At 37.3% G+C, this 72,089-nt stretch overlaps 1 pseudogene; it reads right to left on the bottom strand.

Annotated features, from left to right (window-relative positions):
• Positions 1-57,769: 57,769 nt before the first annotated feature.
• Positions 57,770-58,109, bottom strand: LOC127237973 (40S ribosomal protein S26-like; annotated as a pseudogene).
• Between the last annotated feature and the right edge of the window lie 13,980 nt (positions 58,110-72,089).

Below are 72,089 nucleotides of genomic sequence, written 5' to 3'. Positions count from 1 at the left end.
ACCAGGTAACACATTTGTTGATTGTACAAGATCCTTGCCAAACTTAAGCTAAGCATTCTTCCACTCCTCTGAGTAGAAAATAGAGGGCTAAGGCAAGGGTCCCAGAGTACTTAGGGAACATTTTTAATGGAAACCAGGTTTGGGAAATAGAATCCAGAAAGTTTAGTGCCCTTTGTATATATCCTAATCTTAAAATTTCACTGTTAACTTATATTCCCCACCTTTGAAGATAAAGTTCTGAACTTAAAAAGAGTAAAGGTGCCTTAATAGATCCATCCAACTAGACGCTGCACATGGATCCCAACTCTATTAATCTTTTTATTATCGAACAATCTGCACTGATCTATGATTATATAGAAAGCTATAATATCATAAAATAATTCGTCAATTCTTTTAACATTAAGGTTTTACTTTCTCTATAAAGGAGGAAGTAAGTTAATCCTTCTGTACTTAGGTGCAATTTGCAAATATTATAGTGACTTTCAGTTTATATGATTTGAAGCAATGCATTACTCAGATCTATCATATTTAACTGAATGCCTGTGATGGTTAATTTGAGTAACGCCTAATAGATTAGTATGGCACTACTGTGAGCTTAATTTGAAAGTGTTTCCCAGGAAGATTAAAGGATAAATTCTGCTAGCATAGGGATTCTCTTTCTGCTCCTTGCCTAAAAAATATGAGCTATGTTTATTGTGCTCAATCTTCCCACCACGATGGATTAAACCCTCTGAACCCATAAAACAAAATAAATCCTTCCTCTTCTCCTCAAATTGTTAATCTGAGGGATTTTGCTAAATTGACAAAAAAGTCATCCCAATGTGAAAAGTAAGCATTAGAAAAGTAGGATGAACATAGTGACGTCACATGATAATGTAGTGGAGTAATGTTTGGAGAGACTGGGAAGAAGGCTCACTGGTAAGAACACTTGAGATGAAGCAAAAGGACCTGATTTCACTTATTCACATAAAAGGTTGAGGTTAGCTATCTATGCATGTGCATGTAACCTGAGCATCAACAGGGAATCAATGCAGACAATTGCTGGGGCTTGCTGCCTGTCAGCTTAGCTCCAGGATCAGTGGAAGACTGTCTCAAAAGGAAATAAGGTAAAGAGAGATGGATCTGAATATTGGGCATCCTCACCTAGTATTCGTGCATTCAAGACATGTGCACCCTACACACATATGAACATACACCACACACACAAACACACACACACACACACACACAAACACAAACACAAACACCACACTTCTTTGTGTGAATATTTAGAAAATCATAGAAATGGGCATTTAAAAAAATCCCTGCCAGCAAGAGTTAATTGTGTTTGAACATAGACCTAACCCTTTATGGTACTTGATACTCTGAGAATCCAGAGCTCCAACCTGAAAGAAATCAGGCCAAGTCCCCCTAAAGCTTTTGGTTTTAAAAAGAGTATTAAGAATTCATGCTGTGCTGTTTTCATGGGCTTTAATTTATGGTTCCATCTACTATTTGACTAATTCATACTTCTTGCCACATGAGTGTAATATGGAGCTTCAAGCTACTTCCTGGAAGTACATAAAATCAGATATATTCCTTTGTTTTTGGAGAAATTCTAAGTCTCTCCAATGTACTTCTCCCTGCTGCTTATTCCAGCTACTACTGGTCTTTAGACATGAGGAATCCAGAGGTGTGGGCACAGGGAGCCTTCCAACTATGCTTTAAGGAAAGGCTGAGAGACCAGGTCATACATGACATAGTCATGATTCTTTTAGGCAGCCCTTGGCAGTAAAAACAGTGATATACTGGAAACTTCCAGAAGCTGAAGATGCCAAGGATGGGGAATATCTGTTCACAAAAAGAGACAGGCCAGAGACAGCTCATTAAAGAAGTCATTGTCTTTTACATCCACCCAGACCATAAAGGCAGGACTTCCCAAGGCTTTAGAGCTCCCATAATGCCAATTGTACTCCAATGTAACAATTTAACTTTGTAGCTTTGGTCCAGTTTCTCTTTGCCACCACCCTCATTATTTCCTTTTAGAATGGAAATATTTCCTATGTACTCTGGTGTGATGAAACTATATAAGACTATGGGAATTCCTGGAGATTAATTAAATTTATTATTGAGTATGAGACATATAGGAGCCTTTGGATGAACATGACTATAATGCTATGGTTTCAATAGATGAATTTTGGTGTCAGCAACAGTAGGTCTGTGATAGCTGTGCTTGATTTTAAGCCTACTTTGATTGGATGAAAACACAAGAACAGCTCTGAAAGTGGTCCACCTGACCCATCAACCTGAGAGCATGGATGAAATTGAATGGGAAAATGAAAAAGGCCACAGATGTAGAGATCCTTTTTATATCCTTCCTGACACCCAGCAAGTTAGCTACTGTGCTCCATCATGTTCTCTAGGCATAACAGAGGTAAGCTTAGCCACTTAAGTTGTGCCAATGAACTCTGAAAAATAATACAAGTGCTCTGTCTATGGCAATGTTAATGCTGTAAACACTGTGAAGTGTTCATTGCCTGGCAAATAATTCTACAGCCATGTTAATTACAAGTACACAGGATTCAACTGCTGTTAATGAGAAGGTGGTAATTGGAAAAAAAATAGAGCTCAGTTGGAGAGAGAAGGGGTGAAGAGGAATAATGAGCTCTGAATTACTTTCCTATTGTGGTAAAGACACCACTTATGCAGCAACTTGCAAAAGAAAGTTTATTGTGGCTTAGAGCTTCAGAGGGCGAGTCCATGACCATCAATATGGGGAACATGTTAGCAGCCAGGCAGATTTGTTGATGGGGCAAAAGCTGAAAGCTGGCTTCTGGTCCACAAGCATGCAGAGAGGCAGTGGGAAGACTGGGAATGGCAGGGGCTTTAGAAACCTCAGTGCCCCTCCCCGAGTGACACATCTGCTCCAAGGCCATACCTCCTAAATCTTCTATATTTCCATCAACAGGGGCCCAAGTGTTCAAATATATGAGACTCTGGGGAGAGTTTTTATTCAAACCTCCATAACAGGCATACATGTGATCACTGTGAATTGTATGTATGAATAAAATTGCCCAAAACTGGAGGAAGAAAATCAGGGGTGGGGGGCATAGTAAGAAATGGGAAGGAAGTTCATGGAAAACTTACCTGGATTCTATGCTGGGCTGCTTGTGCCAATCAGCTGTACATTACCTTAAAGATGCTAATTAGAGTCAGCTTTGATAAAGTTATCACCTAACAGGATGTTTAATTTATACATCTGTCTTTGAGTCCTTTACTTTGGTCTCAAGTTAGTAAATAGTTGATTTTCCCCCCATGTATTTTCAGGAATGAAAACACAACAGCTGTCCAGCAAACTTTAATTAATGTTATAATAAATTTAATAATACCAAATCTAATTCCTATTAATGATGTGAATTCCTTCGCAAGCCCATCAAATAGTCAACTATTAGAAGTCAAAGCTCATATGTGCCTCTTAGGAAAATCCATAATTTCTCCACATCCTTTATAGTTAAATAATGATCTGTTGGCAGCTACTATAACTCAAGCTTCATATTCCTTTAACATTTTATCATATAAAAGGGAAATATTTCAGGTCCCTTTCCCTGTTACATTTGAAATTTTGTTATGAATTTTAATTAATATTTGAAACTATTCACAACAAAGTTCATTAATAAGGCATGTTGAAACAGCATAGTATTGATTTTTTTTCTTTTTTTTTTACATGAGAAATTTTATTGTCTTATTTTGAGTAATTGGCTGCTTATTTTTCCATCTGTTTTTCATTCAAGTACTCATTTCCAGTTATAAATACAGAGTTTACTTATTAAGACTTTATCTATGTGCTGAAACCACCTGACAAGAGCATTAATTTTATTCCCAGATTAGGAAATATCAGTATATGGTCATTTTGCACCTGGCAATGTACAATAGTATGGAGCACACATGAATATGTGTTAATTACATGTCTTCTTGCTGAAAAAGAAGCAATTTGTCAAGGACCCCCCCCAAAAAAAAAATCATGCAGACATAAGAACAGAAATTTCTTTTTAACACATTTGGTATGAGCAGTCAGCATTGATTCAGGCAACCATGTGGGCAAGAGCCTGAGATATTGAGTCATGATATATCTCCAGTGAGATACATAGAGGTGAATGAACACTGCTCTTCCTACCCCTTTTTGCTATTCTTTCTGTTAATTTCAACAGTCAATGAAATTGTGCTATGTAATTATAGAATATGTCTTCTCACTTCAAATATACTAATGTAGATCATCTCTCAAAAGTTAGAAGTACTAGTTTATTTGGGAATGTTGAATTCTGTCAAACTAAAAAAAAAAAAAAAAAAAAAAAAAAAGAAAAAAAAACACGTAAATTAAGCATCAAAATTAGGGAACAAAACTGCTCACTCCAGCTGTCAGGAAGTTCACAACAGGATCAGTATGGCATTACAGTTGCCTTTTAGACATGTACTCAGTGACATTACTCCTTATTTTTCCTACCTTGTATATTTCCCCCAATTCATACTTCTCTTGTCTTTGGATCATTCATTAAAAACATTGAACTAATAATATGCTGTGAAACTCAGATTAATAACCAAATGACTGAAAATATTTCTGGCATTATTTTATTTTTAGTTTTAAATCCTGTTAACTTTTCTGAGCTCTCTCTCTCCCTCCCTCCCTCTCTCTCTCTCTCTCTCTCTCTCTCTCTCTCTCTCTGAGTGTGTGTGTGTGTGTGTGTGTGTGTGTGTGTGTGTGTGTGTGTGTGTGCAGGCTCTTGCACATGAGTGTATGTACTTGCCTGCTGTGGCACTCTTGTGAAGGACACAAGACAACCTTGAGTGTTTTCCCTTTCCTCACAGATTATTAGAGACTATTGTTTGCCATTGCATTAGTCTGGGGAACTAGTCCTTGGACTTTCAGCAGACCTCCTGCTTCAGCCTCTCATCTGGTCATAGGAGCCCTGGGAGTACAGGTGCATATACATAACTCATTATGGGTTTTTGTTTTTGTTTTTTTTTTTTTGGTGGAAGATGTTGAGTGGTTTTTGAAGACCCAGCTCAGGGTCTCACAGCTGTAGGACAAGCATGTACTTATAGAGCTGACTTTCCAATAGCAAGGGAAAAGCTCACTCTAGCTGTTAATCATGGTGAATTTTTAAATTAGTAAGTAAATGAGCATTAAAATACATATTTTAAGAAGTTAAAATATGACATTTACCTAACTTTAAAATGAATGACTGTTATCTTTCTTTCAATTTAATAATTCACAAAGCCATCTAATATGATGGTCTAATTAAAACTAGAATTTAGGTATCAAAGGTTCATATTATCCAGTCAAGACACTTGGATGAAATGAATGAATTACTAAAGGAAATATTAGTTAATATCCCATGAGGACATAATAATAGAATTGTCTTTTCCATTAGACTAGATTCTAAAAATACACGTAACAGTTACCAATAAGTAGTGATTTAATCAAATATTAAATAGTACAGTCAAGCATAGATGCTTAATTCTGTACAATTTTTGATCAATCTGCTAAAAAAGGTGGGAAAATCTATTTTAAGACTTGAAAGGAGCAAAAGTCACTCATCTTTTTTATTTGAAATTCTCACATTTTTTTTAACCAGTTGAAAATGAAGTCTGTAAAGAACAATTAACACTAGATTAATAGTTTCACTGGGGACTATATCTCTTTAAAACATAATTAAGGTATTAAAGAAAGAGCACATTAATTTATTATTGTAGTTACAAGCACAACCTTTTTTGTTAAGTGAAAGCACTGACTTTAAGAAGCTAAAAGCCAGGTGTGGTAATGTACTCCTATAGTCTCAAGCAACTGGGAGGCTAAGGTAGGGCGAGTTTGCATCCAGTCTAGGCTATAGAGCAAGACTATCCCTAATCTAAACTATATTCAATTTAGTACAAACAATGAAAGTAATCAAATAAGACAGTCGTGGGTGGCCTTATTTCTTGATGTGTGTTGTTCACAATTGCCTTTGTCTTTAATTGTGGAAATGTCCCTGAGGTATTTGACCTCCAAATCAATACCATTCAGTAGCAACTTATATCCAGATATGGGATTCAGCACTGTAGACCAGGCTGGCCTTGAACTCACAGAGACTCACCTGCCTCTGCCTCCTGAGTGCTGGGATTAAAGTCTAGGGCCACCAAAGCCATGCATGAGGAATGCATTTTTTAATTGAAGTAATATTACATTGGGCATCATTGTATACAGACCTTGACAACCCATATGTTCTATGTTATTTCTTAAGTTCGATTTTTAAAATGTTACTTAACTTTAAAATTCTTGGGACAGAGGAAAATGGGTACATTTTAATTCTCAGATATTAAGGACTGCCAACAATAACAAAGATGAAGTTCGATTATAAGACATTAAAACATCTAAAATCATCACCCTTAGGTTCTTTGATCAAAAAGCACATTGTAGTAAAAACAGAAGATCAAAAAAAGTAACGTTTTTAAATTTATTAGCTAAATTATACACTTTTGTGACTTCGGGTATAAGAGGGATGAAAGCACACACATGGTGAACATACACATATGTATATGTATATATATATATATACACATATATATATGTATGTATGTATGTATGTATAATTGTAAGGTGTTTGGTGTTTTCCGCCTGCTGCCGCTGGTCTTGTCCCGCCGCCGCACCAGCCCCAAATAATGCACAGAGACTCTGTTTTTGATATAAACCTGTTGGCCCAGTTACTTGTTTCTTATCAGCTAGCTCTGCCTTAATTATTAACCCATTTGTGTTAATCTATGTATTTCCATGTAGTCTTCTTACCCAGAGCCGGCTTCCGCGTACTGCTCTCTCCAGACTCTCCACCTTGCTCCTCCTTCCTACTTCCTATTTCCTCCTGGTCTCTCCTATCTTCCCTTCTTATTGGCCAACAGTGCTTTATTATTACCCAGTATGAGAAACATACACAGAATGACATCTCCCATCATATAATTTTTATCACTGACGTCATCCTTGAATCTTATGTTTGACAGTCCTCTGCCAGCAAAGGAGTTTTACATTTATTTCAGTTTCTTACTGAAGTTATCTAAAGTGTCCTACATTTTAGTTACAAAATTATACTCTGAAATTCTGTAAGACACCAGTTCTCAACCTTCCTAATGCTCTGACCTTTTAAAAGAGTCCTTCATGTTGTAGTGACCACCCAACCATAAAATTATGTTTGTTGCTACTTCTTAACTGTCATATTAACATTGTTATGAATCATAATGTAAAAGCCCGTGTTTTCTAATAATCTTAGGTGACCTCTATAGTGATTATATGCCCAAAGGGGTCGTGACCCACATGTTGAGGACAACTGCTCTAAGGCCCACCACTACCTGAGAATATGACTTCATTCATTTAATAATTAAGGATACATGCAAATTGGGGTATTGATGCCCTAATTTAAATCACAAACATATTTAAAGCATTTGTCAGAAATAAATATTTATGACAGAGTATGTTTGTATTATGTCATCAAACTGGAATACTTAGATTGTTTTGTTATTAAATGTAGATAATAGTAAAGTATTCTGAATAATCAATCTTAGCTAAGTGTCTGTGCTGCAAAAAAATCATGAACTCTACAAGTTATGCCACAATAAATATTCTGCAAATGAGAAAGTTGAAAATTAGTCACATGGACTCCATGAATCCACAAGTGCAAGATAAAGGAAGAGTTGTAGCTCATGAGAACTGTTCAAACTTAAAATCTGTCTACCCTGTATTAAAGACAGACTAATTATAGAAGGAAAAAGATATGTATTTTATGAAATAAATGCTAATAAAAACGAATAAGTCCAGTCTTTTGTGATAAATGCTCCATTCTGAAAAGATTTTTAAATTGTAAAAATGTCCCTGTATAAAACACAGTAATAATAATGATGATAAAAAGTTACAATAATACTATGGCTGATTTCTTTTAATACTGACAGTTAAGAGGGTCTCTAAGGCTTTGAATGTGGTTTTAGTATCATTTCTGCCACTCAAGCTATTGGGCATCTGGTAAAGAACTCCCCTGTAAAACCATGCGCAGTGTGTGCATCCACCCCGAGCTCCAGCAAGAGCAGAAGCACAGCTGGAAAGAAGCTCAGAAAACATTGCCATTAATCCTTCTTCCAGGCCTGCAGAGACTTCTGCCTACATGTTGATTGTGTAGGCTATTTTAAATAATTTTTAAGTCAGTAAGAAGACCCAGTGAGACCTACTTCTGCATCTTCAGATCACATCCAAATGATTTTCATGGCATGAATTATCCAGTGATATAAAGTGTCCAGCCATACTTCCAGTTTGGTTGGCCGATATGAAGTAACTGATCACGAGTGGGTTTAATTCCCTTCCAGATTCCCAGTTGGACATAGCAAAACTTTGAATCCATCTGCTATATAAATGAAAGCTTTTAGAAAACAACAGAACAAGGAATTTAAAATGTAGGTGGAAAACTGAAGACAGTCCCTCATTGCTGTCTCTTCCTTTCCTCACAATGACTTCATACTGTTGCTATAGCACACTATCATACTTGCTGATTTAGAATTACAAAATAAAAGTTTTTCCTGCGTGCCTCCCTGGGAATCCATGCCATCCGTAATTATTGGTCAAGTCTTTTTTCTCTCTCTCTCTCTCTCCTCAAGACCCCACTCACTTCCCGCCTCCTCCAGGAGATCTGTACACCCATACTAATAAGTATTGCTCTCTCCTTGCTCTTCATTTGGTTGCCCTAATCCCACTTTCCTTCCTAAGGCTCTTATTAAGAGGGAGAACCCTGGTGCTTCCTTCCCTTGGACATTCTAGTAACACTCTTTCAGGACTCTAATATGAACCTTGCAGATCTCAGTCTCTGGCTTTCCAAAGTTAACCCTCACTTCCCCATCCCTCAAGCATTCTAGTTTTGTCTTCTGAGGAGCTGGATTAATATTCTGCTTGCTGGGAGGGGAGGTCAGTCACCCCTCTCACACTGATACCTAGAGATGTCTGTTTTAGGACCAATTTACAAGACCTGCTTACTTTGCAGGTAATGCGAGTCATTTTCTATCTTGCCTTCTGACACATCATCCTGACTGTATGATGTAACATGAAAAATAAAAACCCAGAGACAGATATTGGGGTTCGAGCTGAAGATCAGAGAATCAAAGCAGCCAAGATAGTAGATCTACCCTCTACCAAGCTGAAATTGCAATCCTGTTTCCACCAATCCTCATAGACAAATGTGTCTCCTCCTCCTTATATTGCCTTCTCCACCCACCTATATCTCTCCTGTCTCTTTATCTCTGCAGTCGAAGGCATGAGCTCTGTTACTGTTCACTCTTGTGTAAGCCAGGGTGGCCTTGAACTCAGAGAGATCCATCTACCTGTCTCCTGAGTCCTGGGATTAGAGTTGTAGTCCATCTCTGCCTGGCTATATAGATTGCTAGTATGGCTTCTGGGATTAAAGGTGTTTATCACCATTGTCTGACTTGTGAGGCTTGTTGCTAGCTTTGCTTCCTGAATCCTTAAGCAAGCTTTAATAAATCGTAAATTATATATCACAACAGAATGAACACTTACTTTCTCTTCTTACTTCTCCACCCTCTGACACCCTGGCCTCACTCTCTGAAGACCTGCATCGAACAACGGGTTACTCAACACAAAGTAGCTTTATGTACCTCTTTCCCAGCACCTAACCTCTCATTGTCCACATAAAACCCTAAAAGTTAGAAACCTTTTTAATGCCCAATCATTTCACCAAATCAGAAGCCACAGTTCACTACACATCCACCTTGGCTACTCCAGTCATGATTAAACACAGAGAACTGCATGGCTGAGATAAAAGAAACTCCTAGATGACCCAAAGCCAGCCAAGTCAGGGTCGGTCACAGTGAGTATAAAACCAAACCCACACTAAACACAGATCGCCAAAAATTCATGTTGAGAGACACAGCCAATGACCTAACACTGGAATCCCATGTCCCATTGAAAAACACAAGCAATATGAAAATTGAAAAAAATGTACCTCTTATTAAACAAATAATCACATAGTAATAGATAGTTGATAATGTAAAAGTTAGAAGGAACTAAAAACACAAAATTCTTAAAAATAATCATAAAATGTTCAAAAATTTAAAGGAAACATAAATACCTAAATGAAAGAAAGGACAGGACTAAACTACTAATTTAGTTTAAAACAGGGAAACACACACACGTACATAAAATAAGGATGATAAGTCAGGATATGAGAAGAGAATTCAATAAAAAGAAATATTGAAAAAGGTTCAATTAAAATGAAGTAGGAAAGGAAGATTCAATTAAATCTCATAAGAATCTCAGTGAAATGCGTCCAGAACAGCAAAATAGCATGTGTCATGTGAAAAAGAGAAGACCAGGCCTTGAAAACAATGCAGAAAAGTTGCATAATTGAACGAAAGAAATTAGTTTTTAAAAGTTTTAAACTCATGAATAAAATATGCCGCCAGAAGACCACATCTGTAAAATATATGCACAGAAGGAGAAAATTTTCAAGCCTGAAATATAAGAAATAACAGATAAAAATTAAAGAAGAAATTCTTTTCATAAATCTAAGGGAAAAGATGTCCATTTAGACACAGCGGGTGTATTGAATACTAAACTTAGGAACAGAAGAAAAACTCCCAACCACATGTTATAATTAAGAATAAATATATGAAGAAAAGCACGTTAGAAAATTTTCAAGAGAGAAATCCTATGCTAAATTTTAAGGGAAAAAAAATCACTCTGCAGCTGATTTCTTAGTGGAGACATTACAAGCTAAATAGGTTTGAAGCAATACACTTCAAGTTTCGAAAGACCACAGCTGCCAACTCAGACTGGTATACACAGCAAAATTATCTGTCATAATTGAAAGATGCAGAAAAGTCTTCCATCATTAAAAAAAGAAGAAAAAATGAAAGAGTCCTATGGTCATCCAGCCCTCCAGAGAATACTGAATGTAGTATTTCACACAGAACTTGATAAGCATAGGTAGGGTTAAAAAAACATTCAAGACCCCTAAAAATTGACACACATATTAGAATAATAACTTTTACCTTTATGGCAGTAATTCTGCAGTCAAAAGACACATGCTAGCCAATTGAATTAGAAAACAACCATCTCTTTCCTTGATACAAGAAATATACTTCACCTTTAAGAGAGGGAAACATGGAGAACTGCTGCAGTCATACACTGACATCCTAGTGTCCAACAAAATAAATGTGAAACCATATCTAATTATAAAAGTACACGGACAATGAACAATCCACCAAGAGGATATTTCAGTTATAAACATACACAAAAAAATTGTGTGTTACCAATTTCATAAAAGAGACATTAGTTGATATAGACCACAGAATATAGATATAGAACATAGAATATAGATATAGATATAGAACAGCACAGTATTAGGAGGGAAATTCAATATCCCACCTTCACCAATGGACAGGGCATCCAGAGAGAAAATCAAAACAGAAGTGTTGTAATTATATGATATTCTTGATCAAATGGACCTAATAAAATACCCATAAAATATTCCAGCCAGAACACTACAAAGCAAGCAATTCCTCTCAGCAGCCTATAGAAGTTTTCTAAAACAGACCACATATTGGGACACGTAGCAAATATCAGTAACTATGGGAAAGGTAGAATAATTATTCTATCTGACCACAATGTAATAAAGCTCAAAAAACAGTAACAAGAGAATCTATTAAAAACCCATGAAAATTAAAACAGCACACTACCGAATGGTAAAAGGTCATTAAAGAAATCTGGAAGAAAAGAAAAAGTTCTTAGAAGCAAATAAAAATGAAAACAAAAATGTACAAAATCCTCTGGGATACAGCAAAAGCAGTTTTATGATGGACACTTAGAGCAACAGCTGGTCCCCCTATTGCCAATAGTTTAGATTAAATCTTAAGATATATGAAGCGCCATAATAGAAAACAGAAGGGGAAAAAAATAAAGCAGCTGTGTTTATTTTTTCTAAGATATGTGTGTGTGTGTGGGGGGTTATCAATTTAATACTCCTTACTATGAAACACTTTTTGTTACTTGTTATGGGAAACTAGGTCTGAAACCTTGAAGAAACGATAGCTGCTGGTGATTCTTGTCAATACTTGACACTAGAGAGGTTTTACAGGACAAAGATCATTGGCTTTTCTTGGCCTGGGTTTCTTTGCATTCAGATGGCCACCTTTGCACCTAGTAAGTATGGTGCAGAGACTTTCTCAACTGCGGTGCCCTGGTTTTCAGTACACACACCTTCTTTTGCATCCCATTCTTGGACATGACAACCCAGCAGCAGACAGCAGCCAAGGCCCCCAACTCTAGACCCTATTTTGCCTCACAGTTGATCGTTTCTGGGAAGGACCTTTCTCTGGGACAGCTTTCTTGCACACCCTAATAACAGTGAACTTCCTGCTTTTCAGTGAGAGTGAGTCCTCTCTCCAATGAAATTTAGCTTTCAACCTCAGGAGACTGGAAGGTTAGAGGTCTTTCGTGGGTATGCTTTCTCAATTCAGTAGTTGAGACTTTCTTATGCTCTTTGGAGCTTTCTTCAACTTTACCACATGATTGCTCAGCTTTCTAATACCCCCCATGACTAAAAGCTCTTTGCATTAAACTATACCTATACAAATTCATACCTGTTGCTTTCTTCAGCATCTACTGATTCATAATATAGGAATATATTCATAATATAATATAGGAAACCTGAATCTCCAATTATGTCTTTGAAGCTGCTACTTATAATTCAATAGTGACACTTCAGAAATGACTGTAGAAATTGTGTAAAAGTAATTCTCAAATTTTCCTATGGAATCTTTGTCACAGCACAGATGCCCTACACAAGATGGCTTCCAAGAATTAATAACTGAAGGAATTCTCTTTCTACTAGGATTCATGGTACTTATGGTAATACCAAATTCACTCAGAGGTCCCGGCATTCACATAATGCCATTAATTACCTTACTTCAGAATTTCCACAACTTTTATGACCTTTAAAGTGGTTTACTAAGTAAAGGCAACTGTTGCTACTTGTGAAATGCTTTTCCAAGAAATAAAAATATTTTCCTAAATATATCAGAAAAAACCTGTCAACAACAAAAAATCTAATCAAGTATTCAAATGGCTTAATGAAGTTTTTTTGTGTCAGACAGTTCTATATCAGAATACACAAATTACTGACACCTGAGTTTTTCTACTGTGCATTACAGATGTAGCCCTGGAAGTAGGGGTCATGCCTTATAGCCCTTTATCCAGCTCACCATACAAACTCTCTATAGCTGCTGTGAGTATTGATGGAGAACTCACAAGTAACACCCTGCCTCAACAAGGTGGAAAAGAAGATCAGAGTATTAAACTTTGTTGTCTGACTACTATGTATATTCTGTTCCATGCACACACCTGCAAACATACCTGCCCAAACATCATATACACACCAATAATAATAATAATAATAAGTTAAAACTGAAACATCAACGTATAGCCACAAACGGAGGATTTGTCATCATGCATCTAAGACAAGACATTTGCCATCTTCACTGTCAGCCTGTGTGTAGTAAGGAGATCACTCACCCAGTTCAGTTGCAGATTCTATAACCAGAACCTATTATAAGAAACCTTGCAGCCTGACTTTATTATGCCTTTAAGTTCTACTGCCTTCTCATCTTCACTCAGTTATTCCCTTCCCTCACTCCACAGCCCTTAACCATCTACAAGCTGAAAGAGATTTGAGCACTAGTTCTTAAACCTAAATCTTGACAGCAGGAAGTACACTCTGAATTTCAAAGGTAAGTCATAGGTACATCTGTATGGAATCAACTCTTCAACATCTGAGAGGAAACACTAGAGAAGTTTTGTATAAATTTGAAGAAGATAAACAGTGACTATAGGGAGTTTTCCAACGTAGCTCTCTTTGGTTTGGTGACTTCCACACCGCAAGACTTGAAAACATTTAGAGGCTCTGCTGCCACTGCTTGGTGACTTTATACCCCGACATGTGTGGCGACAGGCCATAGCGGGTATAAGTGAACACCCAACAGGATAGCCCTTGTGTTCAGTAAGCGAAACCATATTGTATGTTGATGTGTCCTCCTGAAAGCATATGCAAAGTTCAGGAGGTGTGAATAGCTCATGAAAGCATGCATGAAAGGAAAGTAATAGAGTCGGCCTTCATTGTGTCACGGCTTGAGTTTACCTGCTTTACACAAACTGAGAAGGGAAAAATTAAGGTGCTTCCCCTCCCTTACTTGGTATTCTGGCGGGGATTTGACACAGACCTAGATGTGCCCGGAAAGAAGGGTTTTAGTTGAGAAAATACATTCATAAGATTGGCTTGTAGGTAAGTAAGTCTGTAGGATTTTGTCTTGGTTAGTGATCACTGTAGTAGACCAGCTCTCTATAGCTGGTGTCACCCTGGGCTGGAGGTCCTGAGTTATATAAGAAAGCAAGCCGAGCAAGCAATAAGGAGCAGGCCACTGTGTCCTATGATTCAGTCCCTGCCTCTAATTTCCTGCTCTGGGTTCTTCCCTTAACCTCCCTCTTCCCCTAATAGACTACTGGGAAGTGGGAGATAAAATAAACAATTTGCCCCCAAGTTACTTTTGATCGTGTTGTTATCATAACAATAGAAAGCTAAATAAAGCGCCTAGTGAACAATAGAGCACATCCCTGGGAAAAACATAACTACACCTAATCAAAAATGAGAATTTTTTTTTAACTTTTTCCTTTTCTTTATATGTTTTTTATTCATTGGCTTTATATTACTGTATTTCCTTCCCCTCAAAATTTTATGTTGTACCTGTGCATCCGAACATTTCCTTATTTCTTTTACTGCTTTTTTCTCTTTCCTTACCTTCCTTATTATTTTATTAATTATTATTAATTAATTTAATGATCATGTTATCAAGATTAAGACTTTTATAATTTTACATATAGATCCCAGTTCCCTCTCCCTCCCTCTTTTTCTCTCTCCAACCCTCCCATGCTCCCCCCCCCCACAACTCTCCTTTCCCTTCTCTCCCTCCCCACATGTAGGGTGATGTCTTCCAGGAGAGGTCATCTAAATCAGTAAAGTCATTTGGAGTAGAGACTAGGCCTTCTCTCCTGCCTCTAGGTTAAGGCAGTATCCCTCCACAGGGAATGTGCTCCCAAAGTCCTTTTGTGCACCAGGGATACATCCTGGTTCCGCTGTCTGAGGTCCCTTAGACTGCTCAGTCGTAACTGAGACCCATGTTCAAGGGATCTGAGTCAGACCCATGCTGGTTTCCCAGCTATCAGTCTAGGGTTCCATTAGCTCCCCTTGTTCAGGTCAGCAGTCTCTGTGGGTTTCTGCAGCCTGGCCTTGTCCTCCCTCTCTGCATCTGGATTCCAGTTCGGCTCAGTGTTTAGTTGTGGGTGTCTGCTTCTGTTTCCATCAGCTTCTAGATGAGGGCTTAGATGGTGGATAAGTTAGTCATCAATCTCATTGTCAGGAAAGGGCATTTTTGGTAGCCTTTCCACTGTTGCTCAAATTTTTGGTTGGGGCCTGTCTTGTTGGTCTCTCGACATTTCTTTAGGTTCAGTTTCCCCTCAAACCTATAATGACCCCTCTTTTATCGCCCCTCCCTCTCTCCCATTCTCTCTCTCGTTCTCACTCTTTTTTTCTCTCGTCTGTTCCTCATCTGACTCAATCTTCCTAGCCCCATCTGCATTCCTCTCCTCCCCTTCTCTTTCTCCTACCTCCCTCTCCACTCACTGTCCCCCCTCCCCACTCCCAATATGCTCAGGAGATCTTGTCCCTTTCCCCTTCTGTAAAGGACCTTATGTGAATCTCTTAGAATCCTCCTTGTATCCTACTTTCTCTGGCAGTGTAAATTATAGGCTGGTGATCCTTTGCTCTATGTCTAAAATCCATATATGAGCGAGTACATACCATGTTCCTCTTTTGTGACTGGCTACCTCATTAAGGATGATTTCTTCAAGTTCTATCCATTTGCCTGAGAATTTCAAGATTCAACTGTTTTTTTTTTTTTTGTTGTTGTTGTTGTTGTTGTTTTGTTTTGTTTTGTTTTCCTCGCAGAGTAGTATTCTATTGCATAAATGTGCCACATCTTCTTTATCCATTCTTCAGTTGAGGGGCATCTAAGTTGCTTCCAGGTTCTTGCTATTACAAATAATGCTTCTATGAACATAACTGAACATATGTCTTTGTTGTATAGATGTTGATAATTTGGGTATATGCCTAAAAGTGGGATTGCTGGGTCCTGTGGTAGACTGACTCCCATTTTCCTGAGGAACCCACATACTGATCTCCAAAATGGCTGTACGAGTTTGCACTCCCACCAGCATGGAGGAGTGTTCCCCTTTCTCCACATCCTCTCCAGCATAAGTTGTCATTAATGTTTCTAATTTTAGCCATTCTGGCAGGAGTAAGATGGTACCTCAAAGTTGTTTTGATTTGCATTTCCCTGATAGCTAAGGATATTGAGCACTTTCTTAAGTGTCTTTCAGCCTTTTTTATTTCCTCTATTGAGAATTCTCCAGCTCGGTACCCCATTTTTTAATAGGGTTATTTGATGTTTTGGTGACTAGTTTCTTGAGTTCTTTGTACATTTTGGAGATCAGCCCTCTGTCAGATGTAGGGTTGGTTAAGATCTTTTCCCAGTCTGTGGGCTGCTGTTCAGTATTGTCCACTGTGTCCTTTGCCTTACAGAAGCCTCTCAATTTGAGGAGGTACCATTTATTAATTGTTGATCTCAGTGTCTGTGCTACTGGAGTTATGCTCATGATGCGGTCTCCTGTACCAATTTATTCAAGGGTACCTCCTGTACCAATTTGTTCAAGGGTACCTCCTACTTTCTCTTCTAAGAGTTCAGTGTGGCTGGATTTATGTTGAGGTCTTTGATCCATTTGTACTTCAGTTTTGTGCATGGGGATAGATGGGTCTATCTGAAGTCTTCTACACACCATCATTCAGTTGTGCCAGCACAATTTGTTGAAGATGCTTTCTTCCTTCCATTGTATACTTTTAGCTGTTTTTTTCAAAAATCGGGTGTTCGTAGGTGTGTGGGTTAATGTCAGGATTTTTGACTCCATTCCATTGGTCTACCTGTCTATTTTTGTGCCAATACCAGGCTGTTTTCAGGACTATAGTTGTGTAGTAGAGCTTAAAGTCGGGGATGGTGAAGCCTCCTGAAGTTCCTTTATTATACAGGATTGTTTTGGCTATCCTGGGTCAATATTGTGACTTTTAAGCCTACATGCTGCTTCTCTTTCTGTTATAGTAAATACATTAGATGCTTAAAAAGCTTTTACCCTAATTATGATTATGTTTTTTTTTTTTTTGATGAAGATGCCAATTTTTTTTCTTCCATCCTGAGTTACATAATGAGATTATGCTATAAGAATCCCCTCATGTAAAATAGAAGTGCATCCTTCTGAAAGATACTGAAACAATAATGTGCAAATTATTGAAAAGAATGAGAAATCACAGTAAGTTGACTCTGCCAAAATTCATACTGGTCCAATCAGAACTCAGATACTCACATGAATGAAAGTATACAGGAAAAATTCAAATGTCTGATTTTCAAAATGAGCAATGACTTTAAGGAGGATATAATTGTAGCTGAGTGAACTGCAGAAGCCAATATAGGGTTTAGATAATAAATTTAGTAGGGATCAGGTTAATTTAAAAAGCTAACATAAAACATACAAACAGGAAATGAAAGATTCAATAAAACAAATAAAGCTCAGTACGTGAAATAAAATTAGGCTCCATACATAATAAAAGAAGCCCAGATGACCATGTTTACCAGGTTCAGAGATAATTACATTCATTCAGCACTTTTCAAACAACAAAGCAGCATACAAGGTTATCAAAATCAAGGAAGAATAAGCAAGAAAAAATTTTCAAGCAGACTTTTAGAAAATTAAAATCAAAATAAGTCATAAGTACTAAAGAAGGTGTCTGTATGTTATACAGAGTGAAACTCATCAAGAAAATGGAACAGTTGTGATTGGGTATGCACTGCACATGGGTACTGAATTTCAAAAGAAGAACATGACCATATCTACAGAATAGAGTTACAGTACAATGACAGAGACTGGTCTTTATATCCTTTATATCATCAATAGCTACAGCACTGAAATAAATATAAAAATAATAAGTGAAGTGAAATTTAGCAATTAAATAAGCCAAATGAATTTAAGAAGTTTCTACACATTTTATCTAACTATACATTCTTCAAAAACTCTATAGAATTCCTTCCACATTGTATCCTATTCTAGACATTGTATCCTATTCTAGGACACAAATCAAGCTTGAGTAAACACAAAAAGAGAATTTCTAATGATATATCAATCTTAATTGAATATATCTATAAATTAATAGTAAAAGAAACCAAAAAATATATAAATGTAAAAAGACTGGTGTGTGTGTGTGTGTGTGTGTGTGTGTGTGTGTTTTGGGTTTTGAGACCAGATCTTATTATATAATACTGGATGGCTCTGTATCCTAAGTTCTAGGACTACAGGTATGCACATATGGCAAATCACATATATTTCTAAGCAATCAGTGTGTCATTGAGAAAACCAAAGGGAATATTGTCAATCCCTAGAATCAGATAAAAACGAAAAAATAAATTATGAAAACATGTTTAGGTAAAGTTAACACAGTTTTGAGAATGAGTGTATACTTATGATTCTTTATAGTATTAAAAAAACAAAAGAAAAGGGATAATACTATAGATTATAGGACTCAGCAGGCACAGGAAGAGCTAGGTGATTGGGGATGGTTTAACCTAAACTAAGGATGCACTAAAAACCTCATCAAAACCCACTAGTTAAGTAAGATAAATTAAAAATACAACTTTAAAACAAAAATCAGTTTCAAGAGAGGTACTTTGCTGCCAATGCTGACCCAAGAAGACATGAGTAATTAAGTAAAAACTTCTATGTGAAGCATGGGATAACTTCCCATGATTTATTGGCAAAGCTGGGATGGATTATGGTAGTGAATACAATTAACTATACTGTATGTATACATGGTTCTCAAAAAAATAAAAATTTATTTATATATATTATATTATAAAATAAAACTACAACAAAAATAAAAGCTTATAAACCTTAATTGTGGTGATATATTGTTTATGATCTAATAAAGCTTGCCTGGAGATCAAAATTCAAATCTAGCCACAGCCATAGAGGCCAGGCATTGGTGGTGCACACCTTTAATCCCAGCATCCACACTAGTTAGCTATAGCAGCTGGGCAGTGATTGTGCATGCCTTTAATTCCAGAAGTAGAGAGGTATACAAGGCAGGAGCTCAGGAGCTCATGTGGCATTCAGGCTCAGGGTAGTCAGTCTCCAGCCATGCTGAGGATTTGTAGAGACAGGACAGCACATTCAGTATGAAGTATGGGTAGTGGCTGGCTGACCCTGATTCTCTGATCTTCAGATCTACCCCAGCATCTGTCTCAGGATTTTTATTACTCATACTACAATACTTAAAATTCTTAGATGCCCTCCCCAACTTTCTTTCTGTCTACATCTGTGTAGTCCATACCTCTCTCTCTCCTTCTCTCTCTCTCTCTCTCTCTCTCTCTCTCATTCCCTCTCTCTCTCTCTCTCTCTCTCATTCCCTCTCTCTCTCTCTCTCTCTCTCTCTCTGTGTGTAACCTGTGCTTTTTTATTGAATTAAAATAAATAGTGCTAAAGACATTATTCAGATTCCAGTACATATGTTAGATAGTTGAATGAGGGGCTAGAGGAATAGCTCAATGGTTTAGAGGAATTATTGTCCTTCCAAAGCACTGGGAATAAATTCCCAGCATACATGTAAGATGGATCCTAAACTCTTATAACTCCAGTACAGGATGTCTGGTCTGATGCTGTCTCCTGGCTACCATGTCCTCCTGAATACAACTGGGGCACATAAACCTATGCAGGAACACACATTTACTCAAGTGAACAGATAAAAACGATCCTTATTGGACTTGACCTACTTGAATGAGCTTAAGGGGTTCTCAGCCCTCCCCAGGTAAGACTGGAAGTAATAGACTTACATTTCAAGGGCTGGCAGACAAGAACAAACTATATGAACTGTGCAGCAATGAGGAAATGATGCCTGGCAACAAGTATAAGGTGTTTAAAGTATTACGATTTCAGGAACAGCGAAATACATCAGCAGTTAAGAGTACAGGCTGCTCTTCTGGATGTCACAGGTTCAGTTCTCATCACCCATATGGCAGCTCACCATCTGCAATTCCAATATTATTGTATCCCTAACCCTCTTCTAGCCTCTTCCTATACTAGGCATCCAAGTGATACACACATATCTGAAGACAAAACATCCATACACATAAAATAAAACTGCTTAAAGTATAGAGTGTAACCTATGATCAATTAACTAAAGAAATAAAAGACGAGAGCCTGGTTTAATGATGGTTCTACGTGATTTGTAGACAATACCCAGAAATAGAAGACAGCTGCAGCATAACAACCCCTTTCTGGGACACCAGGGAAGAAAAATCTGTACAGTGGGCAGAATTGTGGACAGGACACATGGTCATACCTTTTGTTTTGGTGGAGAAATGGCCAGGTGTATTGTTGTTTGCTGATTCATGGGCTGTGGCTGGTGGATTAGTTAGATAGTCAGATATTTGGAAAGCGGCTGTGAAAGACATCTAGAGAAGATGCATGTGACTAGAGTTGTAAATTTTAAAATGGTGCTTGAGAGAAAGACTCCATTCAACAGAGCGTGGGTGGCGGGTTTTTTCTTTGTTCATTTTTTTTTTTAATTGGGAGAAAGTGAATGGAAGACTGGGAAAGGCGAGACTGGCCTCTGAGGACAGGAGCAGCAGAAAAGAGGACAAAGATGGGGAAGGAGGAGAGACAGAAAGACAGGCAGAGAAGGGAAGAGAGAAACAGAGAGAGAGAGAGAGAGAGAGAGAGAGAGAGAGAGAGAGAGAGAGAGAGAAATGGCAGGTGGGCAGGGCCCTTGTAAAATGGAACATAGTGAGTGAATGTGCACAGGTGGTGCTCTTAATGGCTGCAACTGAGGATGTATCCTGTCAGAGTCCCAAGGGCAGACCAGTACAGATAACAGTTAGATCTTCTCTCCAAGAGGACAAAGAATGTGAAGGTAATTGTATCTCATGTAAACGTTCATCAAGGGGAGACTTCGGCTGAGGAGGAGTTCGATAATCAGAGAAGCTAGGATGACCGTTCTGTGCACAGCCAGCCTCTTTCCCCAGTGGACCCATGAACAAACTGGTCATGGTGGCAGAAATGGTGATCACACATGGGCTTGAGAACATTAACTTCCACTCATCAAGGCCGTTCTGGCTACAGCTGCTGATGACTGCCAGATATGCCAGCATCAGAAACCAATGTTGATCCCCAGATATGGCATTTGCCCCCAGGGTAACCAGCAAGTCACCTGGTGGTAAGTTGACTGCATTGGGCCTCTTCCTACATGGAAAGCACAATGCAGTCTTCTTAATGGAGTAGATATTTATTCTGAGCATCTACTTGCCTTTCCTGCATGTAATAGTTCTACCAAAACCACCATCCATTGAACACACAGAATGCCTTACCTGTTGTCATGGTATTCCACGCAGTATTGCTTCTGACAAAGGAACCCACCAAGAGCCAGAAAAGTATGATACTGGACCCATGATCATGGAATCTAATGGTCTTATCATGTTCTTCCACCATCCTGAAGTAGCTGGCCTGATAGAAAGATGGAATGGCCTTTTGAAGACATAGTTATAGTACCAATTAGGTGACAACAACCTGGAGGGTTAAGAGCAGGATACTCCAGAAGGTGATACATGCTTTGAATCAGATTCCAACATATGGCAATGTTTATCCATTAGTCAGAATACCTGCGATCAGGAATCAAGGGGGTGAAAAAGGTAATAGTCCCACTCATTATAACCCTAGTGACCCACTAGGAATAGTTTTGCTTCCTGATCCCATGACCTTAAATTCTGCTGGCCAAAAAGGGAGCACTCCCTCCTGATGTCACATAAACATTCCATTGAACTGGAAACTCAGACTTCCCTCTGGTCACTTTGGGATTCCAATGCTCTTAAGCCATCAGCCTAAGGAATTAATAACGGTATTAGGAGGGATGATTGGTCTAGATTATGATCAGAAGTTTGGATTGCTTTTCCTCTGTGGAGGTCTGAAAGATTATGTCTGGAGTGTAGGAGATTCTTTAGGGAAAACTCTTGGTGCTATCATGTCCTGGGATTAAAGTCAATGAAAAATTTACTAAACCCAATTGATACAGGATGGCAAAGGGCACAGCCATGTCAGGAATGCAGGTATGGATCACCTTTCAGGGAAAGAGCCAAGACATTCTCAGGTGATAGTTGATTATGAAGGAGGTATTTGTAAACATTAGCTAAGGCCATATGACCAGTTGCAAAAAAAGGTTATAATTGTTATGAGTGTTCCCCTCATATTTTATTAAGAATGTATTTAGACAGTTGTTTGTGTTTTCCTCCCTCAATTTCTTTACCATGATGCTATCAGAGAATATCAATGGTTATCATATTTAAGTTTGATGTACTAAAAGAATGTCCCTCAAGGTACCTTGCCAACTATTCAAAATTTCTAATGTATTTGCAGTTGTACAAGGGATAGTTATATCATGTTAGGCATAATTATGACCCGTTTAAACATATACTTCATTTACAATTGTACGTTGGATAGTTGTTTCATATTTAGGTATTATTATGACCTGGCTAATACAATATAAGGAGATATTAGTGTGGGTCAAGTGGAATTGTGATGGCTATTTTTACTTGTCAACTTGACTGCATCTGGGTTTAAATAAAACTCAAAAAGGAAGGGCACATCTGTGAGAAAATGTAACCCTAACCCTTGAAATGTAATCACTTTTGCCTATTGTCTACTGTAATTATTTCCATCTACCATATTCCATTGCAGATGCTTGTAATGACTTAAGAGAAATATCTTGTGTAGTGAGAAATTGATCACTGTGGTTATAATCAATTATATTTATATAACATATATAATATATTTAATTTATATAATATATATAATCAATTATAATTAACATATACCTTTATTAAGAATCAATCAGATTTTCTAACTACTGTAAGCTTCCTCCGTTAAAAGGCATGTCTCAGTTTTCTTTGTACACTAGCATACACTCCTAGCATATTGCCTAGTATATAAAATGGCCATTAGTTGTCATTTGGCTGGTGAGAAAATACATTATCAAAAGACACAGAGAAACATTTTAGATGTGAAGTATTGGGAATCTGGTCAACAATTTAGTATATATCTTGCATCCATAATTACATGTGCAGTACCTTTATAATCATGGCAACTTTCACTGTAGCTAGTTACCCCCACTGGGGAGGAAAGTCTTCCATACTGTATATCATGGTGTGTAGTATAGAACAGTAACACTTTCTCCCCAAAGGCTAATAAAAATGTAATGGCTCCTCCCATGCCAATAGCACACATATTAAAAAAGAAAAATATCCGAAGGAGAATAAACTTGATTTAAAGATTGAGGCCCTAGCTGGAACAAGGGATGAGGCAATTTGTTAAGGACCTAATTATGCACACCACTAGAGGAGGCCTAATGAGGTGGTAGAGGAAGAAATCATAAAACTTAGCAGTCGGGGTTCATTGGCTCAGATATTAAATTGCCAATTAATCTCAGCTGCAAGTAGCAACTAAACCTCATTTAGTAAAGTGAACATTTTTAGGCTCTCTGAAAAAAACTTCAAGCAAGAATAAGATGGAAAGGGCAGGTGGCATATTTAGTTTTTTTGTCAACTTTATATAATCCTAGATCTAGCTAGGAAGAGAGAATCTGAATTGATAAAGAACCTCAATCAGACTGGCCTGAAGACATGTCTGTGGGGGTGTTTTCTGACTGATGATTTATATGGCAAGACCCATCCCACTGTGAGCTGGATCATCCCTGGACTAGAGAGTATAGGCTACTCATGAAAGTATCTGACCAAGCTAGGGGGGGAGTGAGCCATTGAAATCCAGGATTCACTTCTACAGCTTCATACAGTGACTTCTCTAGTCTTTGATTCAGGGACACCCATGATGCACACCAGGTCTCTGCAGCTTTCCTTAGCCATGGAGGCAGACTACACAACCCCATTCCTGTATCCTTAATTCTAAAGCCAGAACCACACGGCTGAAGTTTATTCCATTTAGGATCATTATGCGGATCTATAATGAACAGGAGCAAGCCATGAAAGGAAAAATACAAAATTTACAGTTTGAGAAGAAAAGGAAAACCAGAAAGTGTAATGGAGCTAAGTCCAGTGTCCATTGAAATAAAAAGTTTAAAGAAAAGCCTGATCCTAAATGGAATAAAGAGAGTGGAATAAAGAACAAGCCCTGCCCAGCTAAGCATCCAACTTGTGAAAAGGAATTTTAAAAAGTCTTAGGGTGGACATGGTGGTGCGTATCTTTAATTGCAGCAATGTGGTCAAGACCATGCTATCTTGAAATTTTTCTCTGCCAAGGCTGTTGATCCAAAATCAATTTTGCCACTAGCAGATTTTTTTTTAATGAAGGCAGAAAACAGCCACATTCTTCACCAAAATATCCCAAGGATATCTTCTCCTCTGAGACTTCTGGATCTGTAATAATCTACCTTACTCTCAGCACCAATTTAAAATATGCAGTCCTAATCCGAAGTCCCCAAAGTCCCCGATGTCCCCATAAGAGAGATAGCTAGGCCTGTCACAACCATACCCTTGTCCCTGGTACTGACTTCTGTTTTAGTGAGCGTTCTGTTGCTATGAACACAGCCAAGGTAACTCTTATAAGGGAAAGCAGTTACCTGAGCTTGCTTATACTTTAGAGGCCCGGTCTGTTATCATTTTATCAGGGAACATGATGGCACACAGGCAGACACAGTGCTGGAAAAGGAGCTGAGTTCTACATCTGGATCAGCAGGCTTCGGGAAGAAAAGGGGACACTGGGCCTGGCTTAGACCCTGGAAACCTCAAAGCCTTCCCCCAGTGACACAAGTCTTCCAACAAGGCCACACCTCCTCTAACAAAGCCACACCTCCTAACAGTATCTTCAAACAGTGCCCTTCCCTGTTGACCGTGCATTCAAATCTATGAGCCTAAGGGAGGCCATTCCTACTCAAACCACCACAGTCTTTTACAGGTAAAACTAAGTACATTTTACATCGTGGTGCTGATGTGAGCTTATAGGATCCACAGAACGTGGTGGATCCTATGAGAAGTGCCCCCCCCCCACAGTCAGTCATGCTGTTTGGAGAGGTAGTAGAACCTTAGAAGGTTCACCTTGGTGAAGGAAGTCCATCAGTTGGAGTGGCCTTAGAAGTCCATAACGCCATCCTGTGTCCAGCTTGCTTTATTTATGTTTGCAGTTGAAGATATGATCCCTCAGCTTCCCACTCCAGCCGTTCCCATCATTACAGACTCTAACTCTCTGGAACAGTAAGCCAAAAATAAACCTTGTCTGAGACGTTTCCAATCATGGCATTTTTTCACAAGAACCAAAGATAACTAATACCGAAGGAGAGTGGGGAAAAATCATTTAAAATAAATCAGTTATATATTAATAAAGCGCTTTAAATTTAAAAAGAAAAGAAAAATACAATGATTTCTTTTGTTTTACCAAATTTGGTTAGGGGCCAAAATATATTTCATATCCCCCCCCAAAAAAAACAAAACTCTTGATTTTCCTTCATTTTTTTTCAGAAGTTACTGTAAGTACACTGTGTTACTGGAGGTGCAAAACTGTTCATTTGATCATTATTTAAGTAGTAGTAGTCTCTCAACAAATGGGTGTAGTTTCACCATGGATACTCATGTTAGTGAGATTTTCATTTATACCACTTTTGTGTGTGCTCCACATAAAGCTATCAGTTTCAAGCATAGGTTTCCAATACTTTTTTATGAACTTAAAACACATTATAGTAAAGAAAGAAGTTCAATGACATCAAATATCAGAAACAGTGGAGATTATGTCAGGATAGATAATCCATTCTATGAAGTATTGGCTACATTCTTTGTGTGCCTGCATCTTATTTACACACTATTATTCTAATTATATATGAAGGTATATATGAGACTGAATTAAGAATGCCTTTGAAAAATCAAGAGGGCATTTAACATAAAGCAATCCTTATAAGTATTTCTGGCACAGAAGTCTGAAAATTTATTCACCATGAAATATCATATAATATAGAGAGATCTAGGTTAGCCATATCCACCTTTCCCACGGCTACATAACCTTTTCATCACAACCAGATTTATACCCTTGATCTATTAACAGCTCTGTGATTTATAAAGTGGAGAAAAACTCGGCCCCTGAGAGAGCTGAATCATGTGCACCCCAGCAATTGGATAACATTCAGCTTGTTCAACCAGAATTGCTTTTGCCCACAATTGCCAGATACAGTAGGGAAAGAAGGTGATATATTATATTCTGGGAGTCGTGAAAGAAGGGATATAGCAGGTTAAAGTTAGGAAGGTGGAAATGCTATAGTTACACTATAATCTCAAAAACTAATATAAATATTAGAAAAGACAGTGTGGTGGGGAGAAGGAAAGAAGAAAAAGGAGGATGGAAAAAAATCAAAAGACTGCTCAGGTCTCCATCACAGTATCTTTGTGATCTGACCAGCATCCTTCTCTCAACGGCATGGTTCTTTGTCTATTAGTACTTAGAAGCTATGGTTCTAACGTTTATGATTTTGAAACACCATCTCCCTTTTAGATAGTTTGTGGCCATTAAAGTTCACAAGATGTGATTATTTATTTAAATTCTACTACCCACATGTTTGCCTTATTTCACACAATTTCAGTCACACCTTTAAATGACATGTGTGCGGCTTAACAGGTGACTCTGGGTAAAGGCATTTACTACCAAGACTAAAGATTTGAGTTTGAGTTCCAGAGCACACACAGTGGAGGGAGAGAACTAACTCCCTCAATTTGTCCTCTGTCCTCCACACACAGGCTGTAACATGCATTCACATCCAACAAATAAATAAAAAATGTAAAATCATTATTAAGATCCATGAATTTAGTGTCAGGCTTTATCATAATATAACAATATCAATATTTTTCCACGTACATATATTTTTTAAACCTCAATTTTGGAAAATTACTTTGATTTTGTAAGTTTGGTAATAAGAATGGATGGCACATATCATATTCAGTTGTTAGAGCCATCATAACAACACGATACATTGATTAGCTTAAGCCACAGAAATCTATCTTGTCATAAATCTGGAAGCTAGAATCACAAAATAAAAGTATCAACAGGCTCAATTTACTGAAGGCTTCCATCATTGCATTGTTCAATGGTCTCTAATAAAACAGGACCGAGAAACTTCATTTTGTCTTAAGAAAGATTCAGTTGGCTAGTGTTCATGATTTGAGCTTAGCAATAGCCACTCGAGACCTGCAGATTGGAAGAGACTTATTACTGTCTTTACAAGGAACTAAGTGTTATTACTATGATTATTCCTGTAAATTTAATGTCTGTTTTTACTTTCACAATGCTACTGATATTGTTGCTGCTATTTTATTGAATTAACTAATCTTTCTAGAAAGCAAATTGAAAAAAAAAAAACTGTCATGCTTGCAACCCATTGCTTTTCAAAAATTCTGTTTTGTGATCCATAGTTTCCTGCAGGTAGTAATCCCATAAGACTCATATACAGCCACTTGGCACTTTTCAAACACAGCTACATAATGATATTGCTTGATGTGTTCCTTCCTCCTATGACAGATAAAACAATCTGGGAAAATAGACTGAAGATGTTGACAGAATAGTGGAGAAATCCACCCTTAAGGAGCTTATATTCATGGAACAAGCTTTATGAAAACTACTATACAAGTACACATATAATATTAATTGGTAAGAAAAAGGACCTTTGAAAAAATTTATACACATGCACAAACATGAGAGAGACCACACTGTGGATGGCTTGCGGTAATCTGTCCATGAAGATGTATGTAATTTTTAAAGGTACCAATAAAGAAAGGAAGGTATGTGTTTACACAACAGAAAGCTCTACGATGTGAATGGTTTAATGAATTTGTGAAAGTTACCAAAGGTAACCTCACTAGGCATGGGCAGGTTGAAAGCAACTAGGTACTTCGCGATCAACTTAGGGAATTTGGCTTTTATTACAAGTGCATCAGGAAGATATAAGACCTTAGGAAAGACAAAGGTCTGAATTATATTTCCATGGGACAACTCCAAATGACTTTCACTATCATGAACAATGAATAAGAATTCTTCCCACATTTCTAAACCCACCCACATTTGTTGCCATTATATATCATTCTGACTAGGGTAAGATAGACTCCTACATTAATTTCTCTCAAATATAAAGATGTTAATTTTTGAAAGTATTTCTTCTAAGGCTCAGAGAATGTCTCAGAAGAGGGGGAAGAAACCAGGAAGTCTGATTTGAGATTGTTTTTCTGTCCTGCAATTTTTAAAGCCCGTGTTTAAGCTGAGCTGTGAGGCGGTTACAGAGCCCCCATCTCTCTCACAATCACATAAAGGGCTTAAAGAGCAGTGATCTCTCGGAATTATGATGAAGTTTTTGTTCTTGTTAGCCTTACTAGTTGTTTTTTTTTTTTTTTTTTTTTTTTTTTTACAAACAGATGCTGTCTGAAAGAAAATCTTTAAAATGTAAATTGAAAATACATGTACTTCCATAAAAAGCCCACCCTTCAGAATCTCCCATTTCACTCTTTCAATTGAATCAAGCAGCAGAAAAAGACACTGTTCACTTTCTGCTGTGATGTCATAGGTGAAAACATGAGCATCCCAAGTGTGGTTGGATTTTTGCTTAAAGCACAAAGGTAGCTATCATAAATAAAATCATAGAAATATTTTACACTTATTCACTTACCAAACACAACAGAGATAACAACCTTGTAACTGCTACCATGTTAGCACATAGTGTACGAGTAAACCACTTAACAAATTGACAATGCACCATATTTAATGCCTAAAAACCTGGAGTACTTTCATATATCTTATACTTTTTGGAGCCATCTCTCCAGCCCTACATGAGTATATCTTGTGAATTATAATTGTATATACAAATCATCATTATGTTCTAAAATATAAAAATTCACAAGAAGTTAAGCTTCAGAAAATTTTCTTCATTTTGCTACATCAGAAAATATACACTCACATTTGCATAGCAAATGCAACACAAGTGGTATATATTCTTGATGTTCTTTTTTCTTTGGGGGGAATTCCAAGTTTGGCTTCTTTTCACTAGTTCCGTGTGACTCCCTGTCCTACTTTTGCTGAAATCATTGTCATTATCATCTCCATATGCCTCGCATATGTTTCCTATTGTCCAAGGGTGAAGAATACTAAGTTTCACACTCTTTCCTGCAAAAATTATACCCACTTATAATAAATCCTCCAAATATCATTAAATTGTTTTAATGCACAAGAAAGATCAAAGATCCACAGTCAACACTCTTAAAACTTTTCTGGGTTTCGCTCCATAAAAATTCATTATTTACTTGTTGAGGTGATGGCTTAGTGTAGAGAACGCTTGCTTCAGCAAAGCCAAGAACATTAGTATGTATCTAAACATCCAATAGCCTTTCAGTAAGTGGGAGACAGAGATGGGAGAATTCCTAGAAGCTCGTGGACCACTCATTCTACCAGCAATATTGTAGTGTGCAACAACAAAGACTCTGCCCCAAATAATGTGGAAGGCAGGTAGCAAGACTCAAGGCTGTCCTCTGACCTCACCACCGCTCCACCCACCACAAGCACACCTACACTCATGCCACACATCATGCAAACATACATCAACAACATACATGACTCTCTGTTAATCTCCTCTGACCAAAGAAACTTCTCTGACGATGGTTGAGAGTTGCACTTATCAATGAGCTAGCAATAAAATTATAAGGAGTTTCTTCAATCCTATGTCCACTTGCACTTTCTTGTAGAGCTTTGCTTGGAATGTGACATTAGAGATGCCGTGGCATCAGTATAGATCCCAGAACTGTGGATTACTTATACAGCAGACAATTTTTGTTAGTTTGTTAAAATAGACCTGGATCCAGTCATTCAATAAGCACAGGCACATTTGTCATGTCTAACTCTATTACTTTGACAAGCACTTGTTAACAACTAAATGAGAGTAAGGGAATACCTCACAAGAATTTGAGAAGGGGAAATTTCTATATTCTTGATACGGATAGGTAGAACTCTTGAGATAATCTATAGACGATAATCTTACTAATGTGAAGCAAATACACTTTTTTTGCCAACTGAACTGACCAAGAGGCTAGAAAAATCAAACAAAAGGAAAGTTGCCAAAAAGTAATATCCTCTCTGAATATTATGACAATAGTAGGGAAAATTGATTTCCTGGAGGACAAAGCTAGAATAAGTTAGTTTTCTTCATTCAAATGTATTCCTAAAAACTTAAAAATAAATCTCATAAAGTTACAGCATATTGTCCAAATCCTCTGTGAATTCAGCTTCGGTGATTTCCAGAGATTGTTTTTAAACCTCCAAGGATATAAAAGCCTATTTATTGGCATATAGAACAAGCCCACCCTCTCATAAAACTTAATGACTTTAACTTGTATTACCAGTAATTCTTCTGATACTTATACATAGAACAAATGATGAACGGGGAAATATTTATAGATACAGAAACAGTAATTTTTCAAAACAAGTATTTTTCTCTGTTATTGATCAGACTTGTAGAGTCTGAAGCTGTAACTATTGAAAGCCAACTACATCTGATTTTCAGATGAATAATTAATTAGAGCCCAGTGTATACTATGGCTCAGCTTTCATCAAATAAGTGTTTGTGTGTGTGTGTGTGTGTGTGTGTGTGTGTGTGTGTGTGTTTCTGAAACATTCAGGTAAAAAGTTACTAAGGTTTTACTTTTCACAATTTTAGAAGATAAACTGGAGAATGTGTAAATTTTAGTGATATGTGAGCATACAATAACTCATGAATCCTCCCCACTATGGCAGGTAATTGATTATGGAATCTGAGGAAAAGGCATAAGAGAAAGGCAAAGTAGAAGCACAGCAAGGAATTGAGTTGATTTGATGAACTTTAAGTAGTCATTGTATAGTGGTAAAGAACTCACAGACAATATACCTAAATGGGTTGTCTATAATGAGTGAGACCAGTTGTCATTGTCTGATGAGAACCTATGGTGTTAGAAGTACATTAACATAAAGGCCTCCTATTTAATTGTTTTAATAATAGAAATTGTACTCTGTTGATCTGTAGTTCACTTATTAATGTGGGAGGAATTTTTCTTATATCAAGTTTATGGATTAAAACTACACCTGTCAGCCACTTTACTTAATACCTAAGTACATTCTAAGTGTGTGTCCTTTTACCCACAGGTAAGGAAACTGCCCTTTGCAACAGAAACCATTGTAGAAAACCACAGCCAGTCAAAAGGCAGAGTTGTGGACCTCAGTTTCACCTGATACACCTGTTAGTATTTAACCATTATACTGGCCTGTCTTTAGAGTCTGGCAGGGTATGTCCTCAGCTGCTGCCACTAAGAGCATCACCTGTTGGCTATTCACTTTGTTCATTTTTTAAAGGGCCCTGCCCACCTCCCACCCCCTCTCTCTCTCTCTCTCTCTCTCTCTCTCTCTCTCTCTCTCTCTCTCTCTCTCTCTCTCTCTCTCCCTCTGTCCCTTTCTGCCTCTCTGCTCCTTTCTCTCTCTTTCTCTCCCTCTCTCTGTTCCTCTCTCTCCCTCTCCCCCAGTCTCTCTGCCTCTTTCCTCTAACCCACTGCTTCTGTCCCTGGAGGCTTATCTCCCCACCCTTCCCATTTTTATGATCCTTTTCCCCTAATTAAAAAAACACCCTCTGCTTGAACTTTTGCATGGCATTTTTCTCTCGGGAGCTTTGTTTTTTTAAATTACAACACAACTCCTGGACATAAGGCTGAGGCATCATTGGACACATGGGGGCAGAAGACTGTAAGAAGAAAAGGAACGGGGAGTTGGGTGTGACATAGTATGTCCTGGTAATGTCAGGAGATGTACCCACAAGGCTCACCATTATGACTGCCTAAACATGAGCTGAATGAGGATGACACCTATAGACAGGCTAAGGTGGATTCCGGGCAGAGGCAGTCCAGGAGCCATCAAGCACACAGAAACATTATTGACAACTAGGAAATGCTGAGAGCAGGAGAAAACAGTCTTCTTTAGGAGAGAGACACTATTAGTGAACCAATGCTAAATGGTCAGTCCTGAAAACGTGCATATGAGTCAGGTTATACAGACTGAGAATGTCATATTTGTGTATTTAGAAGTGTGTGTGTGTGTGTGTGTGTGTGTATACCTGTGTGTGTGTGTACCTATATACATAATACGTTGTTCTGTGTTACCCTGCTCCGACACGCCATGGGACCCTTGGGAGAGGGGGTGAGAAGACTCAGTACCAAGGACTCAGGCACTGGGAGCCAGTGAGTAGCAGAGCATGCTGCAGACTGGTTTATTCAGGAAGTTAGTCCCATCTTTATATCCCCTCCCAAGGTCCCATTGGCTCAGGCACTGACTCTGCTGCCTGTCCTTTCCTCATTGATGTCTCTGGTCAGGTGTCTCTCGTCAGCAGTCTCTGGGTGGAGAGGCAGGCTTGGCTCAGGGAGGAAGTGTCTGCTGCGCATGTTTGGGCTGGCCTGGGCACCTGAGGCTTAAGGAGGCTGGCTACAGTTTCTCCTACGTCATGAATTTTAATAAAGGAGCATATGGCATAGTTTGATTAGAGAAAAAGAAGGGGAAATTGTTTAATTATTATAATCTCAAAAACTAAAAGAAATTACTTTTAAAGAGTATAAACTATACACCCTATCACCTCCTGCCCAGGCCATCCAAAGGAACTTATTTTACTCACTGTTGTTAATGAGGAAGATCATGACACTTGACTACACAATAACAAGTTGATTGCCTACAGGAAGACAAATGAATTCATTAGAATCAAATGGAGTAAAACATAAAACTCCTTAATTTAACACTGTCTCACCACTGGGACTTTAAAAAAAATAAAAGTGTTCCCAAGGTGGTGTGTGGGTGGGGTGGGTGTGTGGGTGTGTATTTAGGCATGAGGTTGATGTCAGGATTCAACCTTGAGCAATTCTTCATATTGGTTTCTCAATCAAACACAGACCTGGCTAATACAGCTAATTTTGCTAGACAGCTTAATCTGGGAATACCTGCCTGCAGATCCCCTGAGGCTGGAATTATTGGAGGGCCATCACACTTATCTGACGTGTATGCAGTCTAAGGGCCCAGTCAGGCATGAGAATGGTCATAATGAGGTAGAATGTTAGAAGATATCCTCAGGCTTCACTCACTTTGAAGAAAGGAAAATCCATAGTTCAGCACGCGAACATAGTATTTAATAATTGCCCAGTACAGGAAGCTATATTAATAGGGAAATCCTGCCTGTAAAACATGTGAGTTGAAAGACTTTCAGAAAAGAATCGAAGCAATACTTCGCTGCCTCGCTCGTGAGGCACTGGGCTATGGGAGCAGATATAATCAATTTGATTGACATGAAATTACAGAAATTAAATAGTATAACTTTTTGAGAGAGGGCTGCAGTACCTGAGGCATATGAAAGAAATTAATCACTGATAAACTTGTCTCCATTAAGGACAATTAGTTATCCCTGGCTAAGTTTTCCATACATACCAGGCAAGGGGGGAGAGAAAGTAGAGAAGGCAAGAGAGTTCTCGTCACATTTTACATTTATTAAGTTGCCATGAGTTTGCCATAGTGTCTCACATATGTACTGTCCCTTCTCCATTAACCTATAAAGTCAGGAATGCTTAGTATGTTATCTTATCCTGGAGATGTAGTTTATTTCACTCTGAACATGCAGAACAAACCTTGTGAAATTATACTCTTCATAATACAGCTATTATCAGAGGTCCTTATGTAGAAAATAATGTTGGTCTTGACATCACTCACAAGGAACTCATATGGTCCTAACAAATACATTTGCCCTCTAATAATACAAGGACCTGTGTACTGAAGAGAAAATGTAGAGTAACAGGCATTTATATGGTTACAACGAAGTTTGACATCAATGGATGGTGATAGCAATAAGTAATTCTATTATTTAATATTTGCTAGTCACCACATGAACCTGGATAATTCAATCATCACGATAACTTCATGGCATAAATGTTAGTATTGATTCCATTTATGGATAAGAAAATTGAAGCACAATGTTTCTCAATGAGGCATAACATGAGAAAATATTTTTATTCTAATTGGTTTTTGCCCTATAAGAAATTGCTGCATTGGACACAGTATATATAATTTTAAGAGAAGAAAATACTAAAATTTGTTTTAGGTTTGCCTTATTACTACTGAAAGACAGCACTTTAAGATTTTAATGCAAGACATTACTTCCATTCCATTTTTAAAATAAACACTTTGTTATTACTATGGTGATAGTTACTTATCTAAGAAATATAAGAGGAATAAAAATATAAATTAGCGATAAAGAAATATATGTAACTATATGCCATTTGTACACTCAACCTACCACACTTTCAGTGTCCATGGGTTTATTCTATAAGGGTCATAAATTTCAATGAATAAATTATATCACTACTATTTATGTAATTTTACGATATTGTATTGTGGATAGTATATATTCAGAATTCTCCTATGCTGTTAAATATTACCTTCAACTCTCAGATATAGGAAATCAACCATCAAATGCACTAAAGTTCAATAAATTTAAATTTATGATTGTCACATTTTAAAATTCTGTGACTTAATAAATGACTCTGAATGAACATTGTGAATTGTAAATACTTCCACACAGCTCTAATTATTTAAAAGAAAAAATGTACATTTGGTATCTCTCATTTTATAGCAAAATGACTAGCAATTTATTCATAATTAAATATATATTTTAATGTACTATATTATTGCATGTTTACTTAAAATCTTTAATGTGCTTTCCTTTGCCTGTAAAACAGTGAAGCTATACTAGCAAAACTTATAGTAATAGCCACTAACACTTACAAATCAAAGTTAATAATTCCTCAACCTTATTTCTAGTAAGCAATTCAAATCCTCTTTTAATGTTATCCACCCACTTTAATTTTATTAACTACTTATAAATTAAGTTGCATGTAATGTTTGGGCCAGAAGCAAAGTGAGGTCTTTGCAGGCATGTAAAATCAAGAATTATTAAACCCTAAATCTATGAAAAGCCTGATAGTTTCCCTCAGAAATCATACGGATAAAAATTTGTGTAGATAAAAATGATTAAGCTTATTTTAATTTTTTTCCTTGTCCTGGTTGGATTTTGGGCAGAAGAGATAATCTCCCCAAACCCAGAAATCCACGTACATACGCTCACTCTAGGCCACAAGTAGTTACTCTGAGCTGCATCCTCAAGCTATGTCAGCTTTTTCCACCTCAGAGACCTCAGTGAACATTTTTTTGTGGGCACACCCAAATGTTGGGCAGGAGAAGGCTGGGGTGGAACATAAAATCCCCTGTCAGCCATCTCAGCTCTTTCTGGAAGTAGGAATCAAGGCTCAGCTGTTGCCTTGGAATGGGAAAGGTTTTATCTGCCAATACTCTTTGAGTCGTATAAAAATTTCTTGGGTCAAAAAGTCATGAATTATAGATTTGTATAACTCACCTGTCTGAAAGCAACTATATTCAATGGCATACACACAGAAAGAAAGTAAAAAAGTCACTCTTTTAATCAAGTTAACACATGGTCAAACCAGAGACATTGTCACACAATGTCTTCCAAGTCTGAGTATGCACATTATTAACAGATGCATTTATTTTACATCTATGTAAATCCCAACATATTTGTCTGTGAACCACAGGCATGCCTTGTACCCAAAGAGGTCAGAAGGTGTTGGATTCCCTAGAAACGGAGTTACAGCCATTGTGGGCTGCCTGGTGCGGATGCTGGAAACCGAAGCAGAGTCCTTTGCAACAGCAGCGAGTACTTCCTGCCACATTTTAGAAATCCACTGTGGTGACCACCAACCTCATTACAGGGGTAGGCCATTTGAATAACCTTTCCACTCTCGCTAGGAATCTAGAGTTTCCCTGGCACCAGGTTTCTCCCTAACCCTCAAATGCCCCCCTCTATCAAGACCGATCTTTCATTAGTCTCTGCCTGTTCCACCTCCAAATTGACAAACCTGTTCCCATCCCCAAACACCTCCCCTCCACCACCACTCCCTGCCTCCAGTTTATCTAGAAATCTCACCTATGAAGGGAAACAGAGACAGCTGACCTGAGCTAGTAGGAGCTCACTCTAAAGAAGCAGCTACGGAGCCTGCATGGGACCAACCTAGGCCCTGTGCATGTAAATGACAGTTGTGTAGCTTGGTCTGTTTGTGGGAGCCTTAGCAGTAGGATCAGGACCTGTGTCTGGCACATGAGCTGGCTTTTTGAAATCTATTCTCCATTCTAGAATGCCTTGCCTGGCCTTGATGCAGGAAGAAGAGTTTGATCTTGCCTCAACTTGATATGCCATGCCCTGTTTATTCTTAAGTGCCCCTTTCTGAATGGAGGAAAAGTGGATGGGGGGGGGGGGAATAGACAGGAGGTGGGGGAGGGAAGGGGAGAGAGAAGAGAGGGGAAACTGTGGTGAGTAAAATAAAATGAAAAAAAAATAGTTAAAAAATCCAATGTAGACAGATTTTATTCATGAAACTTAATCAATATTAACTGAACACAGTCTGAATCGAAATGACGATGAGCTATAAAAACACTTTCCTCTCATGAAAATAAGTGACTCTTTCAACTGATAATTCATACCTGAAATAGTTTTAAGAAAAACAAGACCGGACACAGTCAAAATGTAAGTTATTAAATACTTGATTTGTGGAGGGAGAAAATTCTCTTTTTAATTCACAATTCTTTGGATTGAGAAGAACCCTGTCTCCAAGGAAATGCATTTTAACACCACCACTTGTACCTGGACCTGACTCAGATGACAAAATTGTGCTGTAACTCCACAAGTAAATATGATGTTGCAGATTTCAGGAAGAAAGTATTATTCACTTGGAAGGGCTGTGAATTTTCAGACATATACTGGACTGTAATGTAATAATAATGTCACAAACCTATTTTTCCTTCCTCATCCTCCCTATATACCTCCTTTAGTGAAACAAGAGCTGTATATAGCCCCAGTAGGACTAAAACTTGCTATGTAGATGAGGCTGACCTGAAATTCCCAGAGGTCTGCCTGCACAGATTGGGACATTCACCACCATATGGCTTTCTGACCTTACAGACATTAGAAAGTATGATAGAAGAAACCTGGTAGGTACTTACACATTGTGTGTAGACCTTATGCAATGCGCCCTTGTTGACCCTCTGAGACAGGTCACCTTTCTGTGAAGAAGGACAGGACAGCTGTAAAGAGAAATCATGGGGAGACTAATTGAAGTTCACAGTTGCTGAAGCCAAATCCTCAAAGATATGGTTTCAATCAAACTATGGCAGAAAGCCCCTTCACATTCAAGTCCCCATCATGGCTAAGCTTAAAGGCCTAACTATAGAATCACCAAGTAAACTCACTTTATTGGGACTTGAGACAGTTAAGGCTGGAGATCATGGGGTTCAGGCTAGCCTTGAATTCACCATGTAAGTGAGGTTTATACTGAACTCTTAATCCCACAGCAGTCACCTCTCACACCCCGGGATTTCAGGTGTGTGCCACTAGGCCTGGTTTGTACCGCAGTTCTTAAGGCACTTTATTTGGGGATTACTAGAAAAATTGATAACTGGAACATCAAGATTTTGCAGCATGTGAGTCACCAGTAGCAGAAGTTTCAACAACAAAATCACCTAATGAGCATAGGCTATGACCTCAGCTACACCACAGGAGAAAGAAACAATGGCCCCGACCTCCTTTTAGGATAATTGCATAACTGAGCGATAGTTCCAGAATGTATATATGACTGCCAAACCTTCCACATTATACCGTAAAAGCTGTTCACATTCTTACATGCTAGAATAACCTTTGCATCAAACTCTACGCAGTGGTATTATAAACACGTTACAGAACCCTGCTTTTTGTCACAAGCTTAAAGTCCCTTAATGGGAAATCTGGCAACCACTAGGAGACAACCTTATTCTTAAGAAATGCATTTAAGGAGGGACTAAGTAAGAAAAGGAATGTTCTTACCTTTAACACCAGCAACAGCTCTATGTAAAACTGTATTGTAGATTGTGTATTCTAAATTGAATTTAATTCTATCTTTGCAGGATAGCACTTAATCTGAAATATAGTGTATCAAATAAACTTCGAGTTTTTGAAATTCTAAATGAATTTTAAATATTTTATCCTCATTTTTGCCATTTATCAAAAATAGATGTTTTGTTGAAATTGGGGTTTTTTTTTTCCTTCTTTTTTTTGAGAAAGGACTTAGAGTTGGGTGGTAAGGAGAGGGGTGGGAAGAATACGATCAAAATTCATTTAAATTTAAAATTGGCTTCAATAATAAAATTATAATGAAAAAGAAAATGATCTTATTCATATACAATGTATTTTGAGTATGGCTTCCACACCCAAAACTCCTCTGGGATCCTCCCTTACATGCTCTTCCACCTGAATGCACACATTATCTGTGTCTCCTTAGAAAATAAACAAATGTTGAGTCGGTATTAAAAAGTTAATTAAATTTTTTAAAAACAATCTCACTATAAAATGCGAAGTGGAATAATGTTATATTATGCGTAACACATAATACATTATGTGATTATAATTTTGCTAAAAGGAAAACTTAAAAAATTGTATCCCAGAAGCACATTTATATAAAAATGTATAGACATGACTGGAGCCAATATTTATAAAGATTATCATATCCAGATATTAGTAGTATTTATTAGCAGGGCTAATACCTAAACTTCTAAGTCATTCACTATTGCTTCTATTTTCCATATTTTCCTAAGTTTCTACAATAAACACTTACCTCTTACAATCAAAAGTCATACTGTGCTTTCTCAGAGGGACTCTTCTCCTTCAGTAATGCCAAGCCTTAATTTGTATTTTTTGTAGAACAAGTGGAGTGGTTTTTAATATGTATTGCTGATAACATTAATTTTAGCTGCTAAATCTAAGTAAATTTTTGAAATAACATTTTAGTTTTTAAATTCGTTCTCTAGATTACTATTGAATTTTTTAAATCCTGACTGTTATTATAGCACAGTCATACAGCACATAACAACCCTTCTGTCAGCGATGGGCTACAGTGTTATCCCCTACGAGTGCATCACCTGATGATGATTGTAGTTATTGTAGGTTGTGTTGAGTGTGACTGTCCCGGTCACGTAAAGGTTAAACTCCCTGATAGTACATTCTCGGAAACTGTTCTCCTCAGTAAACAATGCATGGCTGAGATCTTTAAAAAAAGGAAGGAAGGAAGAAAGAAAGAATAAAAAAAAGAAAGAAGCAAAATAAGCAAATAAAGAGTAATGATAAAGCCACACAAAACAAACAAGCAAACAGAAGAAAGGGCCCAAAGAAAAAGTAGGAGAAACACACATAGACAGCTGCAGAGACTTACGTGTCTCCACGCAGAAGAAATCACAAAGCAGGGAAGTTTTTCTTACTGAGAAGCTAAAATAAATTCATGCCACTGTAGAGTCTATAAGTTTTAGTTAGTTTGTCTTTTAAAGATCTGTTTTCTGTGATTTATTTAAGTATAGGTGGGAGCATTAGAAAGAGATAAAAGTCACATATTCCTGAGGACTTTACTATGCATATTTCAGTCCCTTTCCTTACTACTCAGCATGCAAAAGAGTGTGAGCAGATATCGAAGGATCCCCGAAATTGCTGCAAAACTGAAATGGTTCAGAAGCAAGCCAGTTACTTTCAGTGAATTTTCTTGGGGAAGTTTTGCCTAAAGGGGTAGTTAAAGATGATAATACCACTATGTTTCACGTTATGGTAGAGGAGCATTGATAACTACTTTGTTCAGGGCCATCAGTCCTCACTATAATGACAGACGAAAACATTTTCATTGTTCTTTATTATTAATATGTTCCTTAGAGCAATTAACTTAATATGTGACTGTGAAACTGTAATGAGCATGAGAAACACCTCCTTGCCCAACACATAGCTGGATTTTCCACTTTTCACTGCTCCTCTGCAGATGCTGGCAAGCTCTCCAGCATGGAGCTCTGGAAAGAACAAAGGAGAGTTTGAACACACATTCAGAAGACCTAAGCTATGGTCTCAGCTACACTGTTTCCATATTAACCCTGCCCTTTACAACTTCAAGCCACGCTTAGATCACTCACACTCTTGCATCACTCGCGAGTCCTTTTGGAATTTCTCACAAATTTTCTCAGATGATGGCGTAATAGAATCATTTCATGCTTTTTTCCCATGGATATCTGTGAGCTGATGCTGTTTCCTATAAGGCCTGCACATGGCCTTTGCCAGAGGCCTGGGCTTCTTTACAGAACAGTTGCTGAATTTCAAGTGAAATCATCAAGCGGAATGGATGTCTCCATTTAAAACATAACTTCAAAAACCTAATAGCATTAATTCTATTGCTGTGCATCTTCAAATTCTGTGATAAGAGGACAGAGGCCCTTGAAGTCTCTTATGTGAGGAGTGTTGATGTCATCTTCAGGGAAAGACATGCCATATCATCTGGGAAAATAAAGTTTGCCTTAGTAGATCTACTGTCTTGCTCAGGCCTCTCATGCCCACTGTGTTTAAATTCTTTTCTCCACAAAGTAGATATATTAACTATTAACATTTCATACTATGCTTACAAAGTCCAATGACAGGTTATAGAACAGATTTTTTAAACTGCTTTTACTCACAGTGGTCCATGCAAACTGTTTCTACTGAAATGAACCTGCTCTTGAATTAGAAAAACAAAGTATTTAAAAGCAGAATAATAACCATGCATTTCTGCCTTCATTGTGTCAGTTTCCTATATTTAGTTGCACTTAGGCAGGATAATAACTTATTGTCTGTCTATTATGCCATGATACCCTAACCTATTTTATTTCTCTTCAAGGACGTAGAAACAAAGATAGGAGTAACTTGAGTGTGTGTGTGTGTGTGTGTGTGTGTGTGTGCGCGCGCGCGTGCGCATTATACAATGAAAATGGATCAAGGAAGAGTTTTGGAGAGAAGGTTAATATAATGAAAATACATTGTATAAAATTCACAAAGAATTAGTGAACATTTTAATGTGAGGCAAGATTCATAGAGTATGTACTGGAAACCTATTCATTTTTCTTGATACTCCAGTGCAACACTTTACAAAAAAATGCTAGAAATCTGTTCTCAAGGTTTCAGAAATACTATGAAGTCATAGTATTCTTTTAAACTATATGTCCAAATAGTTTTTAGGACACTGAATAAAACCTAGCATATGTTAGGAAACACTTTAGAACTTAGAAACAGTCTAGAACTCCTACAAAAAAAGATAACACTTAAATTCCATTTCTGTCATTTATTGACATGTGATCCTAGTCAAGTTATTAAATTTTTAAAGCCTCAGAGATTTTTTTTTTTAGTTTTAAAATTAAGATAATATTACCATTCAACCATTTTGTATGAATTTCACTAATGTTTATATATAATTGTATACAAATAATTGTAATAAACTATTATAGCTTTCATTTAGAAACAAATGTAAATTAGTATACCTTTTACTTGAACAGGGCGTGGGTAAAGGGCATACAACACCACACAAAACAGTTCCTTTTTTATTTAAACTAGAATTGAGCTTGTTTTACATATCAATCCCAATTCCCTCACCTTCAGCTCCTCCTCCCCTGTCCCCCCAAATCCCCTATCCCACCCCCTTTCTGCTCCCCAGGGAGGGTGAGGCCTTCCATGGGGGAATCTTCAAAGTCTGTCATACCATTTGGAGCAGGGCATAGGCCCTTCCCCATGTGTCTAGGCTGAGAGAGTATCTCTCTATATGGAATGGGCTCCCAAACACCATTCATATACTAGGGTAAATACTGGTCCACTACCGAGGCCCCATAGACTGCTCAGTCTTCTTAACACTCACGTTCAGAGGGTCTGGGTAGGTCCTATGCTGGTTTCCCAGCTATCAGACTGGAATCCATGAGCTCCCCTTGTTCAGGTCAGCTGTCTCTGTGGGTTTCTCCAGCCTGGTCTCGACCCCTTTGCTCATCACTCCTCCCTCTTCTTCAGATTCAAAACATTGGTCTACTGAAGGCATCTCTACCAGAGAAATTTGTAATTGATCATGAATTACATCCATGTAATTCATGGATGTAAGAAATGTATGTTCTGCTTTCTATATTTCTCCATTAACAAAGGTATTAAGTGTTGCTTCCCATGAACCATGACAACTCAGTTCATGGGTCCCAGAAGTAAAAGACTCAACAGTATAACGTTAGAATACGACCTACCATCAAGGAAAGAGTGTCACTCTGAGACCCAATCCGCTCATCATCAGTCACAAATGCTGGCAATGTTAGATGTGCAATGTCATCAGCAAACACGTGAAGAATTGCTAGAATATTCTTGAGGAAACCATTCCAGGGAGAGTGCTGAGCCCTCATTTGATGTTGCACTTTATGCAAATTGTAGCTCTTGGATCCAAGTGCCTACATATAGCAGATAGAACTAAAAGCAGCTCTCTGTATTAAGCACGGGTCTCTAGAGAGGACATTGTGCATCATGTGCCTATATAAAATGGGCTGGATAGTCAAACAATAACCAGGTAGCTTCTAGACCCAGACAACTGAATGCCTCAGAAATCTCAATCCGGTGCTGAAGGATGGACTATTCCCGAAGACTGGGTATTATTCAATCTACACTGGAAGGCTAAAAAAAAAAATTTAGTCTGATTTTGGTAAGAGATGGCAGCAAACAGAATCATTTAACACTATAATTTTCATCATCCTCCATAGCAGCAACAGAGAAAGCCCTGTGAGAAGCAAAGGCAGACAAACAGCAAAGCTTCTGTCTCCAAAACCTGTACACTTAGGGCTTCTGTCTCCAAAACCTGTATACTGGAAGGCTTTGCTTAGTCTGAGGGACAAAATTCCCACTCGGGTCATTCATTCTAGGAAGCCTCACACAAATATTCTCAGAAGTGTCTCACTTACTTGATTCCAGGTTTATACTCAGTATTACCCATCACCTTTTCATTTAGATACTAACAAATAAATATTGTTTAAAGTATGTGTTGACCTCGATTATGTCAAAATACAAGGAATTAAAGAGGCCATGAGAGCAAGGTGTCAGTATTAAATGTGAGCATGAACAAGGATGGAAGGTATCAATATGACTAGTTTTCAAATATTCAATACAAAAAGCGCTGAATGCATTCACTGTCTAACGTTTATACTTTCTTTCTAAAATCAGTCAGTCACTATATGAATAATGTCCTAAAGGAATTGTGATGTGGAATTTATATCACAACAAATGAGGTAAGAATCTCATGAGAGTGTTGTGGACTAAATTCTCATGAGGAAATTCTGAACGCTAGTCTCCTAGAAAGTGCCTCTACCTGGATATCAGGTCTTTTTAGACATTTTCTATGGGGGATCATAGTATAATTATAATATCTACCCCTTCCCTTTCTTTATTCTAAGCCCCCTCATATAACTCTTCCCTGTGCTTTTTCCAATTTATGGCCTCTTTTTCATTAATTGTTGTTATCTGCATATATGTATATTTTTACATATGCATATTTGTTCACATACATATCATTTCCTGAATGTATCCAGATCAGTCTGTATAATGATACCTGTAGGAATGTTTTCAGGGCTAATCATGCAATAGTAGATGACCAACTGGTATGCCCCTCCCTAGGGAAGACTATTTTGTATCACTCTGAGCATTCCTTATTTGCCTGTCATTCATTGTACAGGGTTCAGACCTCCTGGTTTTTTGGTGTGACCATGTTGACCTTGTCTATTGTTATTGTCCTTCCTGAGTTTATGCTTAGGCAGTCATGTTGGTGAGAGCTCAGAGAACAATTTATATGAATCTCCAAGTTGGGCCTTCATGCAATAGGACTTAGATCCTTATAAAAGGAAACTTGGATACATACATGAGTGGCAAAAAAGAAAGAACAATGCAAAGACAGGTATTTTCCACAAGCCAACAGTGATGACCTCAGAAAACTCAAGTTTGCATACCACCTGATTTCAGATTTCCAGTTTACAGTGACTTAAAGGTACACAAATAAATTTCCCATCTTTAATTGACTTAGTTTGTAGTACCTTGTGAAATATATATATATATGTGTGTGTGTGTGTGTGTGTGTGTGTGAGAGAGAGAGAGAGGGGGGGGAGAGAGAGAGAGAGAGAGAGGGTGGATAGAAACTTTATGTTTCAGTGTCATTCTGTATCATCATCCTGGCCCTCCTGGAAAGATGACCTGTATCTCTGACCAGATCATCTTTGAGTCTTTGTATAAAAAATCTTGTTTACATTGTATCAGAATTAATCATTAGCTGTGTCTACCTCTTGGGACATCGAATGTTTTGTAATACTCATTCTTCTTCAGAGAGGTACATGGTAAACTTTAGTGGTCCAGCCAAAAGTTATCTTTCTTAGGTCAAAACATACTGAAATGGTATTGTTCTTCGCTCTGTCATCAGTGTTCTAGCTATCTAGTTGAATGTACATTTGGACATTTATTCACATAGCCCTAATTAAAAATGACAAAACACTGGTAATCAGAACTCATGACACAAGTGACAAAATTCAATTGTGCTATTTTATATAGAAAGATAACCCATGTTAAATGAGCTATCTGGAAAAAAATGCAAACGTGTATATTTGAGTAACTCTGTACCCTGAAACTAGCTATATAAGCCATATAACACTGTCTTGATCCTCCCATTAGTGATTTTATCTTTTATATTATTCTTTATTTTCTTTTTTAAATGTTTAATTTTTTTCTTATTTTACATATTGATCCATGTTCCCTCTACCTCCCATCCTCCCATGCCCCACATCACTCCCCAGGGAGGGTAAGGCCTTCAATGAGGGATCATCAAAGTCAGTCAAATCATTTTGGGGTGGGGCCAATGCCCTCCTCCATGTCTCCAGGCTAAGGGAGTATTCTTCCATGATGAATGGGCTCCTGAAGTCCGTATCTGCATTAAGGATACATCCTGGTTCCATTGTCAGAGGCACCATAGACTTCCCAGGGCTCCTAATTGAGACTCATGTTCAGGGGGTCTGGGTCATTCTTATGCTGGTTTCCCAGCTATCAGTCTGGGGTCCATGATCTCCCCCTTGTTTACATCAGCTGTTTCTGTGGGTTTCTCCAGCTTGGTCTTGATCCCTTTGCTCATCACTCCTCCCTCTCTGCAATGGATTCCAGGAGTTTGGCTTAGTGTTTAGCTGTGGGTGTCTGCTTCTGCTTCCATCAGCTACTAGATGAAGGCTCTAGGATGGCATATAAGGTAGTCATCAATTTCATTATTAGGGAAGGGCATTTAAGGTAGCCTCTCCACTATTGCTTAGATTGTTATTTAGGAGCCATACTTGTAGATCTTGGACATTTCCCTAGTGTGAGATTGCTCTTTAAACCTATAATGGCTCCTTCTATGATGGCATCTCTTTTCTTGCTCTCCTCTATTCTTCCCCAGACTCACTCTTCCTGCTCCCTCATGTCCTCCTCTCCACTTCTCTTCTCCCCTTCTCTTTCTGCTAACTTCTTTCCCCCTCCCTACCATATCTGCTTTATTTTCAATTTAATCCTCATAGTGTCAAAGAATGTCACTAGTAATTCCCAGGCCCACACCATTCTTACAATGCAAACAAGAAATAAGTCTTTAAAGTGACTCCAATTGGCTTCAATATCAGCAGCTTCTAAAACATGCTGTTAGGTGAAGGCAGGTGATGAATCCCAGTGGTTTGGTGAAAGAAAATGGTGTGTGGCACAATCCCAAATGGAAAACTGACATGCACAGATGTGTGAAACAGTGCTTCCCCAATGGAAAGACTGAATGGATGAATAGACAAAGATGTTCCTATGCATATCCTGAACAAGTTCTTTTAATCACTTTATGAACTGAACTTGATAACTCTGTAACTTTTGTAATGTTGAAAAGATTGGAGAGATTTATCATCAGTTGGGATTTTTTAATTTTTAACAATAAAATGAAAAAAAAGAACATTTAGGACATTATTAGTAATTTAGTAGACTGAATGACATCAATAAACAAAGAAAGTAGTAGGAGAAAACAGTAGTGGCATTGTCAGTCCAATGGAATTCTGCCTGAACTTATCATAGAACAAGAGTAGAACTAGACAGTGAAATGACAACTATCTAGAAACAAGCTATGCTCTTGTTCTTGTGTCTTTCCAAACAGTTACCCTTTGCCCTTGTTATGTTTTTGAAAAAAGTGTACACATGACTAAATTAAAAGAGCTGATATTGTCAAAATATGTTAAATGTTGTATTTACTCATTTACAAAATCAAGATTAAGGATGGAGAGGAAACAGGTGAGAAAGAAGAAAGCAACAGGAATAAGTAAGAAGAAAGGAAAAAGAATGGAAGTTCTTCCCCCAGAAAATGTCTTTAAAATGATGACTCAAATATGAAATACCCAACTGTGTCATTGCTCCAATGGCAATGTGATGTAAGTGGAAAATCTACATTGTTGTGATTCTAAGAATATTCTCTTTCAAAGAGAAATTCTGAAGCAAATGAATTTAGTCTATATTCTCTAAAATTCAAGGTGAAAGAGAAACAAAGCTGATTGGCTCCTCACTGAATGTATATACTTTTCAATTTTATCTTCTCAATACTGTAGTTACATACCACTTATGTTGTAATAAGTGCTGTTAAAAAAAGTAAAAACGCAAATTGGTTTTTTGGTTTTACCTTGGGGGAAATGTTAAAATAAAAGTTAAGGATTGGTTTATAGTTTTATAAAGCATGTTACCATTGACCATGGAAAAATGAAGGACCACTTGCAAACATTTTGGATGCTGTGACTGCTAGGGAGATGCCCAAATATTCTACCATTCTTATGGATCTGTCAAAATGTAATTTCAAAGAGCCTGGGACAACACGTGGACTTTTAAGTATTTAAAGTTACATAAATAGCAGTGTAGGTTGTGGAAAATTTGCTTGTCCACTTGAAACCTTTGTTAGAGTCCTCCAAGTATTGCTGAGATTCCTGATCATCCACATTTCCAGAGTTTCTTCCCCTGTGTGATTTATACTAGAACTGAACAGCTCATGAGAGACAGAACTTCAGCAGTCTCTGGTACAGTTGTGGTTGGATGCACTGTCAAGTCTTTCAAGTCTGATGCACTTCCAAACGTCTGTCAAAACAAGAAGACAATTCTTTCATTACTAAATACCGATACAGTAAATAAAAGAATCTTAATGGAGCAATCTTCCTGGAAGAGTCTTCAATCAGATTTATTTCTTAAGGCTGAGATAATTATTTTTCCTGACTTTCAGAAGGGACTTTCTCAATTCTAACCACAAACCTCCTGAAATGTAGAGGAGCCTTTAAATGGTGTGCTAAATGTTGTCTCCTGGAACATGAAATGAAGTTTGTTTTCTTCTTTTGAAAAAAGATTCATTAGATGAAGTAGAATTTATTTGCCTCCCAGATTAACATTTACAGCAGATAAAACAAAATATCCCTAGGGCTTGGAGTAGAGAATCTTCGACTAGTATAGAATACTCAAATTATTCCCTTGTAAAGCTATTTGAAATCTCTCATTTTTCAAATAGACACATGGAATCATAAATATATACACTTAGTGGGTAATGTCTTGACATGTGTTAACATATTATGATACTTATAAGCACTTTTATCTCCTCAAAATTTTGTCATTTTCTTGGTTAATACATTCAAATTTTTCTCCTGGTTTACAAATATAGAGTACATTATTTTAACTAGTTTTCCAACTGTTCAACAGTACACTATAATTTCTTGCTCCTATACAGCAGATACAGTATCCATTGTTAAACATTTCCTCTCCTCCCTCCCAGGCTCTGGTAGAGACTGTTTCACACTCAATTTCTGAGGTAATTTCATTTGATTCCAAATAGGAATGAGATCATGTGCCTGGATTATTTCATATAACATAATGATCTCAATTTCATGTATGTAGGCACAAATGAAATTACTTCATTTCTTATGAGTGGTTGGTATTACATTCTATTTGTGTGTGTGTGTGTGTGTGTGTGCGCGCGCGCGCGCGCGCACGTGTACAATCTCTGGTTCTACTTCCACTTTTCATATTCATTTTTCCAGTATTACTTCTTTTTTATACTGTTGTTTTAGTTTCATCTGCTGGTATTCCTGTAAAAGTAACCACAAGCATAGTGACTTACAGCACACATTCATTATCTTACAGCTCTAGATGCAAGAGGTCTAAAATATGCCTCACCTACCTGACACAAAGCATTTTAACATCAAGGTTATTTCCATACGGCAAGGCTTATCCATAGCACTCCCAATGTGTTGACCCCTGTGATTTGCCCAACTATGGGACATTTGATAGTATACTTTCTAGTATTGAGCGATGACATTCACTCTCCTTGAATTAAAGACAAACGGCAAACAAAAGAAAATCATTCAGCTCAAACTCCACCAAGAGTCTGGTAAGGCTGAATTCTGGAGTGGGACATTTCTCTTGCTTTCCCCAGATGGTAGAGGCTGCCTGCCCACTTTGGTTTGTGGTAACTTCCTTCACCATCCAAACCAGCAGAGAGACTTGCCAAAACTCTTTTGGACTCTGACATCCACACTCCCTTGGTCTTTTATTTTACAGGACCCTAGTGATTACACCAACTGACCTCAACAGGATACCCATGACAACCTCTCATTTTAAAGTCAGCCAACAAGCGCCCGGCTGGCTCAGTCAAAAGAGCATCAGACTCTTAAAGTCAGCCAACAAGCTAAGCTAAATCCATTTGGAAGCTTGTTTCTCTTGGTCATGTAATAAGATATATTCACAGATTCTGAGGTTTAAAATTTATACACTTTTTAATTTTGGGTATTCTGTCTACCATAGCAATTTTCAAGTCTATATACCATGAGAGACCAGACAAGTTTCACTTTTGGCTGTGTGTACTACTTTTCTCAATTATAAGATTAGTAAAAATTACATTTACCTTATCTTACTATTGATACATTTTTATCAAAATATTTAAATTATTGAGTACAAGGTAAAAATCTAAGTATTTGTAGTTTTACTTTTGAACTCAAAGTAATAAAGAGTAGGATCATACATTATTCAAAATCATAATTCCATCATCTGATCCATGTTAATTATTCAGTTTTTTTCTGTACCAACACACACACACATATGTCTTTCAGGAAGACTTAACATGATGCCTTTCTACATTTTAAAAGATTTGTTTCATAGGGAAAAGAGAGATAATGTTTCTATGTACAGTATCTCAAAGTCATGGATAGATCCATACTTCTTTGGGAGATTTCCTTATGTCTTATTAAAACTGTCTTCATTCTTAAAACATTTTAACACAAACATAAATGTGGATAGGGACAGAAAGGTCATATGACAATTGGAAAACATGAATGAATGAAAGAAATATGTTGCAAAGTAGTTCAAAGTTTTCCTAATTGCTACTGAGAAAATATTTCACACAGCCTAGAGTTTGCATTCAGTGACAGAAATGAAGGGCAGAGAACTCAGCTGGAGATGGAGCATATTTTCTTTTGTTGTCTACTAGTCACAGATAGGTTTTATTTTCTATACATATGATACCAATCTACATCTGATACAATAAAATCAGAATTGATCAAGTAGCATTCACTGGTATGCATGCATACATTTATTTTTCATCCATTTCATTCTTTATTAATGCACACTGCTATTATTGAGAATAGTGATCAGGAAAATGAGTTTAAAATGTAGATAATTTATTCAGTCTTGAAAAATTCAATTTCAGCATAAATGTATGATATAAAATATAGGGCCCTGTGTTGAAAGGAGCTGCATCTTTCTTGGTGGCAAGTATTTTCCAAATGGGATCCTTTATTTCAAAAGTAGAGCTAAGAAAAAATAAAAAGATTGCACCTGAATATAGAGAGAGATTATGTGGATTTTAGAAACGTAAAATAGAGAAACAGACCACAATTTTATTTATATTTTTGATTTCTAAAAGGAACATGAAGCTTCTGTCTTATTGGATCTATTTTGTTAGTTAACAAGAACTGAAAGACAAAACCCATATGAAGGTAAATCTTCTTTTAAAATTGTTTATTCTAAAGAGATCTATTTTATATTTTTCTTTATTTTCAAATTTTTACATTCCTATTTTTGATCTCTGTTTTCTGTATAGCTACACTTTCACTACCTTTAGAAATATTACAGCATATTTACCTTGTAAATACTAATTTCTTCCTTAATTCAGTGGCATGAATATAAAACAGTTTGTTTATTGAGATTTATGAATTTTTATATGCAATAATATTTCACAAGTACTTTATGCATGTACTACCAAGGTGGTCAGAAGAGGCCTGAAGCTGGAGTTACAGAAGGGTTATAAACCATCATGTGGGTGCTTGGAATTGAACCTGCATTATTTGCAAGAACAGCAAGTGCTGAAAACTACTGAGGGATATCTTCAGACCCTTAAAATAATTTCTATTAAAACATGCTTAGCAGTAAATATAAGTCATCCCTATCGTGTGAATATGTGAATAATAATATAATAAGAAGTTTCTTATTTTTAGGTTGTTTGCTTGAGTTGGAAAGTCAGGAAAAGTCATCAGAATGTTCTCTTTTAATATCCGTTTGGGCAACTGTGCAAGACATTCTAATAGATCTTAGAGAGCTATTAGATCCCAAAGGGATCAACGGTATAGGGTGCATGACACACACAAAACACACAGACACACCTTATACTGTCTGTTTTTCTTTATACGAATTCTCTTTGTTCCCTTTCCAATTTATTGCCTGTGCTGTCATGCCAGATTTTGTTCTGAAACCTTAATCTCACCTTTTTGCTCCAGCTAAAGAACAAATCCAGTAAGTAAATAAATTTCAGAAACATTAAGCAATTCTAAATTTAAATTAATATCTCAAAAGCAATTAACAAAATAATTTTGATAATAGTCCCTTTGGGTGAATTTTATTAGAAAAACAAGATTTCTTCTAGTTTGTGGTTATTATTTTGTAGAGAAATTCTAACATGTGACTTACTCCTTTTGGTCACTTCTTACATAACAGACTCTCACAGAGTACCATATGTCACTAGTGGCATACCATTTTACAAAATTAGTTGCAAGAACAGATCATATTGAAAAATGTCAGCAATCAAGACATGGATGACTCATTTTCAAAACCACTACCACAAGATATAAAAATCAGCAATTTAAAATTAGGTGACAGAAGTTTACTGTTTATAACAGAACAAGCAGTCCAATCAAATGTTTCTTAGCATTTTTAGAGTAACAACAAACAATCGATCATAATAAACCAGTAATAGTACCTAATGTCTAATCAAAACATGAAAAGCATTTAAAAATATTTTATTATCACCTTTTACTTTTCTAATTCATCTATAATTAAAGCAATTTTGTTGTCACTTACTGAAAAAGAAAATACTGGCTGGGACATACATAAGGGAGAGTCAGAGGCATTAACCCATTAACCCAGGCACTTGGACATGAAGGTTGCTACAGGAAACCAGGGTATCTCAAGACTATGAGCAAACTGAGAAACTTCTTATAAGACCTTTTATGATGATATAAAATAGAGACATTCCTAAATTAAGCAAAGCATGTCTAGCAGTCCCAAGAGTCAAAATTATCCCACGAATAACTCATCTAAGAAAGTTTACAATGTCATCTTTCTATACGTTCAGTAATGTTTTCTGGTGCCTAGCCTTGGTACCTGGGTTTCCCTTGGTGTGAAGATGGTGGCTGGCATCTGTAGCCTTCATTCCCTGGGTTAAATTCCAAAGATAAAAACACAAGGGAGATGACAAGGAGGAAGGTGGAAAAGGAGGAGAAGCTCAAGACTATGGTGAGGGAAATAAGATTCTGGGACGCAATATTGGCTGATGGATGTTTATTAGGGGAGAATTCACTTACACCAGAAACAGATGACCGCTGTAGGTTCCAGCTCCAAGGTTGCTCCAAGATGCTCTCTGTCTCCGACCAGGAAGTCAGAGAGTGAGCTGGGTCCGAGACCCCCGACTTAGCCCCCACAGGTCACATCTGCAATTGTCCCCATGCCCCAATGGGCATGGTCAATGCAACAGGTGGGCAGGGTGGGTATCTCACTACACAAGTCTTCCGCCATCCAGCCATATGTAAGCCAATCAATGCGACCAGCATAATACCTTCTGCTGGACCAGTGTTCGTCTGGTTCACAGACTTGCCTCTAGTACTATAATTGGAATCAGAACAGCTAAGTTCTCAGCTTATCTTGGGAGGTATTTTATTTCCTAGAGAATAATAAAAAAACATGCTAATATCTGAGTAGTGAAAGCATAGTCACTAAGAAGGTACCAGCTACACAGATGCACAACTCTTCCACCTGTATCAACCGCCCCCAGCTTTCTGATGATAGGTACTATCCGTGTCCTGAGAGGAGCTGGGTTGTGCCTTGCTATCTAGTAGAATATGAATTTTAGTTTTTAGAAACTCTGCTATCTTGTAAATATGTCTCACGAGCATAAGATCTGGGCATGTGGATGTGGTCAAAATATGTTCCATAGATGTTTGGAAGTGATCCAAATATAAACCCATTACTTTATAAAATGAATATACGCTTATGAGAAAGTTAAACAAAAACACTAACTTAATTCACTAATTTCTGTTTAAAAATTATTGTGTATACTTACAAATGTAATATATTAAAGTTTTTAAGTTTTTAATCTAAATTATGTATTTGAACATTTCGTTCATGCATAAAATGTGATTTGCTCAAATCTATGCCCTATTCTTTCCCCTAAATTTCCTCCAATGCCCACCCATGACACTTCCCCCTCTGAACATCATGCTTGGTTTGCTTAAAGCCACTTTGTAACTGTCTGTATATACATGTCTTTAGGATTTTTATGCCCACTTAATGCAAAAAAAAAATATTAGTACTTTTGAAGCTTTCTTTTGTGCCTTTTTGTTTATGTGCTTACTGCCTAATTTCTTGTCTTTTCAAGTAGATGAACTTATGATTACATTTCATAATCAAACATAGATAACAGATATCCCCCATCCAGTGGCTCAATAAGATTATCATCTGTATTTGATATGTCCTTCCCCAAAATTGCATTTTTCAATGACACTGTTTTGTCCATCACTGCTTAACCTCTATGATTAACATTGGATCTAGAACACAGTAAAATCACAAGTCCTTTGACTAAGTGTAAAATGCCATCTGTTGGAAAGTGTTTCACAACACAGCCCTGAAAAAGATAATATTCTTAAAGCAGTTTTAATTAATTCTTACATCTTCATAAGGTAAGAATGCATTTTTGTGTACATTCCTGAAAGTTCTTCCTATGGAAATTTATCTGGACAATTCCTTTCTCCTTAAATATTTTGGTATCTATTCATACATACACACACTCCTGACCTTTGTGCCACTAATACTGTAAATGATTTAGCTTTCCTTTAGTGAGTTCTTGTTAATTTCTTAAGAGACCATCTGTGCATGACAGCATGCATCCTGGATGTTTTGTGACTAAATTTTGTTGATCTTCATGATTCAAGTATTTGCATGCCTTTTCAGGCAGTACGAGGTTAGTGATTAAAAACGTCCGTTGTTAACAAGCATCTTCTTGTCTTGCTTAGGTAGCCTGTAAAGGCTTGTTTGAAGTGAATAATTAAATTTTGTCTAACATTTACTTTTATAGCATGTAATACTGAAATTATTGTTTTTGTTTTGTTTTGTTTGATATAGGGTGTCTCTGTGTAGCTTGGTAGACCAGGCTGGCCTCAAACTTACAGACATCTGCCTGCCTCTGCCTCCCAAGTGTGGGATTAGAGGTGTGAACCACCACCACCCCACTTTAATACTGAAAAAAAATTAAACAGAGAAAATAAACATATGTCTACTATCCAGAAGACAAAAGCAATGTTTTAGCAATACTTGTTTATCCTATATTTTTTTATCAGTACACCTCTCTACCCAAATGAGTATATGTATTATTTTGAAGCATTATAAAAGTACTTGGGGCCAGCAGTATCCATCCCTAAAGGCTCAGTGTTTTTGTGGAACTCCTAACACCAAGCTAACAGCTATAACATATGCAGAGGACCTGTTATAGATCCATGCAGGTTGCCTGACTGCTACTTCAGACTCAATGTGTATTCTTCATTTCATTCAGGGTTTTGGAGAATCCTTGTTTTACTACTACTAATACTTAATCCTGTTCACTTTAATCCCTGTTTCATTTTACAAATATATGACTTTTTTTTTCATTTTTACTGAGGGTAACTGGATATTTGCAGTAATTTTGGTCATCATAATTGTAATGTACATGAGCATTCACATGGGTGTTATTGGGAGATCCTGCTTAAAAAAATATTGGTTAGTAGGATTAACGTTTCTGAATTATTGATAAATGCGTGTTGGTTTTATAGCAAACACTAAGATATTCTCCAAATTATTATAATACTTTTAGACTCTTTTCAGCAATATTGAAGTGTTCTATGTTCTTCATATTCTTGACATCATTTTCATTTTTGAAGATTGTGTTTGAGTGATTTTAGACATGCAAAGTGGTTTCTCACTGTGGTTTAGTACCTTCCATAATATCTAAAAATATTGTATGACTTTCCATGTACTTATTCTTGTGTATTTCATTTGTGAAACACATATTCAAATCTTTACTAATTGATATTAGATTGTCTACCTTTTGAACTTTTTTTTTTAGTTGCAGGATTTATTTTTGTATGTCTCCTAATTATAAATCAGAAAAATATTTTTCAAATAGTTTAATATTTTTTATGTAATGGTGGCTTTTCATATTCACTTCCTTAATGATATCTTTTAATGCACAGAAGTTTGTAAATTTTCTTTAAGATTACTTACTTTTAAAAATAATTTCTTTTATCTTTGAGATTATAATATAATTACATCATTTCTCCATTTCTCCCTCTCAATCCAAAATACACACACACACACACACACACACACACACACACACACACACATATATATATATATATATATATATCCCTTCTTTCTTTCAAATTCCTGGTCTCTTTTTTCATTAATTATTGTTACATTCAGACACACAGAAGACACACACATGCACACACATGTATATACATGCACACACATTCTTAAATGTCACCTACTCGGGCTGTATGTTACTTTTTGGTATATTTTGAAGGCTGGTTATTTGGTATTAGATACCAATCGATCTTTTCACCTCTTCCGCTCTTAGAATCCCCTAGTTGACTGTAGCTTCATGGTCTTTTCCCTTTGGCTTGTCAATTGTTGTTTTTGTTCAGCCTTTGCTTAAGTAGTCAGGTTGATTAGACTTAATGAGTGCTGCTTGTGAGATCACTAGGAGACAGTCTCATAGCAAACTCCTTGTTCTGGTTGTTAAAATGTCCCCCACTCTGTAAGAATCCTGGACTCCACAATTTTGTATTTTGATTGGCTCTGGTTTTCTAAGGAGGACAACTATCAGTGGATTGAAGGACAAATATTTACAAAGTAGTTTGAGAGTATGCTGGTTTTGTGAAGTGGCAGTTGTAGGTTCCTTTGAAATCACTAGCCCTGGGTAGTTGACTCTGTTTCCAACAGCTGGCAGGGTTTCTCTCTTGTTGAGGTGATTACCATCAGGGTATGCTTGTTAGGTTATTGTGTCATTCTAGTTGTTGCTGTGGTTCATAGGCATCATAGCTGGGTGTGGATGATTGTAGTGATATATCCACCCCACGCACACCTGTTGCACTGACCATGCCCATTGTCTTCCTATTGGCCAACAGTGCTTTATCCATTAACCAATAAGAGAAACATATTTACAGAATGACGTCTCCCATCAAATGTTGGTTGTTTCTTTTCTTTGGAAGCCTGCATGGTGCTTTCTGTTGCTATGCAAGCGAGTCATTGAGGAGGTATTCAGGTCAGTTCCAGCTCAGAGGTTTCTGGAACCCACATCTGAAGTGCATGGTGTCTTCAATAATAAGAACCTACTGTACACTTCTGAGGAGGAATGAAGGGCAGGAGTAATGCTTTGGGATCATCTTGAACAACCCTGACCTGCAACCCAAAAGAGAACTTCTTATAGCCTGGTGTTGGGCTTTATGTAATAAAATGTTTAACTCATTTAAACTGTATATGTATATTTACACATAGACTTACATGTATTATAAGGCTTTATGTAAATAGTTAATTATTATTTCTTATTATATATTTTTTTCAGACATCTTTAAGAATCACTCTTTCCATCACAACACACCTTAGCTTACTGGTATGCTACAATAATATTCCCTATTTTGTTCTAAAAATTCCACATTATTAATGAAATACATTAAGTATATTATGTATCCTAATGCCTTTTGTTTAGTGGGAATATAGTTACAGTATATTTTCTTTTCATAATATCCAGTCATTTTTTACCATTTTTAAAAAGAAACTGTCTCTCTCTCGTTATGCTTTTCCTCATTCATCATAGTGAAAATATTTTCAGATGGTTGCCCTGGGTATTACAAATTATGTGTTGTAAAAATTTTGACTTTTATTTTCCTCTAAAATGTTTTTAAATTTTTATCCAGGGATTTTACTTGGCTGAACTCAAATTTTAAATTCTTATTTCCTCTTCAGTAAAAGACAGTTAAATCTCCTATCAGTTAATTTAGTTTTTCTGAGATACTCCATGTCCTCTCAGGTTGCCAGGGTTGAACCAAAGTTATGGGACAAGTCCCCATATAGTATTTAGGAGTTTGAGACTCTGGATTTCTTTGTCCTGGGACTTCATTCTGTAGCTTTCCCGTCAGTTTGGGTTTGAACTCTGTCTTCTTCATCAAGCCAAAAACATTTTCCATGGAAACTATAATTAACAGTCAGGTGCATGTCCTCCAGATAAAGACCATAAAAAGCGGAGAATTGTGTAATATTATTCTTTCTTTTCTTGAGATTATAATTTTTCCTGTGGGTATCTACTTGATCCTCTCTTGCTCTCCAGTCTTTGGGTATCTCTTTTATGTATTTGCTAAGGGCTTTTCGTTATTACATGTGTTAGCCATGGTCCAAATGAAGGTACACAACCATAATCAAAGTAGAACTGCCACATCCACTTTTTATATCTACCGTACATCAATATTTGGCTCCTTAGTTGAAACAGTGCCAATAATACCGCCAATGTCATTACATAAAAAGTAATAGGAAATACTACGTGTGGTGCTTTGAATAAGAAATGCCCCTCTAGTTTTGGGTATTTTTGAACACTTGGTCTCTGGTTGGTGTCCCATTTGGGAAGCATGTGGGACCTTTAAAAGTGAAGCTCCCTGAAGGAGTACATGACTAGGGGCGGGCTTTGAGTCTACATGGTCTCACCCAGCCTGCAGCTGGTTCATTCTCTCTCTGCTTTACATTTGAGATTGAAGATGTGATATCTAGCTCCCTGTTTCTTCCCTACCTCTATAGACTCCCCATCAACCAAAATAAACTCTTTTTTTCCATACACCACTTTTGATCACAGTATTTTATCAGAACAATGAATAGTTAATAGGAAATGAATTATTTTTCTTTAAAGTGTAAGTCCCATTTTATTTTTCCAAGGTGATTTTGACTTCTGTCTTCGCGAAGCCATCTCTTCACATGGGCCTTGGTGGAGGTCGTGGTGCATCTCCGGCAGGTCTAAATTGTGGTGGGGGATGTGGGGTCCTTTTGGCTTCACGAGATCGATTCCTGTCTGCCTTGCTATGAATAGCACAGCTCACACAGGAATACAGCTTGACATAGAGTTTGGGATGCACATAAGCTTCGAAGACACTTGCTTCAGATATGTCCCTGACAGCAGCGGCCTCTGCAGTGTTCCTTGTTCCGAATGAGGAGCTTCTTAATGGCTTTGTCCTTGGGCCCGCACCGGGCGCAGTTCATGCAGCGAATTGGCTGCACCACGTGGCCGCAGTCCTTTTCAGCATCTTTCTTTCTTTCTTTCTTTCTTTCTTTCTTTCTTTCTTTCTTTCTTTCTTTCTTTTTTTTTTTTTTTTTTTTTTTTTGTCACCTGGGAGCCAAGAGCTGAAATGAAAGGCGGAAAGTGAACTATAGTAGAAGGATGAAAATCACTAATAAAGCAAAAAGATGAGGTTTTCTGTTGGGTTTGATAAAGCCAAGAAGTAAATTCTCCTTCTTTCTGTTCTTAAGAGTTTTGATTATATTTTATTTCCAATGATAGCTTCCGTGTTACTTTAAATTTTTCTCTGTTGTCTGAGAGACACACATTTTCATGGTTAATATCAAAGATTTGATTTTTTATTATTTTTGGGGAAATTCTGGCTATACTTGTATTCCTTTTACATTCCTATGTACAAACAAAAGTATTCTAACATACTGCATACAAACATATGACTTTATTAAAAGTTTATTCAGAAACTTAGATTCAATAGTTAGTATAAAACCAATCCATAATGCAGAAGCCAATTGACTCCACCAGTACTGGCCCCTAAGTTAAAATCAACTGAGAAAATCTGAATGTGTCTACGAGTTCTATAAATGTTACTAGTATTTACTCAAATGTTGTTTAAAATTTGTGTTTGGACAGTGTTTAATTTTTTTTTTTGTTTAACTCTCTGGTTTTCTACAATACTGGGGAAGAATTCAGGGCCCAAACACTTCATTAATGAACTGTGTTCTCAGTTGGACATTTTAAAATGTAAGAGTTGTTATGCATTCATTTTTTTTATAATTCTTTCAGTCAGTCATTATTTATCAAATATCTATCTGTTTAGACACAGTGGAAACAGCAGTGATTACAAGTGAAGAAAGTCCAATAATATCACACAGAAAAAACTGTAATAAAGAGAACCAGAAGTGATATTTTCAAATTATTTCCTTAATATCAGAGGATTTTATAAAAAATCATATTCACCCCTTTCCAATCAACTGCCAGATTCACCCCACATCTTACCCACCTAACTTGAATTCTCTCTCTCTACCCTCTCTCTCTTATCAAATCCAGCTTGTGTTGGCCAACTACTGCATGCAAAGTCAACCCTTGAGTGTGCTAGATATACCAGCAGTCACATCATTAAAAACAAGCAAACTGACTTTGTTTTATACTGCAGCTATTAATTAAATGCCAGTAGCTTCTGCTAAAGGAAGGAGTACTTCATACCCACTCACTATCCTAGGGTTAGGTTTTTTGTATGGATTAAGCTCTTCTATGTCTTGGGAAACTCACACTTCCTGTGATTTCATATGTGCATCTGTCATCTTGTATCCAGAAAATTGTTAGAAATTATTATGATATTGGCATTCATAATGATTTAAAAAAATGAGAGGTTGTGAAACTAAAATGCTTCAAAGTGAAATAATTAGAATAACAGTTGCCAAAATTAAATTAAATATGAAGTATAAAAAGGAAAGGACAAAGATGTAACAAACTAAAGGCTGACTAGAAGCACTCAATGTGTGAAGTCTCTGTACTTACGACTGAACAGTAATTATAAAGTAATTAGCCACAGTGTAAGTTCAGAAGCTATTCATCAAATGAAATGAGAAATAGTCTATACAGATGTCAGTATGGATGGTACTCAAGATACATTGCTTCAAAGAATTGTGACTTGGAATTTGATATGATATAGATGGAATAATATCATTTGACATCATTGGATTCTAAATTTCATCATGTTTATACCATATATCTTTTCACATATATATTAAATAAAAACCAGACCTTTTAAAGGTTTTCTACGAGAACTTCTGGTTCAGATATAATATAATGTTTCAGCCAATGACCTTAAAGAAGTCATCATTCCAATCCTTAGGGAACTGAATGGAATTTTCTATCTTGAATGTGTAACAGTCAGTAAACCTAGTCAATAATAAAAACAATAAAAGGAAAAGTGTTCAATTTTAAAAGACCTTAGTGAGACTCGGTTCCCACATACAAAAAATAGTCTCAGCATTTATATGTGTCCTTGAAATTTTGAAGTTACACTGGCTAGCTTTGATTTATGTTTTTGCCTTGGACCCTTTATCTAGAGTAGATAAACTATGTAATAAATGATTGTACTTCATTCTCCAACATGATTCTTAGATAAGAAAGACCATCAGAGAAAATTCACATTTTCATTATCTCTTCAGTTATTGAAAGTCCATATCCATTTTCCACTGATTCATAACATGGACTAAACTTTGTCTATCTTTCCATTTTTATTGATCACATTCTTACTAGCAATATGCATTACATTTGATGACTTTTCATAATTACTCTCTGACAGAGGTCAGGGGTTGTAGAAGTATGTGCTGTGCCAGAATATGGGTTGAGTTCTTACATGACTGAATAAACAAAATTCCCCCACAGTTTTATTCTGCATTGCACATGAGTCTCTAGAAGAATGGTTCCGTTGACAGTTTTAGGAAAGATAAATAGTCAGCATTGAAGCAGACAATGGCTTTCACAAAAAAGAAAGAAAGAAAGAAAAAGAAAGAAAGAAAGAAAGAAAAAAGAAAGAAAGAAAGAAAGAAAGAAAGAAAGAAAGGAAAACAGAAATTCCTCAAATGGAAAGAGAATCAAGAACAGTCTTAATAACACAGAAAGTATAATTATGGAAAACCAAGGTGTCTCAGAGAGTAAAATGTTTGCACTGCTAGTGTGAAGACATGATTCTGAAACCCAGAACTTACACAAGATCCAGATACTTCTACATGCATTGTTCCTACTATGAAGAGCATGGTAATCTTTCCAGAGAGACGTGGGAGAAAGACAAGGAATCCTGCTTTACACAATAGAGTACAACAGAGGGCCCATCTCAAACAAGGTGGAAGGTTCAGACAAACACTTGATGTCTTCTGATATCCACATGTGCCCATATATATATATATATATATATATATATATATATATGGAGAGAGAGAGAGAGAGAGAGAGAGAGAGAGAGAGAGAGAGAGAGAGTCAGTCTGGACTGAATATACACTCTGAGCCAGTCTCATAAATCCTGGTTTAATAAATACATTCATTGTAATGTTTCTGTTCCTTTAAAGAACCTTGAGCAATTCACCTTGAAACTTTTCTATTATGGTAGAGTATATAAAATACTTACCCTAGTAGCTCCTATATTGCTACTATAGTAGATACTTGAGCTAATTACATGAAAATGAATAACCCAAAGTTTAAAAATACTAAGAATAATAGAAAAATAAGTATTTAATTACCAATATTTTCTAGGCCAATGGTTCTTAACTTTCCTAATGCTATGACCCCTTTAGTACAGTTTCTCATGTTTTGATGGTCCCAACCCCAACCATAAAATTATTTTGTTGTGACTTCACAACTGTAATTTTACTACTGTTATGAATCATAATGTAAATATTTGATGTACAAGATATCTAATGTGGACCCTAAATTTGTTGCTACCCACAGGTTGAGAATCACTGTTCTGGACTACCCATACTTAATCTTTAAAACAAAGAGTGAGGAATGAAGCATTTCCAATTTAATGAAAGGCTTTTTAAAAGATGTATCTACCTAGAGAGAGTGGGAAGAAAGTATGTGCAAATCTCTCTCATTTCCAACTCCAGAAAGCAATTTTTTTGAAGATTCAGATTGTATCAAAACTCCCAAAAAAGAGATTGCCCAATGTTGAATCATTTCAAGCTTTATTTCTTATTTTTCTTTAAAATGAAAATGTGACAATGTCCCAGTTTTCTTCCTTCTCTAGAGAAGCAAGAAATATAAATCAATAGTGTTTATTTTCTGTATTTCACAAAACTCTCCCAAACAGCAGTGTTTTTCAAATGCCACGACTATGCATGCTTGATAAACACAGAAACACATTTCTTTTACTTTGTCAAAAAAAAAAAAAATAGGCAAATCTGAGTTATGGGCTTTAGAGTTACTAAATTTTTTATAGCTTTATTGGTTGTTTTTACTGGAAAAGAAGGGATGGACTAACACCTTGAAAAATTGTTCAGATCAGTATATTTTATAATTTATAGGAGCAACTTGGTGTTTTTACTGAAAATAAGTACTGAAGACTTAATTATGATTACAGGAGGTAGTTTAGAGTACAAAGTTCTGTATTGAAATATCTGGTGAAGCTAAACAGGAGGAATAAAGACAATAGGCTTCTCAATGTTTTTCTGTTGTTTTTAATATTAATAATTAAACCACTTCTGCCTTTCTTTTTCCTTCCCTTTCCCTTCTACACCCCTCCCTCCCTTTCATTTTTTCCGTCCCTTTCCTTCTTCCCTTCTCTCGTTTCCACTCTCCTTCCCTTCCCCTCCTTCCCCTTCCCTTTCCTACCCATAACCCCCCCATATCCTCCTCATTGCTCTTTTCAACTTCCTCTCTGCTTTTCCATTAATTGTTCTTACAGGCATAGATATACATGAACATAGGCACATACATATACACACAAAACCTGCACAGTCTTTGTAGTAATTGTTTGTACAAAATTTCATGCTAGCTCTGAGAAAAACCAAATGTTTGCCTATTTAAACAAATTATATGCTGTATGACAAATGTATAGCAACATATAATTAATATAGAAATGAAAATATATATGTTCTCATATATATATGTATATATATATATATCCTCAAATTTTTATTAGTAATATTCAAATACCAATTTTGTTTAAAACTAATGAACTCCAGTCAACCAATTTTGCCCCAGTGAATTTGCCTTCTTGTAAGTACCTTGCCTAACAAAATACTACTGCACATTGCAAACTATGACAGATTGACATCCTTATACATCTAGAAATCTTGCAGAGTAAAAACTCTAAATGTCACTGTCAAGCCTGAAACTCTGTACAATATCCAAGGCATGAACCAAATAAAAGTTCTCTGTATTAAGGTGTAATTTGTAATTCTTTCAACTTACCTTTTTCTGCAATTCTTTCAACTTACAGAAAAATGTCTACAAGGAAATTCTGCAGGAAATTCATTTCCATATTTAAAGTTATTTTAAAAAGACATTAGGCACTTCTAGGGTTGGTTATATAAGATACAGATGAAGGCAGATGTGATGCATAATATTCACTGTTTAATATTCAGAGATTAGAGTCACCTAGAAGATACACCTGGAAGGGACATATCTATTAGTGAGTTTCTGGACAGAGAAGGCCTCCTCTGATGTGGATAGCACTCACTGATGAGCTGGGCTCTTGGTCTAATAAAAGAGGAAAGTAAAAACCAGAAGGGGAGTTGAGAAATCTCACTCAATCCTTCCGTCTGAGTCCTGCCTTTGACACAGTGTGACTAGCTGGCCCCTACTCCCAACATAACACCTAGAGTCACCCTCACTGCCCTGCTTTCCCGCCATGACCAATGCAGTTCCCCAACTCTGATCCAGAGTTAATCCTATCTTCTTGAAGTTGCTTTTCTCAGATATATTGACACAGTAAGATGGAATTAACTAATGCATCAAGCATGATGGTACACACTTACAGTGCCAGTACTCAGGAATTGGATGCAAGAGGATTGGGAATTCAAAGAAAACCTGTGATAGATGATGCTGAGGACATACTCTACCTAGATTTTAGGCCCTGTTTCAAGAAAGAAGCAAATAGCAAATAATAAAAATACAAGTAGATGTTGAAGTTGTGGAAACAACTGATTTTCCAGTGGAGTTAAGGATAGCACCATCAGCCTAGACATAGCTTGGCTCATGTGGCTTCTGGGATGTATAGACCTAGTGAGATGAGCATAAGGAAAAGCAAAGTGTCTAGGGCGCACTTTAAAAACAAATGTATAGGTTAGGGAGAGCACTACTTAAATCGCGGGTACAGAACCCAATCTGGTGAGTGTGAGTCAAGCAGGAAAATACAACCCAGAAGGTAAGAAGACCAAGAGAGCACATAACCCTGACAGCAGCAAATTAAGCAGTCATTAGAGGCGCTTACCCTGCAGTGCAGACAACTCTTGCACTGTGACAATCTGATGCTAATACTGAATATAATTTCAAGCAACTCGAAAGTAAGACCTTCGCTGAAGCCCAGATGTATTCATTCATCTGTTTGTGCTCTACCATTTTAAGCACTACTGTGGAACAGTAAGGATAATGAAAATGGAAAGAAAATGCCCTCATTCTATTGCAGCCTGATTAAAATATATACATGGATTGGAGGGATGGCCCAGGGGTTCAGAGCACTGGCAGCTCTTCGGGAGGTCCTGAATTCAGTTCTCAGCTACCACATGGTGGTTCACAACCATCTATAGTAGGACCTGATGCCCTTTTCCAGCATAATGGCATACACAAAGATAAAGCCCTCATACATAATATAAACCTTTTAAGATATCAGAACAAATCCTGAGATTGCAGATAGTTTAAGTGCTGTGAGGCAAAATTTGAGGAGAGATCTGAATCTTGATGTTGGGAAGTCAAACATGGGCCTTTGGCAATGTAGGGAAGAAGCGGGGGGAAACGGGCAATGAGGATTCTTAAACAATTTGGCAGACCATGTTGGGTCAAGGCAGTGAGTGCCTATAGGGTTGCCCTTGAGTCCAGAGATTTGCCGAGATGTCAAGCTCAGGAGACTGATATTAATAGAACTTTATATAGAACTGGTGCAATGACTTCCACGGTTCACACGTGGACACTGGACTCAAGTCTTTCCTGCAGTCACCTCATGCGCCAAACACTGTTGTTCCCGTTTTTTTAATGTTTATTTGCTTTTTATTTTACATGTGTGTGTTTTGCCTACATGCATGTCTGCGTGACGCTTTCATACCCTCCCTGTGTTCAGGTGCTCATTGAGCTGAAAGTGCACATTAGGTCACCTGGAACTGGAGTTACAGGAAATTTTGAGCCACTATGTGGGTACTGAGAAATGAACTTGGGTCCCCTGGAAGAAGAGCAAATACTCTCGGCCACTGGGCGACATCTTCACTGCTAAGCAGATCCTGTTTTTAGCTTTCTTATTCTTTCAATGAGAAAAAGAAGCTAAATGGAATTTAACAACTTGTTCAGTTTCACACAGTCTCCATGGGGCAGGCGTTGCTGCATTTAACCCTAAACACACCAGCATTAAATTGGTCCCAGCTCTTGCTCACCTTTCCTCTTGTTTGACCTCTTCCATCGCTACAGAGTCTGCTCTTTGTGCTTTTGCCTTCATCCCATGTTAAGAATTGTTATATTGGACCTGGGTACATACTTTTTTGCTATTTTAAAGCTGATCCGCAATTTTTATTTCATCTAAAACTCAGTATCTCCACTGTCATGTGACAACACATATACACACGTTCTGAGATTTAGGACATCGATGTCTTTGGAGATGTGAACAGTTCGCTTAATCCACAGCTTTCCTCTTGCAAATCTGTGCTCTCCTCTTAGATTCTCTGTCCTTACAAGCATAGCAAAACCACAGATGGTTTCTGTTTGGATCAGCCAGACTAAATTTCATATCCTCTACAATATTCTAGGGCACAGAGGTGATTAAAGCCAGACAAATTTTGATTTCTGAAATGCATTTTGATTGTAGTCATAAACTCAACCAGTACTGATCTGAAATGCAGAGTCAAGGAAAACATCCCATGAATGGTATGGGATCTTGAATCATATACAAAAATTTTAGCACAACTGAAGTTTATATGTAATAAGACCATACAGATATTCTTAATGAAAGAATCTTACAGTGTCCTCTCTCTTAACTGGATTCAGTTTTATCATCCTTGGTCAAATCCACTTTCAGTGGCTTTTACTCAATCTTCTCTTTTGAATTCTTTCTTTCTTCTACATGAGAAGTGCCAGTGGTAGTCTGCTCAATGGCTTTTGTTCACAGAGAAATACAGTAGCAGATAACCAAGGGTGTTTTGTGTGGTGATGATTTTCCCCAGAGGTTGGGGGCATTTTCCCTTTTCCTTGAACCTACTCCTATTATGCTTTCTTGCTATTCTCCAATTCTTCTCCTCTCCTCTCCTTCTTTCTCCCTCCCCCTTCCCTCCCCCTCTTTCTTTCTGCCAATAGACCCAACACTTGATACAAGGCTCTCTGTGTGATATTAATAGCACTTCGTTTCTCTTTTCTGATCACAGACTCACTGTTGATCTTATCCGTTTTCCTGTAGGCTCTATTATATTTTATGTGTAGCAAAGAAAAAGTCTTTGGATGTGTTAAAAGAGAATTATAGACTATTAAAATGTTATTATACTGAGTCAGCACAGTAGTTTTCAAATTTTTTCAATATGCATTTTTTCTAGATATTTTACTTAAAATTATATATCCACACAACGTGTTTTGATCACATCCACACCCATTGCATTTCCCTCCCACTTTTCCCTGATGCCCCACCCCAATTTACATCACAACGTGATATACTCTCTCTATTTTTTAATTCCTACCAAACCCATTTACTCTAACCTGTGTGCTTGTATGTGTGGGACTATCTACTAGAACATGGGCAGCCTCTTAGGTTCTATATTCCTGAAAAACAAAAACAAAAACTGGCTGTCCCTCTACTGTAAGCCATCAATTGCCCGGACGTCTCCAACTAAAGGTTGGACTTCACGATGCCCTCACATTACACACGGGAAAAATTTGTTGCCCAGTCCTGTGCATGTAATTCCAGCAGATGTCCATTCATAGGCACAGCATGTTCTTGCCTGGCTACCCGTGAATGTCTCTGTGCACCACATATCAGAATAATTGTCATCTTGGAGATACCTTTTGAACTCTTAGCAGGAAGCTGAGTTGTCACCCCCCCCCATGCTTTCCATAGTGACAGGGCACTAAAGTGAGTGCATGGACATCTTGGAGTCCTTGATTTTATTTGTCTTCTTTTCAGAAAGGGTAAAACCTCGAAGTTAGAAAACTTTTTATTACACTACTATCAATAAATGGCGTACTCTTAATATAGTCTCACAAAACTCAATCACCGATACCTGGATTGTAATAAGAGCATGCTACATGAAATCTGACCTTCAATCATTTTTTAATGGACTGCATATTATTGTTAACTATGGGAATGACATTGGGTGGTAGATCTCTAAAAACATATTCATCTTATAAAACCCAAATTTTCTAATACCTGAACAGGAGCACTCCTATGCCTTTCCCTCTATACCCTCGGCTATGATGAGCTCTGCTGTTTTATGAATCTCCTACAAAAGGACTTCATGATATTTGTCCTCCATTACTGGTTTGTTTCATGTAACACAATGTCCGAAAATTATCCAAGCTGCTGTACACTGTAGCATTTTGCTCTTTTCCTTTTAAAGTATGAGTAATATTATGAAGTGTTTGGTACTAGACTATTTTTTTTAAGACATGGTGCCTCTGTGTAGTTATAGCTACCCTGAAACTCATTATGTAGACGAGGCTGCCCTCAAACTCAAAGAGTTCCCTGCCACTGCCTCTTCAGTGCTGGGAATAAAGGTACATACCACCATTCCTGCCTATATTGTCTTTATTATTTCATCTGTAAGGGGACATTAAGTTGTTTCATATGTTGACTATTATAAATAATACTGCAACGAGTATGGGCAAATATTGAATCTGTATCTCTCTCTTTCACTAGCATACAAGGAAACAGTAGTAATGACTGTGATTTTTACAACGTGTTCTCATCCTAGTGTTCTGTGCTTTTTCTAAATCCAAACTTCAAATTCATATTTATATTCTATGCAGGTCTAATTCATCCAATCACCAATAATGATCTAAGGGCATTTGAACATTAAATCCTGACCACAGAACAAGCACCCCAATCAATATTAGTTAAACTAAATTTAATTCATTATGATGAATACACCCATGGTCCTTTTCTACTTATATTTTTCATGTTTTGCTTAGCTGGAATTCTTGAACTAATATCTGCAATTTGCTCTTAGTTTGTCATTTCTGAAATGATTGTTTTGATTTTAAACAATATCATAATCATTGCAAGCTATTATAGTTTTGACTGGAACTTGCTGCATTTTAATTTCTACATATTCTTGCAAAGGTGACTAAGTCTAGATAAATCACAAATGCAAAACCACATTGGTTTTTTTTTATGTGGTTTTAATGTGGTGGCCAAACAAATAAATCAAAAGGAAAAGCTGACTTACATTAGTGAAAAACTAGACAGATACCAAATTCAAGTTTTTTGTGCAAGTCTGAGCATCAATTCCTCATGCATGCCATGCCCGTGTGGGCAGCCTCAGAAGCTATGGGTTTCCTAATGTGCTAGGCAATAGTAAATAATAGGCTTTGTAAGATAAAAAAAAAATAATCGAATGTGAAATTGCAAGCTTTTGATAGACCACAAGAATGTTTAAGGAGAAAAACAGCATCCCACCATGCCATTTTTTCAGCCAGCTATGTGAATTTGCCATGAACTGAGCCAGAGCCCACAGAGCCAATTCGTCATTAGGAGAATGAAGGGCATGCATCTTTTGGAGCCAAGAAAGTAGGTTGGAGGGGAAAGGAACCTCTGAGTATCTGGGTGCTCTGTGGCAAACACACCAACTGGACACACCGTGTCCTAATCTTTGTCCCCACTTTAATGAAATTATTAAAGCATCAATACCAGCCAATGGTTTTAGATTCAGAGAACCGTAGACTAGACAAATTATCAAGTCAGTGCAGAAGAATCAAAATCGTTTCCTACTCCTACTTAAAAACCATTTCACAAATAATAACCACCTACTCTCCTAGGCCATATTATAGCTCCTTGGTAGATTGCTTTGAAATTCTACCACAAGGGTTAAAGTTTTCATATTCTTAATAAACATTAATTCCCATTTATATATCTAAAAGGTATATAAGTTACTTACTTGTGCAAAAGTGTAAACATAGAAAGAAAATCAGGAAACTATAAGATAGTAGGATAGAGCAATATGACAACAAACTTTCAGAGTGCGGATGGCATCTAAAGTAGTCTTTTGATTTACTGGGAGTATCGTGGAAGAGCCCCTGGAAGGGACATGTGAGCTTACATGTACCATTCATTTATAAGTGGGTCTCATACAGGTTTTATTATCATCTGGCAACAGCTGTGAACAAATAGACAAGGTTCTCCTCCATCGAGCTCCTAGTGATTGAGAAGAGGAAGGAAACGGTACATTGTTCTGTAACATGTGTAATATGAGAATGTGATGTCTCTGGTCAGGTGTCTCTTTGTCAGCAGTCTCTGGGCATAGAGACAGGCTAGCCTCAGGGAGGAAATGCCAGCCTCGCATGCTCCTGTGGACGGGCCTAGGCACCTGTGGCTTGAGTAGGCTGGCAGCAGTTTCTCCTACATACTTGCCTCAAATAAAACATCTGACAGGTCAAAGAAGCGATTCCATTCAGATCAGGTCTAGTAAAGCAGTGAGTCTATCAGGCCTACTCACAAGAACGTAGAGAGGGTTTGTTCACAGGTGTGTCTGTGATATTAAAATCCCACCCGAGTATTGTGCAAATACACGAAAGCTGCATCCCTGGGGTTCCCTGCATCCCTTGCAGGTCGATCAGTCAGTGGTAATGTCTCTTTCCCAAATTGCTACTAACTTGGAGAAAGGTTTGTTAATCTTGTAACTTTCACAGGGTTTCTGATAGTTGTGAGTTCTGCCCACTCCCTGAGTCTTCTGAGTTTCCTTGACTTTCTAGATATTTGAGCCTTCCTACAGGACAGAATGTTTCAATGCAGCAGAGACAGACATACAAGGGAGCTAAGGTATCCAGTCACAGAATAACTGTCATAGAATTCCAGACAAAACCAACATGAAAAGCAAAGTTTGTCTCGGGATTATAGGAATTAGCACAGTTAAATGCATCCGCAGCAGAGTTGAGAAGGAAGGGGTAGTAAAACCAATTTTACAGAGGCAGTAAGAACCAGTCTATGTGAGACATTAAAGGGCATTTTGAAGGTCCCTGTTTCCCTTGTGGATGTCAGTCTGTCACTGTGTGTCACACTGATTTTGACCCACAGATTAGTTTTCTACAGCTTGAGAAGGTATAGTAGAAATTACACCTTTTTCCTTCTAATACTTTACTCTAACAGCTTTCCCTCAAGTCCCCATCCACACACACCCTTTCTGACAAAGCACACACGTGTCCATGCACCATTGCAGTGCAAAAAGTCCTCTGCCTGTGTGGAGAGATAGCCCATAGCCCTGGAGGAGATTCTCTTATTAATGGAACCTGAGAATTGCCCAAGTGTCAAATCCACACCTGAAGTGGCCATGATTCCTAGCTGGTTCAAATAAAGCTCTTTCTTTTTGTTTAATGGCTCCCTCAGGTGGACAGTTAGGTAAGCAATCCGTTCCTCTCCTTCCTAGCTACTCAGTCCAGCCTCTGTTTGTTAGAAATGAGGGATTTGGTCCTCATATGAGAACTTAGAAGTCAGAATCTGCATTCTGCACTCTTCAGGTACTTTGCACTCATATTCAAGATTTACTGAGATTCATCTCTGTAGATTGTCTCTACACACGAATTTTCCACCTAGTCTGTAAACGACGACTATGTGCTCTGCATGTATTTGTTAGATGGGAGTAACTGTGACCAAAAAGTGATACTCTTCCTGACAGAAATTCTTCAGGAGACTTCTCATGCAAAGCTGTTCTACTTAGCTGCCTGCGCTGCGAAACATGGAAACAATTTGTAAAATCATTCATACAGCCAGAAATCCAATCATGTTAATTCTGTGTATAATGGTATTATAATTATTTGCTAATGAGTTTTCTAAACTATTTAAAAATTTGAGCAGTGAATATTTGTAATGTTCTCTTCTTTTACCTTAGAAATTCTATGACATTTTCTGCATGTTTGACATTGGAGGATGTTCAAACTTATGTGAAAAAAAATATTTAGGAGGAGAATATATCTCAAAGAATGACAGTGTGTAGTTATTGCGAGGTTTTCTAAAGAGAGGAACAGGATGGGTGAGGGAAGTGAGGAGGATCTGGGAGAGATGGTGGAGGAGAAACCGTGATCAGAATATACTGTATGAAAAACAATTACTTTCAATATAAAAATAAAATATAAAGGGTAATAACAAGCAGAAAGACACTCATACACATAAAAAAGGTCACAACAAAAAAAAAATAATCAAAATTCAGCAACACGGGTCATTGGTTCAGGAGACCAAAGTAAGTAGACCACTTTGAAGGAAACATAAAACAAATTAAAGAAATAGAACACCATTGATATAACATGCATCCACTACATCCAAACCTGAAAAAGATTGTCTGGTTTTTTTTTGAAGGTTGTGGATCAGTAGCCACATGGAGGATCCAGAGGACTGGTGATACACCATTTCATGTCTACCTCACTGTCATTCTTAGTTTACAAGAACAGAGCCCTCAGAGTGGCTCCCACGTGTTTACATGATCCATACTCATTTATTCTCCTGTCTTCTACCTAAGCACATGCATTCCTGACCTGACTCTTGTCCCATCTCTTCCGTGTTGTCTACAGATACAGTAGGGTGAGGACATGGAGGGTTAGGAGACTGTGCACTTGTTATATGACTTATACTATGAAAATGAATGCAACTGTGCATTTACGTGCATTTATATACTGTATACTTGTATGTAGCATATACTTGCCTATAGTATATAAATATTTTGGAGTTAAAAACTGTCTTAATTTGAACTGAAGCTGTCAGGCTCATATAAGCTGCCATTACAATAGAGTTGAAAGCGAAAACTCTTTAAAAGTTGGAATAACTATTTCGGGATGAAAAGCAGCTTGTGAATTCCATGCTGTGTATGGTCCCTTAGGCAGTGAGGCAGTGGAATGCAAAGGGAAATGGTAATCGACACTGAGGATCTTCAGCAATCCCAAACAGTGTCCGCAAATCTCTCCTGAAAGGCAGTAGCCACAACATAAGGAGCATGCAAATTTGAGGCACAGGTAATAGAGACACTCTGGGGTAAAATATTCCTTAGGGAATTTTAAATTCTTTTGGAAATACAATGACTTTTACTGACAGACATGTCTTTTGATTCCAGTACTTCCTGTATTAATACACATACTGGATTCACCCTGGGTATTTATCTGAAATT

This window comes from Phodopus roborovskii, unplaced genomic scaffold (genome assembly GCF_943737965.1).
Source record: "Phodopus roborovskii unplaced genomic scaffold, PHOROB, whole genome shotgun sequence".
In the NCBI taxonomy this organism is placed as follows: domain Eukaryota; kingdom Metazoa; phylum Chordata; class Mammalia; order Rodentia; family Cricetidae; genus Phodopus; species Phodopus roborovskii.
The sequence above is the reverse complement of the archived record's forward strand: the minus strand, read 5'-3'. Positions and strand labels throughout refer to the sequence as shown.